This window comes from Phragmites australis, chromosome 20 (assembly GCF_958298935.1).
Source record: "Phragmites australis chromosome 20, lpPhrAust1.1, whole genome shotgun sequence".
Taxonomy (NCBI): domain Eukaryota; kingdom Viridiplantae; phylum Streptophyta; class Magnoliopsida; order Poales; family Poaceae; genus Phragmites; species Phragmites australis.
This window is the reverse complement of record NC_084940.1, coordinates 2,563,889-2,633,499: the sequence shown is the minus strand read 5'-3', so window position 1 is coordinate 2,633,499 and position 69,611 is coordinate 2,563,889. Positions and strand designations below refer to the sequence as shown.

General features: G+C 45.1%; 6 protein-coding genes and 1 long non-coding RNA gene across 8 annotated transcripts; 2 read left to right on the top strand and 5 right to left on the bottom strand.

Annotated features, from left to right (window-relative positions):
• Positions 1-10,741: 10,741 nt before the first annotated feature.
• On the bottom strand, positions 10,742-14,137 carry LOC133901986 (uncharacterized). The gene is made up of 9 exons (XR_009906816.1): positions 13,756-14,137; positions 13,121-13,240; positions 12,715-12,813; positions 12,380-12,588; positions 11,942-12,092; positions 11,782-11,850; positions 11,558-11,625; positions 11,260-11,449; positions 10,742-10,859 (listed from the first exon to the last, which is right to left on the bottom strand). It is a non-coding gene; the product is annotated as an uncharacterized LOC133901986 (long non-coding RNA).
• An 8,878-nt stretch (positions 14,138-23,015) lies between these two features.
• LOC133902139 (bZIP transcription factor 29-like) lies at positions 23,016-32,326 on the top strand. The gene is made up of 4 exons (XM_062343732.1): positions 23,016-23,902; positions 24,000-24,132; positions 24,215-24,299; positions 32,139-32,326. Exons 1-4 carry the CDS (start codon positions 23,016-23,018, stop codon positions 32,324-32,326), a joined length of 1,293 nt encoding a protein of 430 aa, XP_062199716.1.
• Positions 32,327-33,576: 1,250 nt separating this feature from the next.
• On the bottom strand, positions 33,577-34,721 carry LOC133901902 (protein LITTLE ZIPPER 1-like). The gene is made up of 2 exons (XM_062343437.1): positions 34,193-34,721; positions 33,577-34,061 (listed from the first exon to the last, which is right to left on the bottom strand). Exons 1-2 carry the CDS (start codon positions 34,288-34,290, stop codon positions 33,848-33,850), a joined length of 312 nt encoding a protein of 103 aa, XP_062199421.1. The 5' UTR covers positions 34,291-34,721; the 3' UTR covers positions 33,577-33,847.
• Positions 34,722-36,174: 1,453 nt separating this feature from the next.
• LOC133901786 (uncharacterized) lies at positions 36,175-37,649 on the bottom strand. 2 transcript variants are annotated; one of them, XM_062343279.1, is made up of 4 exons: positions 37,313-37,649; positions 37,135-37,231; positions 36,847-36,915; positions 36,175-36,498 (listed from the first exon to the last, which is right to left on the bottom strand). In XM_062343279.1, the coding sequence occupies exons 1-4, from the start codon at positions 37,540-37,542 to the stop codon at positions 36,391-36,393; spliced, it is 504 nt and encodes a 167-aa protein (XP_062199263.1). In that variant the 5' UTR covers positions 37,543-37,649; the 3' UTR covers positions 36,175-36,390. The 2 variants fall into 2 exon arrangements, with proteins under 2 accessions (XP_062199263.1, XP_062199264.1); XM_062343280.1 differs by having other exon boundaries at positions 37,135-37,213.
• Positions 37,650-40,812: 3,163 nt separating this feature from the next.
• Positions 40,813-42,400, bottom strand: LOC133902326 (probable sodium/metabolite cotransporter BASS5, chloroplastic). Its single transcript, XM_062343921.1, has 4 exons — positions 42,195-42,400; positions 41,891-41,991; positions 41,652-41,782; positions 40,813-40,987 (listed from the first exon to the last, which is right to left on the bottom strand). Exons 1-4 carry the CDS (start codon positions 42,319-42,321, stop codon positions 40,813-40,815), a joined length of 534 nt encoding a protein of 177 aa, XP_062199905.1. The 5' UTR covers positions 42,322-42,400.
• Positions 42,401-52,115: 9,715 nt separating this feature from the next.
• On the top strand, positions 52,116-56,962 carry LOC133901664 (DEAD-box ATP-dependent RNA helicase 7-like). The gene is made up of 14 exons (XM_062343099.1): positions 52,116-52,703; positions 53,618-53,752; positions 53,828-53,968; positions 54,064-54,175; positions 54,384-54,454; positions 54,558-54,712; positions 54,797-54,908; positions 55,269-55,370; positions 55,451-55,511; positions 55,589-55,760; positions 55,848-55,944; positions 56,024-56,118; positions 56,205-56,338; positions 56,525-56,962. Exons 1-14 carry the CDS (start codon positions 52,209-52,211, stop codon positions 56,734-56,736), a joined length of 2,094 nt encoding a protein of 697 aa, XP_062199083.1. The 5' UTR covers positions 52,116-52,208; the 3' UTR covers positions 56,737-56,962.
• Positions 56,963-57,522: 560 nt separating this feature from the next.
• Positions 57,523-59,318, bottom strand: LOC133901665 (putative alpha-L-fucosidase 1). The gene is made up of 3 exons (XM_062343100.1): positions 58,727-59,318; positions 58,398-58,637; positions 57,523-58,290 (listed from the first exon to the last, which is right to left on the bottom strand). Exons 1-3 carry the CDS (start codon positions 59,311-59,313, stop codon positions 57,612-57,614), a joined length of 1,506 nt encoding a protein of 501 aa, XP_062199084.1. The 5' UTR covers positions 59,314-59,318; the 3' UTR covers positions 57,523-57,611.
• Between the last annotated feature and the right edge of the window lie 10,293 nt (positions 59,319-69,611).

Sequence of the window (69,611 nt, the reverse complement as noted above, 5' to 3'; positions counted from 1 at the left end):
TCTGGTCATGTGATTTGTACATCCACTATCAATGTCCCAACTTGATCCTCCGGAGGAGTATGCCTACAAAACAAGGTTATGCCTTTATTTTAGGTACCAAATTTGTTTGGGTCCTTTAGCGTTAGTCACAAGCATTTTTAGTACCCACACATTCCTTTTAACAAATCTATCTCTTGTGCGGGGACCAATATAGAGAGCAACCACTTTACCACGGTGGTCTCTTTTGAGCATATATGAAGCATAGAATGAGCATTGAGGAGCATGAGCCTTTGGTTGCTTTGCATGAACCGTGTGATCAACTTGCTTACCTCCTTTGACAAACTTGAGGCATTCCACTCCATTCAATATCACGCGACCATTTGATTTGCTTGTGTATTGGTCAAATTCAAGACCTCTATTTAGCTTGTTATCCTTGGTTTGGATGGTCTTGTAAAGTGCATCTTTTGATTTATAGGTTTTGATGCATCCATATTTGACCAAGGCATTTAGCCTCTCATTCTCCTTTTGTAACGCTTGCAAGGATTCAACATTAGTCGTACAAACATTTATATCAAGATTGAAACAACGAGAGCATCCATTGCTAGTAGATGCACTAGATAGTACGTTAGCTTCATTAGAGTTGGATGAGTCTTTCTTAAGGGTATCAATTTGCATTTCAAGAGTTTTATAATTTTTATCCAACCAAGATAATTTCTCTTAAAGCAAGAAATTGTTACTCTTAAGGTCGGCTATTGAGAAATTGGTCAAATCATAGTCATTAGATAATTTCTCAACTTTCTCCTTCTCTTTAGCAAAGAGCTCCTCGAGTTCAAGGTTTCTCTCCTTTTCAAGGATGAGCAAGTCCTCTTGTCTCTCGAGGGTCTCCTCATGACTATCTATTGTATCCATTAGCTCCTTTATTTTAGCCATAACATTTTTATTCAAACCTTTAAACAAGCTATCACAATCACTATCATATTCACTATCGCTATCTAGGAGCTTGGATTGAGATTTTACCTTGCGACGTTTAGCCATGAAGCACTTTGGGGAGTCGTCATCATCATCACTCATTAAGAGTCATTTTCTTGGTGTCGGCTCATGGATGGTAATGGTGGCGACTCCTTCATCATCGAAGTCGGAGTCGGAATTTGAATCCCACTCTTCTCCAATGTGTGCTTGACCTGAATACTTCTTCTTGTATATCTTGTTTTTGTCCTTGTATGGCTTGATCTTATTGTCTTCATCTTTGAAGCTTTCCTCTTCACTTGTACTTGATTCTTGAGTTTGCTTGCTTTTGCTTGACTTGAATGCAACCTCCTTGTTCTTGGAAGATGAGCTTTGTTTGGCATGAATCTTCACTTCATTTGCTTCTTCTTCCATGAGCTCATGAGCAAGTATCCTTCTAAGCACATCGCTTGATGTAAACCATTTGTAGTCTCTTCTCTCTCGGAGGAGTGTCACCAAAGTAGGGTTTCTAGGAGCAAATGCTCTAAGCAATCTCTTCACCACTTTGTGATCATCAATGTCCTCACTCTCGAGTCCTCTTAACTTGTTCACAAGCACCATCATTCGATCATACATAGCTTGAGGAGTTTCATGATCTTCCATCACAAATCTTCCTAGCTTGCTCTCAAGTAGCTCTATCTTGGATTCTCTCACGCTTGTTGTCCCTTCATGAGCAACTTGGAGAGTATCCCAAATTTACTTGGCTTCTTCGAGTCCATCCACTTTATTGAATTCTTCCGGACTCAAGGCACTAAGCAATACGCTTATGGCTTGAGCATTGCGGTGCATATTTTGTTCTTCACTTGACGTGAGCTCTTGATCTTCATCCGGCAAGTCAAAGCCTGTGCAAACAATCTTCCAAACACTTGGATGAAGAGAGATTAAATGTATTTTCATTTTGTGCCTCCAAGCGGCATAATGTGTACCATCGAAGAATGGTGCACGCCTGGAAGGCACGGAGATATAGTTACTCGAAGAATTTAAACGCTCATAATTGAAAGGAACTTCACTTCCCTTTCCTTTACCATTACCATCATCATTCTTCGACGGATCATCTTTTAAACCTCTCGGGCTTCCCGATGTCAACATAATGATTTCCTCCAAGCGGTGAAGCCTTGTAGGAGATTAGGCTCTGATACCAATTGAAAGTGCCTAGAGGGGGAGTGAATAGGCTTTTTTGAAAATTAAAACTAAACAGCGGATTGAAAGCTGTCGGATACTCCGGTGAAGGTCGGATACTCCGGTCAGTCCGGAGTATCCGGTCCAGTCCGGAGTCTCCGGTCTATACAGGATTTCGAGAATAACTAACAATTAATGCGAGCAGCTAGAATCTAAAGGTGATACTAAGTCTACTAGATATCACAAAGCTTAAACAACAATAAATACTATCAAGATGATCACTAAGACAATTTATATGTAAATTCTCAAAGCTACACAATTAAGTAAATTGCTCAAATAAGAACACAAGGAATTATCCCGGAGTTCGGCCACCTCACAAAGAAGTGCCTACGTCTCCGTTGAGGAGCTCACAAAGAGCCAGGTCTTTTCCAACCCTATCCTCTTCTAGCGACCACAAAGATCAAGCTAGAATTTCCTTACTCAATTTGAAGTCGATTACAAACTTTCCGTGGCACTCCACAAAGATTGGGTGCTCTACGGGCGACATCTTGCCGTCTAGAAGCACAAAGCTCCGAGAGAAATGATCACAGCGAATGCTCGATGAAGAACTCAATGCTCAAGTGCCTTAATCTCACTCCAAACCCAAACTCACTAAATTTGCGCAAAACTTAGCACTATAGATGGTTGGAGAGACTTTGAATGCTCTTGAAATGCTCTAGGAGTGTAGAGTTCAGCAGCAACAGTAAGCCTTTAATGCCAAGGGGTGTGGAAGTATATATAGCCCTCTCTCAAAAACTAGCCGTTACTGTTCTGACAGACCTAACCCGGAGTATCCGGTGAACACTGGAGTATCCGGTCTCAATTCCAAAACGGCGTCAGAACGGTCACAGAACTGTGTCAGAACTAGCTGTTACGGTTCTGTTAAGTTACCGGAGTCTCCGGTCCTGACAGGGCTACCACTCAGACTAAGTCCGGAGACTTGCCGGACCCTCCGGCTTCTCCAGGTACCGGAGTATCCGGTGAACACCGGAGACTCCGGTCCTTTTTATCAAAGAATAAATATTAACCGAGCCACCCTTGCCGGAGTCTCCCTCGGAGACTTCGGTACAAATATTTTCTCCTACCGGAATATCCGGTGAACACCGGAGACTGCGGTCTTTTTCAACAAAAATAAATGCTTAACCGATCGACCTCTGGCGGAGTCTCCTTCGGAGACTCCGGCCTTAAAACTCACCAACTACCGGAGTATCCGGTGAACACTGGAGACTCCGGACAATTTAAAATAAAACGGAACCGAGCACCCTCTGCCAAAGTCTGTCTCGAAGACTCCGGTCTAAATACTGAGTACCGGAGTATCCGGTGAACACCGGAGACTCCGGACTCAGTGAACTTCTGTCTAACATCCCGGTGTCCGTGGGTGAGTGTGTCTCTCAACTTATTGGTTCTAAAGAATATCTTGAGCATTGAGACACTAAACAAACAATCAAATGCACCCCTCTTAATAGAGCGGCTATCCTAGACTCAATTTCAACAAAAGAGAAATTTAAATCCTATTGAGTACTTCTCGTTGCTTCTCTTTTCTTTTCGAAGGGCGTCAATCGTCATATGTCTTCTCAATTTAGACTAAGACATGTTCATGACTTAGATAAATATATTAGAACCTTAATCGTTTTGTCATCAATAAGTCAAAACCCACTTAGAGGGCCTAGATGCACTTTCAAGTAGCTTACTAGCTTGAGTTACCACCTCAACTCTCAGGAGAACATGATGTTTTTCAAGTGTCACAGTTGAAAAAGTGTTTGAGAGTTCACGAAGGGGAGCTATCAGTAGAAGAACTAGATGTGCGATTAGATCTCTCATACTCAGAATATCCAGTCAACATTCTTAACATGTCAGAACGGGTTACCAGAAACAGACGAGTCCGTATGTGCAAGTTGCAGGGGAAGCATCACTCAGAAGAGGAAGCAACTTGGGAAAGAGAAGATGATCTGAAGGCCGAGTTTCCCTATCACTTCTCTGATCCTTTCGAATCTCAAGGGCGAGATTCAACCTAAGAGGGGTAGGTTTGTAACACACTCAATTTCAATTTTTACAATAGTTTAAAATTTTGCTAGAATTTTAAATAGAAGTTGCAATTTCAATAGAAGAAATTAATTTCTAAATTTAAATTTGACATAGGTTATATAAGTTTGATGCATTCATGCCATCATAGTTGCAACAGGTTTTTATGCTTGAAAAATGTTTGCAAAAGTTCGTTAGAAGTCGCTCGTTTAAAACCACTTCTAAAAAATAGCTCCAATTCATAAAAGAAAAAGGATTTCAAAATTCATAAAGCCTCTCGGGCCGATTCCTTTTCCCCGGCCCATTTCTTCCCTCCCCCTCTCCCTTTCATTCTTCTCGCGTGGGCTGCCCCTCCTTTTCCCCGCGCTAGGATGTGCCCGAGCCGGCCTGCCTCAGCATCGAGCCACCCCCTCCCCACCCTCTCTCGCTGCTGACTTCTTCTTCATCATCGGTAAGAGCTCCGCCGCCGCGCCATTTCTCCGTACCCGAGCCACTATTGGTCACATTTCTTCCCTCTTTGGTGTCGCAGGACCGTCCCGCCGCTTCCCAGCCACTTTCCGGTGTCACCCGACCTCCTGGAGCACTGACGCCTGAGCTCAAGTGCCGCCAACCGCTCCTCTCTGTCGCTGGCCACCCACAGCCCCTCTCCTCCGGCGATAAGCCCACGGTGAGACTCCCTGTGAGCTCCACTTTCTGTTGCAAGTTGTCCCATCGCGATCCGTGGCCGTTTGCGAGGTTCCGATGAAGTTCCGGCCACCTTCGTCGCTGTTGGCCGGCCGCCGCCATGTCTGCACCGCCGATCCGAGCTGCATTGAACCCTGGTCGCCCGATCTCAACCCGATGGCCCTAATCACAGACCCCTTTATCCATTCATAATCGGTCCACCGTGGACCCATGGACCGGCCTGGAGGCCATGGTCCATGGGGCCATAAACCTTTTCCACTGGTTTTCCAATTGAAAAATAATTTGGTATTTGATTTATGGCGTCATAAATAAGATTTTCAGTATAAAACTTATTCGGTTTATTCTCGGAAATCAAGTAAAACTTGCAGATAAGCCCCTGAAACTTCAAAAGCTTATAACATTTTGCTCGTACCTCCGATTTGGGCAATTTTCACGCTCAAATCTTTTTATCTAGTTTTAGTACTATATGGTGTACTGTTCTTAGTAGTTTCTATTATTTGTTTTTTCCGGTATGTCAATTAGGAGGTGAGCAGTTCGGGAATCTACAAGATCAAGTTTTCGAAGACTTTGAGCAACCCTCAGCTGAAGGCAAGTGTCCTTGAATATTTTGCCCTTTTTTAGATTCATGTGTAGTTATTTTATTCCTTCTATGCTTGTTTGTCTAAATTGAAATCCTATGTTAAGGTTTACTAGCTTTGTATGATTAATCCTTGTCGCTTTTGTTTAACCATGGGTTAAAATGGGTGGTATATGCTAGTGCGGTCATAGATGGGGAAAATATTAATCTTGACTAATGTCTATGCAACCAGAAATATATATGATAATCTTGTAGCAACATGGTATAGGGATCATAACAGGATGGTTGGTTTGAGATGGTGCTGAATAGCAGGCTTGTGTTGGTTCCTGTGTAGGGTCCTAAGGACCGGTTCTTGAATATATAACCAAGTGAATCCGCACAACTAGGAGGCCTATATGAGTACGGTCTGGCCAACTAATTAGCCACCCCTATAACTCTGTGGGCACTGTTGGATGGCTGAGTGGCACAAGAGGGGGCTTCTGCAGTGATGTAATCGTCTATTAGCAATGAAACCTCAGTGGGTGCCTGAAAGTTGACGGGAGCTTTGTAAAGGTCTTGTAGTGAGACCCCAACTCCACACCCTGGAATTGTGAAGCAACACGGGAATCACGACTCGTGGAGAAAGCTATGCAAACTCTGCAGAGTATGAATCTGGTCGATCAGCCGTGCTCATGGACAAGAGCGGATTTGGACTTCTTCAGGATTAGCTGGAATCAAGGTTTTGGTATAGTTGGTCGGGTAGCCGGGTAATGGAATTACCTGGTGAGTCTTAGTAGTCGGATGGAATCCGATAAGTTATTCCCCCTTGTCATAGTTGTGTCTCCTCACTTAGTAAATAGGATGTCGTTGTTGAAGTCATAGGTCATAGTTGCTTAGTGTAGTTAACCAGTGTCTAACCTTTCCTTGATTAGCCCCATAGCATGTTTTTTCCACACTTGCGGAGTACATTTTTGTACTCACACCCATTGTCGCTTATCTTGCATTCTACTGTTGTTCAAAAGTCGTCAATGAAGCTGCAACCTTTGATGAAAATGACTTCGACCCGGAGTTGTTGTTCTAGGCTGAATTGCCCCCGGTTAACGCCTGTGGAAGATGGAAGCCCTCTGGCACTGAAGATCTTTAGTTCTGTTGTGCTGCTATTTGGAACATGCCATGGCCGTACACCCTCCAGGAAAATAGTATGAGATTGCTAGTTCACACGCAAAAGGCTCGTAACATGTGATTTCAGGCTATCCAAGTCATTAGGTACCTCAACTGAACTATCTATGCGTTGGTAGTTCTAAATTGTTACGAGCCTCCCGTGCGAATCTGCGGGACGTTCTCCATAATAAATATGAAAAGTCATATCGTATCTGCTAAACAAATGTACGTATAATAAAATAACTACTTAGATATATGTACAATATACAACTAATTACACCCCTCGATAAATAATAAATAAATTAACAATACAAATTAAATATTACTATACTTAACCATGCTAAATATTTAAGTAATTAACAATGCTAATTAAATCATCAATATTGAATTCAAATGAAATAATTTATATTTAATATTTAATTAAAATATTAATTAAACTAACATAAAAGTTATATTGACCAAATATTCAATCTCATTATAAATTGACTTCAAAACTATTTTAGAAGCTTGTTTTGCTAGATTATTTTACACTACATTTACTCTTCCAAAAGTCAGAAGCATCAACATGCCGCTCTCAATCCGGGTGATCATCTTCTTTTTACGGTGAATACTACTATGTCTGTAGTTCCTAGAAAAATTCAGTGCTCACATTTGACAATATGCTATTAACTTATTCATATATTTCATTATGCTGAGTGAGCTGAAGAGATAAATAGATTAGTCTATGATGAGTACAAGACACTGAAAACATTGCTCTATTTGACTTTAGAGATGCTTCTTTTCTTTAAATAAGGGCTGAAGTTCTTGTGCGTACCACTATTTTAAAGGATTGAATTAAAATATCAATTAAACAAACGCACACCACTATTAATTAAAAAATTCAATTTGGCAACCTTTTGATGCATTATGATTTTTATCAAATCTTTCTATCCAACCCAAGTATTTTTATTCTTTCTAAAATTTATTTTTTATCCTTTACCTTTTCTTTTTTCTTTCTTTTTCTCTGTTTCCTCTCATTGCACTAACATCTTACTTATATCTATAGAGAACATGCATACACTAGGCCACCACCCTAGGCCGCCCTTAGCACAAAGTGCCACCACTAGACCATCATGCTATTAAACTAATTAAATAATCTAATTACACTAACTAATCAAATTCACGCTTATTACTAATATACAATCTACTTACTCTGACTAATCAAATAATTACTATTATACATATTCATGCTAATTACTATTAGACAAATTCATGATAATTACTATTACACTAACTAAGCAAATAATCAAGTTCACATAATCAAACTAAGCAAATAATTATACGAATGTAATTGAATGGATTAAACAATGTACTTACTCTAATTACTATTATTGATGCAAATATTAATTAAATATATAATTTAAGTATTTACTGTAACTCGTGCTACTTTTCCTCCTCGTCTCGGGCTGATTCTACTCTCCTCACGCTGCTGCTACTCCTCACATCGCGCAACTTCTCCTCTCCACATGCTATGCCATTACTTCTCCTCTCCTCTCCTCCCTTACTCGCGCTGCTCGCCTCCTCTCTGGTCGCGTTGTGGCTCCTTACCAGCCCGCTCGCATTTTATAACGAAACACGGTAACGCGTAGGTTCAAAAAACAGACAAAAGCAAAACGACGCGACCGGACGCACCGAAAGCACCGACACGACGCGACGTAAGCAGGGCCAGCCTGTATTCAGCACCTAAGGTACCGAATACAACACTGTTCACCGTATTCGGCATCAGAGGTGCTGAATACAGGAGTTTTCGGTTCCTCAGGTACCAGAATCGATTTTTGGTGTTTGAGGTGTCGAATACCGGTGCTAGATTTACAAATACGCTAATATATTACCTATTTTAATAAATACAGTGACATCTATCGTCTATTTTTGAATTTTTGACCATACACCGAAGGCATGTTTCAAAATGGAGAGCCACCGCTCACGTACGACTGGTGTGAGCTGATTAAGTCACACAAGCCGGCACGTGTTAAACGGGGTGTTTCCATTGGTTTGAGCAGTCAGCTCATCTTGGACGAGATGATCTGTCATAATTCATAGGATCATCTATCACATGGTTTTGGCAAGATGATATCACTCCTCGTTTCCGGTCAAAACAAACTTGGAGTAATCACAATCATCTTAAACTAGATGTGACTGAAACTGAGAAAACAAATGGATAAGTGTGTTAGTTAATATTTGTGATGAGTTATTGATAATGTTTGAATTGGGTTAAACTTTATTAATATGTGTTTGTTGATATTTGTTCTTGTTTATGACTAACTTGAGTTGAAGGATAATAGAATTAGAACGATTTTCTCTGAGTACAGGTGATTTATTCTCACCGGATTATTCGGTGTCCGGGAAATTAGCTTCATCGGATGATCTAGTGTGGTGTTGATTGCTGACGCTAGAGGTTTTTAGTTTAACGGCAAAATTTGAAATGAGCACCAGATAGTCTGGGGTTGACTACTTGTGTGCACCAGACTATTTTCAGCAGAGAAGGATGCAAATTGGATTCTGGTGAGTGATATTCACCGGACAGTTCGGTGATGAGCTATGTGAGCACCAGAGAGTACACCGGAGCTTTTCTTGCAGAGAGAGTAAAATTGTAATTCCTAGTGTAGTGGTACTCACTGGAAGGTTCGGTGTGTGCAGAGTTGAACACCGGACTAATCATGGACCATTTCTTGCAGAGGGATCGAAACAATGTGTTTTGGTAAAGATGAAGGCACCGGATGTTCCAGTGACTAGACAGTGAACACCGGAACAATGCACCAGACTTTTTCTTGCATATGCAAGATTTTTTAGTGCACAAAGTAGTTGGACTAGCCGAATAGTCCAGTGTTTAGAGGCAGAACACAATGGAACATCCGATGTTCTCAAGTTCTGTGGAATGTGGTTTGAACTGAGGATTTTTGTTTTGAGCTAACGTAGATGTAGTTTGGAGTGAGAGAAACATTTTTGCTTGTTTCATGGTGTATAGAAAATGGAAGCAACTTGACGGTCGACGACGAGATGATCAGGGCCAAGCGGGAGACTTGCTGTCGGACGATCAAGGAGGTCGGGCAACGTCAATGGTGATCCTAGTGGTACACGTGGAGATGAAGCAAAACATGAATGGAGAAGTATGAAGACGACATGTTGACAAAGTTAAGCGAAGGGGATGCCGGTGCAAGTGACAAGACGACTCAAGGGATCGGGAGCGGGAGAGACTTGCCGGCGATCAAGATTGCATGACGAAGTACATGCATCGATATCATAGCGCTTGCTTGAGGAAAAGCAAGTGGTACCTAGTCACGCTTTGAGAAGCGTGCTGGGGTTTCGCGGTTTGACCACAAAATCGCGAGAGGACTAGAGGGTTATGTGGTATCATTGCGAATTTTGCATCAAGGTGAAGCTAAGTCGAGAAGAAGTCGTGAACGTTCGATGGAAGGAGCAAAATCTGGACCAAAATGTTCCGATGGTAGGTAAGAGTATACTATCGGTAAAGGGTATTTTGGTAAAAAAAAAACTTAAGGAACAAAGAAGCTCCAAGGGCTAAAATAGAGAGGTAGAGCCGTGTGAGTTTTGAGCTAGCCATTTGAGAGTCTTGTGATAGGTTTTAGAGGAAATAAGATAATAGACTTAGTCTTTGTAATATGTTAGAGTTTTTGTGAGAAAAATAACTTTGTCATTTACCAAAAATAAGGTTGATCTCTATGCTTAATGAAGATTGTTTTCTTGCATAAGCTTATATTCATCTACTTCTAGTCTCCTTTTGGTTTTCTTATTTTCAGTGTAAGTTTTTCGATTTTCTTATTGATTTTTGTTGTTATCTTTGAGCTGCAATTTTTCGACTTTAGAAAGTTATTCTTCTTGATGTTAGAGTATAAATGTTCATATTCTTATGTGTTTGAGAATGTTTTGAATCCCCTTGCCTTTAGACCATTAACTTGGAGATTTGCATCTTTCGGTGACTGATTTGTTTTGTTCTTCGTTCAAATTTCAAGCTTTTATTCATAAAGATATATGGAATGGTCTTAAATAGAGTCTATGGCTCATATTCTATCTGTGAAGTCATGTTACCTTAAACTTTCTCTCTCGTTTTATCTCTTTAAAGTTTACTAGTTACATACCCGTACGTTGTAACGGGAGAAAAAAAATTTACGAAATAAAATAGTCAACGGGTGAAACACATGCATTGCAATAAAACAACAATCAAATTGACAATGAGCATGGTGAAGGTCTCCATCTCGCGCTGCCATACAAATAGCAAAAGGATATATTCAATCATCTGTAAAAAGTAGTAGCAAAATCAGGAAAGTTAGCTTAGTAGCAATGCAAAAGTGCATATTTAGCGAAATAGATCGTTATAGTCTACTCCAATTTCTACTGTCTGGTATTGATAGTCTAACGAGCAACCATAAGTGTTTTATAAAATTAACAGTTGTTAAATTCGCAACATATGCATAACTACGCAGCTTCAAGTCACATGATACTGCAAGGGGACGAGGATATTCACCAACAAACCAAAATAGCAACAAATACCTGAATGACAAACCCAACATCTAACAGGAGACTAAAATCCACAATCAAGATCACAGTTAAGGTGATTTTCTTAATGCGTAGTCAAATTTAGTGTACAGAGAACATTAAGAAACTCCATGTCGAATTAGCATTGCTTGTTCTCTTACCTGTCCTTGCACAACCAGATGATGAAGCCAATTTCGTCTGAACTACCTGAGCGCGCTCATCAGGGTTACTTTTTAGAGATGGACGTTCAGCAGATGGCTATCTGTGCTTTTTGCAGTACAAGAGTAGCCGAATGCATGGATTCTCATCCTCATCAAGTAACATGAGGTGGATTTTGTCATCATCTTCAAGCTAAAAATAATAAAACAGAAGCACAAAATGAAAATACATGTTAATTGGAGGCATAAAAATTGGTTCCCAGGAAGGAAATACGGCACAACATAAAGATTCGTAGTGTACCTCAACGCAAAGATTAGCAGCACGTGCACAAAGAGGGTGATACGCAACACACAGGTAGGATGAGAACACTGTTGCAAGAAAAAGAGTCATAATATGTTTTGATACATAGAGGTGAACTTGCATAGATTAAGGTAGCGTTTGGTTTGGATAATTGTAACGTGACTTGTTTGGTTATGGATGCAAAAACGATAATGACATCTAAAATAAGAAAGAAGAATTGGAACCTGCAAGAGTTTAGTGGAACTGTGGGTGGTCGGATTGGTGTAACATGAAATCCAGAGTTTAGAAGATGCCTACAGTTTCAAAAAAGGAAAATATGAGAAATAGGAAGCAGCGACACCATCAATAAAGGAAACCGAGAAAAAACTGGTAGGAAGAAGGAACCTGCCAGCCTTGAGTGCTACTTTTTCGCTTCCAACTACAATGGAAATGATGGGGCTAGTTATGTCGAGTTTGGTCAAAGAAGCAAAATACTGCACATACCCCTAGATCACTGATCTCCGCCATTTCTCCTTCCGCGAGACAAAGAGGGCAACTGAAATCAGTAGTTCAAATTTCGAAAACCCCAATGTTATCATTTCTCAATAATCTAATGCAGCACCCTCCCGCTGTATATTTCTAGGATAGCAGAGTACTGTTTTTTCTATTTAAATTCTCATTCTCACATAGTACACACTAATGTGAAAGTAATAAAACAAGATGCTAGAATGTGACAGAAAATATTGGATGCCCAGTTCAATATATTGAAAGACACAGTGACGAAGGCATGCGGTATTCATTTTTAGAAGAACTGTGACACATGTGATAAGTCATGAAAATTACCATGCACAGAAGCAACTACTGGCACTGGCAAAGCAGTTGAAAATATGAATGAGCGACCCCGCGATTGAATTAGCCTCTTTCCTCTAGTGCTACTCAACAGATTGTAAACTATTAGTTATAAATCTAGAAATAAAGTGTTGACTATTGGCATTCTTGTGTTCAGTGGAATGAGTTATCTCATTTTCTCCAGCCTTAGTTGCTCAGCGAACCTGTTCCTCTCAAGCACCCAAATATTCAAACAGACATGATTGAATAGATTCAATAAATATCAGTTGGTTCCATTGAGATTGACTTCACAAAAGGTACTGTATAAAATGAGTTTGTAAGAGGCTTACATATTGATCGAATTTAACACGTCCAACTGCGCGTACATCGCTATGGAGAACAAGGTCGATCGGCTCAGTTCTTTCTTTGATGGGTGGCTTCAACAAGCACTGAAACGGAGAAACAAAGTCAAAACAATTATCATTTAATTGAAACAAAAGTGAAAACAAATTTCCCTTCGTAATCCCAAAGAAAATTAGGTAAGAGAAACTCTGCAATCATTTCAATAAAATTCCAGTAATGTGTCAATTTTGACTCTTGCCATGAGAAGAATTAGAACATTGATAGGTGGCAATTTCCTAATCTGCTATCCTCACATCATCACATGGCATATGCGATATTCATAGGTAACTTTTGAAGAAAATGGTAACACAAGTCACCACGGGAAAAAATTAGGATAGATTAGGTTGGACAAACCTCAGGCTCATCAGTAGTCCATGGTAGTCCTTGCGCAATATGTATCCTCTTGTTCTCTTCCTCCATAAGCATTTTCTGCACCTTTTGGACAAACTGTTGTTCCTTGGCCCTTCCTCTTTGCTGTCATGGATGACATTGTGATCGAATTTCACATATTGGCTCATTTATTTAAAATGAAAGCATCTCAAATTTGGCATAAGTGAATCAAAATTCTGCCCCTTGGGGTTGTATGTCATGGCGTTCTGGAAGTCAGACGCACATTCCCAGCGAATTCTCGTGGTGACTTGTAGTGCCCGGCGGCTAGCTTGGACTTGATAGTGTCGAGGTCTATGGGCTTGGTGATGATGGTGTGGTAGTCGTGCAGACCGAGACCGATAGTGTCAACCGGCTTGTTGAACACCCAGCTGTGCTTGGGCTTCATCAGCCTGCTGGGCAGCACGGCGCAGTTCTTAAACATGGGCGCGTAGAGCTTGTGCCGCCGTCGAGACGGGCGGGTGCGCTGCTGCCCCTTTCTTGGATTTGTGCTTGGATGCGGGCGGGTGCGGCGGGAGCGGGGTGGAGGGGTCGGTGGCGGAGAGCGCGTAGGAAGGGGCGGGGGCCTGGAGCGAGTTGAGGCGCTTGGAGGTGGCGCGCACCTGAGCGAGCTCGGGGGAGAGGCGGCGGTGGAGCTCCCGCCGGGACGTGGGCATCGAGGGCAGCGAGAAGGTAACGATGGGAAGGAGCGGGTCATTGTGCTCGTCGAAGGAGGGGACGCTGGGTGCCTTGGAGCTGGTGTTGGGGTAGCTCAGCGGTGGCCACCAGCCGCACCTCCGTCTCCGCAGCGGCGCCCCCGACCCTCTCCCTCGCGAACTCCATCAGCGGCCGCAGCGACTCCCCCGCGCACGCCACCTCGGCGGCGAAGGATGAGAGCCCCGAGGAGACACGCATCACAGGCCCCGCGGCGAAGATGTGGGTCCGGGTGCCGGTGCTGCCACCATCTATGATGACGGAGAAGCGCGTGACAGAGGTTGGGGGGACGACGATAGAGGGGTCGTGACGGGTGGACGAGCGGGCGGGCGAAGATCTGAGCGGAGGCAGGAAAACCTGACGATACATGGATTACTCATTTTTTAAGAGATACTTCTATTTGTTCTTTTTTTTAAACGTTAGGTGAATAAAGGATAGATCTTTATTTCATAAGAAATTTGTAAAACGTCTATTCAGTTTTTTAATCGTCTATCTCGGTACTGTATAAACTGTTGTTGCCGATTTTAGGCGCTTGGCATACTAATAAATCCTATACGCAATTCAGAATCGGCTATGAATATGAACCGTCGACAGGTTAATCACTAGAGGCTGGCCAAACCAACGTACATGCGCCTTATCCCGGATGTCACGATGAAACCATGATTCATATCTTTGCGCGGTGCCGATATTCCGAACGAATGAGGGTGGCCACCGCCACTTCATTTCAGTATAGCAATGGTGGGTAGCGATTGGAAACAGGAGCACCACGGAAAGCCCTCGGATCCCACGTAATCCTAATCTGCTGGAAGGAGCAAAATGCGAGAATTTCCAGCGTAATTAAGGGAATGGCGGTGGCCACCCTCGTCGCCAAGATCAAGGAGGGAAGAGCCTGGTGCATCGCAGGGGCGAAGAGTTTTTCTTCCTTTCCCCGAGTTTGTATCTTTTTTCACTTAATGCAATTATCTTATCCTGGGCCATGCCCTGTTTGTACTCATTTATTCCTTCTTTATCGATATAAGACCGGCAGATGTCCTGCCGGTTTTCAAAAAAGAAAATTCCTATGCGCCATTTTCACGATCAGTAGATTAACCAATCTTGTTTCTGTTGAGGTCCCGTTATGCACTTACGGATAACGCGAGTTAACGAAAGGTTTCTAAAGCCTTTTTTCCCAGATAAAGGACGATAGATTATGCAATGATATTTGGTTGGGTAATACTTTCTGAGTGAATAGTATTCGTCACTGTATAATGCAATTAGAAGAAAATAAACTATAATAGCGAAAGTCATGAGATCCATACTATTAAACCTCTCGTTCCGTAGACTAATTATTGGGGATAAACAAATTGCTTAGGATTATCGAGGATGTGTTCCTGACAATATGCTAGAAATAACTGGGTTATCTTTATAGATCAAAGATGGAACATGAAGTGAGATACACATAATGTATCACTTTAAAAAAAACCGTTAACACTGTCAGCTTCAAAACCTCATTCATTGCTGTTTTTAAGCCAGCAGCGAACAACGGACAATGATAGTCTCTGACTATCACTGTCGGTCCGGGAATCGGCAGTAAAGAGGTTATCACTGCCAGCTGAAGCCTTCAGCTGGCAGTGATTGCTGGACTCTAATTCAACATGTTTGTGGTCGAAAAAAGCAATTTTTTTTTTACGACTAGAGACATCCGATCGACTACTGCTCACCCGCCCTCGACGAGAAGCTCGAGTACCGATCATTGCTCACTCGCTATTTTTTCACATGAGTTCTAGGACTCGAACTCACGACCTCGATTAGAAGCTCCACGCGTGTGACCTCTCTAACCATCTTACCCCTCATTTGTTCTTGAGTACAATAACAAAATCAATCATTTTTACCTCTTATGATCGAATGTTTGAACGGCTATTTGCACATCTAAATGATCCTAAATGAAAAAGATATCAACTACAAAGTTGTACATCTCGTCGAATTCTACAATGTTAATATAAAATTTATCTCCATCTGACTCCGTATGAAAAAGTTTCTGTCCAATCCATGCAATGTTCAGTGAAATAACTATAACTTTTACATACAAAGTTCGATTTGATGTTCGACCTCTAGTTTCAAATCTAACGAGGAGATGCACCAAAAAAATACATGTCTTTAAAGTTGTACCTTTCTTGACCCAAAAAAGGTTCGAAAGACCCTTGATATGACCTCTAAAGTTTTTTATCGAAATTTGACCTTCTTTGATTTGCCTGAAATTTTTTTAGACATAGTGCTATGTCTAAAAGTTAGTGCTGCGCAGATGTTTCATCAATCCGAGTTACCAAATTCATGATAAAAATCTTTAAATTTGCAGTTTTCAACATTGTGGTCATATGTGTGTCTTTCTCAATGATTCCTGTTGTGGTTTGCACTAGATCCAAGACAAAAGTTTATGGTCAGGTATGTGACTCCCTCTTTACTAGTTTTAGATATTTATTTGTGTATCTATATAGTTTTAATTAAAAATAATAATCAACTATAAAGTTGTAGATCTTGTCTTTTCGCGGATTCGAAACATGCCGAGTGTGTTCGAATTGTTGTATTGCATAACTGTACATATATAGCGGACGTACCAGTATACTGTCGTATACGAAAGGAACAAGAGATAAAATGTAAATGAAACACGTAACTTTATTCATTCATTATTGAAATCATAAAGTACAGTTTCATTTATTACAATTTGTTCACACACATACGCACACGCTATCTAACTGAGTCTTCCGGCGATCGTATCTTCTTGGTTCTCGTGGCCTCGCAAGACAGCCGGTTAATTACATTCGGTGTTCCAGACAACCTCCGATTAAGCTGCTTCACTGGTCGTCATCAGGTCGTCTCCGAGTCTATAAGGCTGTAGTCACACGTATCAAAACAGTTCAAAGTAAGCGTTAGAAAATAACATAAAAGTCGGAGAAAGGACAAACAGTCTAGCATGAACTTTATGGATTGTTTATATATCCCGGGTCATCGTCGGCTGAATAGCCTCAAAATCTGTAGTCCCTCATCATCGGCCTCGGCCTCAGGTAATATAAGAAGGAGATGGAGAGAGAATTTAGTTACACAATAGTTCACCAGCTACAACCTAGCGGGAGCCTAGTGTGCTGCAGTGTTTCTAAACTCCTATCTACAACCTATATACTATCCCACAGGCAACTCAGCCACGAAGGCAAAAGAGCCACAAAGGTATCAGGTAAAAGGCCACGAAAGCACAAGAACCACAAAGGCAGAGGGTGAACACAGCCTGTATCAGCAAAACAATCAATAAGGCAGGATCAGCCACAGGGCAAAATCAAGCCACCAATCATCACAGAGGCAATGGAGGGCACGTAGCAACAAGACATAGTAGCCATCATAGCCTCAACCATCCTGCAATGAAACTGGCGACAATAGAGAAGCAGGGCCGACAATAAGGGCAGCCACAACAGAGACACGAGGCCATCTCACCAGCTTCATCAACCAGTAGAGAGAAGCAACAAGCAATAGAAAGACATGAGCGGCCAACACACTAAGCTATCACTGATAACAGAAAAGATAGCCACATGGGTGTATCAAGCCATGACCAACATCAGAGAGGCAACACTAGCCACGCCTTCTCAAGCTCACAGCACAATCAGTAAAGGGGTCGACACCATAGGCACCCTTAGTCGACAGTATTCTCTGAGGTAACAAGTATTACTGAGGCAACAAGAGGGCTCAACACCAGGTGAGCCACAAGGGCCGTAGGCAACAGAAGAGCCCCAAAATAACATAACCCTCACTTAGCAACAAGCACCAACAGCCAAGTCATCGCCCAGTGTACAGCAATACAGGGGCAGCATACCGGCCTCATCCCCACATACCCGACACCATATCAATATATCAAACGAGCGGCAACAGGCACGGGGCTCCTCACATAATCACAACCAAATCAAATATGGCCACCAGCCTCCCTGTTACTTGATCAATCCACAGCGAAAGGCAAATACTAGCAGCTAACCGCAAGCCATATGTATTAGAGGGCAATCGAGCCAACAACAAACACATAAGTGCAAATGATAGCTACAAATATACATCAGAGCAATGAGCAGCAGGGAGCTACATCTTGATCACTCTCGAATTGGCTAACAATGGGCGACAATAGGCAACAGGATCGACTTATCAGCAGAAGGGTACATAGCAGAGGCCGGCAACAACACACACTAACCATCAACAGGGCAAGGGTGGAAATAGCACATGCGTACACTTGCGGAAGCAGAAGAAAATTGTGAAACACCACGGCAGCAGACACTCACAGCATGGCGGCGCTCAGACACCCAACCGGATCCGACGGCACTCTGACTCCCAGCCAGCGGCGCATCAACATGGCGGTATTCAACTTTCCCAACCGGCAGCACTTAGATTACCCAGTCATGCCGCCCAAAACATGGTCAGACACAAACGATAGCACGCCGGCGGCACAACCCACCCAACTGTTCGGCGGCACGGCTCACCCGACCGACAGCGAGGAACTCAACGACGTCCAACCAGAGACACACACATATCCACCCAGGCATGAACTCGGTGGCCAAGATATCTCACGGCCATGGCAGGAAGGCCGACCAGTGCGAACACAAAGGTACTTGTCCAGCATCTCCACGGTCATGGCACGAGGCCGGCCGGCGCATACCACAGAATAAAGAACAGCCGAACCAAATCACAGCACCTCTATATCCACGGTCGCAGTTACGAAGCACCGGCCGGGACCACACCTACACGGGCACGGGCACAAAGCACCGGCCAGCACCACAGAGAGCAAAAGAACAGTCGACGACCAAATCGAACCACAACACCTGCTCATCACCTCAATGGCGGTGAGCTCAGAGAGACACGCGCGCCGGCACACCTGCTCATCTCTCGGTCACAGCCACGAAACACCGGCCAGAGGCACACCTGTTTGCACGGACGCGGCGCGAAGCTGGCTGGCATCTGTAGCACATATGGAGGGGGAAAGAGATCACTGCAGAGATCCACCGGCAAGAGCGATGGCGGCCATGGCGCTCCAGACCTGCAAGAATAGCGATGGCGAAGGCAATGGATTGAAGCGGCGATGGCTCCCTCTCTCTCCCTCTTTCTCTCTCTATCTCTCTTCTCTCTCGCTCTCGGATCCGGCCCCCCTCACCGCGAGCACCCCTCCCCGGGCTATATAGCCAGCGGCTAGGGTTCCCACACGGCAAAAATGGATCAAGGCCGTTCAGATTTGGGGGAAAGGACAAGAATGGGGAGGAGATAAGCATGGGGCGCGCACGGTGGCGGCCCACCGGCCAGAAGAGAGGTGCGAGCAGCTCGGGAGAGGGGCGGCGCAGCTCGGTCGCAGCTGAGGCAGCGTGCTCGGGCGCTTCGACCCAGGGAGCAAAGAGGCAGGGGAGAAGAGGAAGGCGTGACTCAGGCGTGCAGGAGAGGCGTCGCGAGCGTGAGGAGAGAGAGGTGGTGGTCGTTCGGGCGCATGGGAGAGGATGAGGAGGTAGGGGAGAAGAGGAACAGGGGGTGGCACACCGTTAGGGCAGGTGTGGGCGATGGGATAAGGAGGGGGTGAGTTGGGCCGGGCTGCGGCCTGGCCGGGAGAGAAGAGGAGAGGGAGTCGGGCCGGCCAAAAGGCAAAAGGGGCCGACTGAGCCCCCTTCTTTTTTTTTTCTTTTTGCATATGTGTATATACACCGCGGATCGTGTATATATACAACAAAATACCATCATACATCAAGAGCTATAATTTTCATATTAAGTTTATCTTCATCCGACTTTGTATGAAAAAGTTATGAATTTTTTAAGACGAGCTGGTATCGACTATGACTGAAACTTTGTTAAGATTATTTGAGCATTTAAATAACCTCAAATTAACCAAGGAAAAATCTTGTCGAGGGCTACAATTTTTATGCAAATCTTTTCCCCATCCGACTTCATATGAAAAAGTTATGATTTTTTTTTAAGATAGGCTGTCATCCATTATCACTGTCGGTTCTAGCCATGGTCCGACAGTGATAGTTCATCAAGTATCACTATCAGTTTATATTATAAACTAGCAGTGAAACATCACTGCCGGCTCAAGCTATTACCTAGCAATGATGCCCTTCATTACTGTTGGTTCATAAGCCACATTCATTGATTCTTCCCATGTGGCTTTTGAACCTGCAGTGATACCTCATCACTGCCAGCCCATTAACAACTGATAGTGATGGGTCGGCATATAAGTCTGGTTTTGTAGTAGTGTATACAGGTTCGGACCTCCAGTTAGAGTAATATCCTACGTCTTGTGTGGATGATTATGTGTATGTATTCACTTGAGTACAGGCAATGTGGCTAACCTATTATAAGGAGTAGATCGAATCTAGTCTAACCTTGGGCTAAAATCACTGAGTTCCTCTTGCGCTAAGGTCTTGATGCCTGCCTCCAATAGCCGAGAGAAAGAAGAAGTCTTCCCCTGAGGGTCTGGGTATAGGGGTGATATACCGTCTTCTATCTAGTCATAGGCGATACGAAGTTCTTTTTCTTATTGTCCAAGTAGATATATATGTCCTGGATATTAGTCTTCTAAAGTTAGTTAAACAATCGATGTCTTTCTAGTATACATCTTCTGGATTCTGAGCGTATCATGTACCACAGATTCGGTTCCATAATATCCAAGGTTGTTAAGTATGCTCACGGCATACTCCGTCTGTATATGATATACTTCTTATGCGTTTATACTCCATAGTTAGATATTCGACAAGTATAATATGATGTCCAAATTTGTTCATGTTCAATTATACAATGGACAGAACATCTTTAAATTTGAGTTTAAGATATTTTCCTATGCATTTTAAATTATTTCAGCCGATTTATTAATACAACTATTATTCCTTTCGCTATTTTTCTGAAATTTCAAAAAATATGTATACATACATGTATACGAATACATATACGTATACTACATATATACACATAACGGGGGACTCACATGAACAGTACTACAGTATCTTGCCCCACTAAAATTACTCTAATTCTTAACCGTTAATATATGTAATAGATTAGATAACTCTTGCTTGCCTTATTAAAAAACACAAGTCATGTGCTGTTTCTGGTGAAGTTTCTGTCCCATTCGAGTATTTCTGTCAGCGGGTAGTGGCCTCAATTTGAAATGATTTGACGGTCTTCTATTGTTTAAGCATTGAAGTATTTATTTCAAAATCTATCTGGTTTGGAAAGTCACAACATAGTTTGTTTTTCATATAGATCTTTTTTTATAACAGTTGTGTTAATTTGACCAAACAGACAAGAAATTTGCTCTCGATTGCCATCGCTGATCGTTACTGCAACTAGCGGCTTGCTGCATGCCTTGCTGATCAACAACGCCAATTTGGTGGCTGCAAAAAAAAAACGCCAATTTGGTGGTTTCAGGAAATCAGGATCGGAAACTGGGACGTGGCTACAGCGACGCATACATGTCCAAAAGATAAAGTCCATTTCACTTCTCTCAACTCTGGCCCCAGTTAAATTTTCCGTCCTCAACCCAAAAAACAAGATATTGTACACCATCAACTATAAAAAAAAACTAGACATTTTACCCCACTGACTCCAAAACATGACGTTTTTTATGTTGTGTCGATGGTTGTGCTACATAGATGTTGATATGGCAGCCACTCAGCAAATTAATTAAATAGATAAAAAAAAAAAGAAAAATAAACAGGGCCAACATGTCACCCTCTAATCTCCTTTCTTCTTCCACCCCTTCTCAGCCATCTCTCACCTCTCTTCTCTTGTGTCGTCGCCGTCCTCCTTCTGATACGTCGCCATCCACCATATGGCGAAACAAGGTGACCACGTCCCTAAACCGGCCAATGCGGGAGAACGTAGATATGAGTGCGGTGAATTTTGGCATCATGTGTCGGTGAGGCGTCGAGGAGCATGGCGACCTCGATGAGGCGCCTGGAGCGCGCAAACATGCAGATGGCAGAGGGGAGAGCGCGCGGGTGGTGGAGTTCGCACTCGTCGTGGAGGTCTTGAGCAGCGCAGAGCGTGGCGAGCACGGTACCTAGATACATGTGGGAGGCGAGCGTGTTCAAGATGGTGCTGAATTCGAGCGTGGGGACTGGGGAGAGGATGTCAAGCGGGGAGGTATAGTCCGGATTGGCGAGGAGGGCGAGAAGCGCATGATGAGTAGGGAGGGAGAGGGATTGCGGTATATGCCATGATTAGCCACCGTTGCTACAGGAGGGGTCGAGTGGGCGGCCAATAGCTTGCGGGAGGAGGAGGTGGGGTTAGGGGTGGGAGGTGAAGAGGAGAGGTCGGGGAGAAAAGGCGAGGAGGAGGACAACGTAGTCTTGCGCGGCATAGCGGTGTGCACGGCTATAACGACACGACCCGAGTAGGGCGCCGCGGTGATGGTGTTGCCAATAGCGTATAGGCGCACATGCCACCTATGTGGGCCCACATGTCAATGTTCACACTAGCGAAAAATTAACCGTAGCAAAAACCGTTGTCAAGTTTGTGCCACATCAGCTATAACCACATTCAAATGAAGTTATGGGGTAAAATGTCCGGTTTTTTATAGTCAAGGATATCTAATATCTGATTTCTTCGTTGCGGGAGGAAAATCGGACTGGAACAAGAGTCGAGGGAGGTCAAATCAACCTTTTCAAAATCCAAACAGCACCAGAAATTTGGATGGCCTACATGCATGGACCAAACAAACTGCTGCAGGCATGCTATTTTTTGGGCCGCTCCCACGGGCCGAGGCCGCCGACTCCATTCGGCCCATTAACACCACTCCCTGGCAACCAAGCAGCACACGCGAAAGCCCATCTTGCCTGGCTCGCCAAGCCCAGTGGGCGAAAAGACGAAACTCGAGGAAACCTGCTGTTTTCGTCCGCGCCTTTCCATTTTCGCGCACCGCTCCGCTCTCGCCCCGCGATTTCTTCAGGTTTTGCTCGCGCTCGCTGCCCTGCCTACGCGTTCTCATTCGCCCTCGCCGTCCACTCCCCCTCGCCGCCGGCATCCCACACTTCCGCCTAGCGAAACCCTAGCCGGCTGCTGCGTCCCCCTCCCGCCTCGCGCCGCCGCCGCCGCCATGGACGAGGACCGCGCCGATCCCGCGCGCCGCCCCCGCCTCCCCTCGTTGCCGGGCGGCCAGGGCCAGCCCCCGCTCTCCCGCGCCGTCGCCATGGACCTCTCCTCCCAGTTCCAACTCCGCTTCCCGCAATCCCTGTTCCTCCCGCCGGTGGCCCCGCGCCTCGGCCCCTCCGAGGCCTCCGGCTCCGGCTCGGCCTTCAGCTACTTCCAGGGTCCGCCGACGCTCGCTCCCGCGCTGGGCCGCGGCGCTGGATCGCATCTCGCTCGATCGCTCGCGCAGCCGCCGTTCTTCCCGATGGACTCGCTCGCCCCGCTCCCGTACTCCGCCGGCCCGGCAGCGGGTGCGGGGGCTGCGGTCCAGCGCTCCCCGCCGTCGCCGGGCTCCGAGCAGGGGCCGTCCGTCCTGCCGCCACGCGGGGCGGGGCATCGGCGGTCGCGGAGCGATTTTTTCGTCGGGTTCTCGCGGCCGAACCTGCCCCTGCCAGTGCCACCCACGGCGTCTGCGGCGGACGTGTACAAGCCAGTGGACGCCGCCTCCCTCGACGATCTCTTCGGCTCGTACAGGGGCATGGGTGCGCTCGGCTCCTCCGTGGATGGCGCCGAAGACCGGCACGACCACCTGCGCGGCCCGCGCGCGTGGAGCCGCGCTGACAGCAGCGAGAACGAGGCTGAGAGCTGGGCGACGGGTGGCGGCGCAAGCCATCCTCGGCATTGCCGCAGCTTGTCGGTTGACAGCATCATGGGGAGCCTCAACTTTGGAGCCCTAGGCCAGGAGTCACCGAGACTGCCGCCACTGTCTCCGGCGGCAGGTGCTGGCGGCGGCCTCTCGTGCACTGGAAATGGGCCCTCAGGCTGTGCCGCTGCACTCTTTACCACTGAGCTTGCCAATGGCGAATTCAGTGAGGCTGATAGGAAGAAGATCATGGCCAGTGATCGCCTCGCTGAGATCGCGCTGAGTGATCCTAAGAGGGTCAAGAGGTTTGAATTTATTTGGAGTGTCGGGCGGCCATGTAGGAGCGTCAGGAGTGGTTTGGTTACTGAAACTGAGCATTTCTTTTTATTGCAAAATTTCCAGGATTCTAGCTAATCGGGTGTCTGCTGCAAAGTCGAAGGAGCGCAAGGCGAAGTACATGGCGGAGCTTGAGCGTAGAGTTCAGGTGCTGCTGATGGAGACTAGTACATTATCTGCAAAAGTGGCAAAGGAACAGGTTTGTTCTCTGACGGTGATGAGCATTTTGATTTGGTTCAAGTTTTGACAATTGTAGTTACTGTTCTAGTATCTGTTTGCAGAGAGATTACGCTGCACTTAAAACTCAGAACAATGAGATCGAGATCAGGCTGCAAGCACTGGAGCAGCAAGCACAGCTGAAAGATGGTACGTTTGTTCCATTGTTTTTCAGCATTTCCTGTCCATTGTTCATTGGTTTCCTGTCTTGATGTGGATGTAACACTGGTGTAGCGTTTAGTTTTGGTTTGGTGTAGCGTTTAGTTTTGGTTTGCTTTTACCATAGCTTTGTATTTGGGGTTGTAAGCATGTTTAATTCTAATTTCTCTTAATGCAATCGATACGCGTATTCTTGAAAGTAAATTCCTGTGTTGCAATAGAAATCAGTTACGTCTCAGGATATGAGTCAGTAAAATTCATGCATGCTGGGATTTATTTCAATACCACAATAGTTTTTTTTTTCTTTTTGGACTTGCAGGTGGCCATGTGCAGCTTGGCGCGCATATTGTTTTTTTTTTAAAAATGTTGTACATTTTTTCTGGATTTATATGTGTGTTGCTTCTATGTGACAAACGTTCGTCTGGTTTCTATTCTTATAGCATTTCCCTGAAATATATTTCATAGGCTTCAGAATATAGTGATTATTTTCATCACGGTTGGCTTTTTATTTAAAAAAGATGTGTCATTTGCATCGAGCTTCACGAAGTATTTCTTGATGGCTTGAACTATCAAGTTTGACTTTTTTAATTCTACGATAACTTCTACACTCTGAAGTGCACTGTGGGAGAGAATTTATATTAGCTGGTCAATATATGATGAATGCAGAAGAGTCAAAATATAGGCATCAATTATGTAGTTCAGTAAACCATTGTGAGCAGCTCGTGATTGGAAATCACACTGAATGCATTTCTTTTGATTTTTTAATGCCAATGCAGCATTTGCCAACTTGGCACATGTTTTACCTCATCATATTGTTCTCTTGTTGATTGTATAGTAGATTCTCTCTATTCACTGATATGGCATGAGAATTTTCCATTGATCTGCTGCAATTTTTTGTGACTCATGTATGATTTGTTAATTTTTTGTCAAATGCACGGGAGAGCTACATATCTTGGTATTAAGCAGAAAAAAACGGTTTTAAGAAGTACACAACGCCCCATGCAAGACAGCAGATGAAAAAGTAAGAAAAACTAAGGAATAGGATATATTACAAAGAAACTAAACAACAGGAATGACCGAAGCATAACTAATTAGATGATGGAACCAAAACTACTGAGCCGATCCATCAGAATGGAGAGGTGTTTTGCCCCAGCGATGCACCAACGATCAATATCCTCCCGAATGAGGGTCATCAAGAATCTGATGTGATGCGATGATTGTTGAAGACAATATCATTACGCGATAACCATAACCTCCAACTGGTTGGTAAAACTAGAGAGTTTAGGCCTCTCTGATACTCCTTGGCCACGCGCCGCCCAGCCACCAATCCAGCAGGGAAGTTGTTCCCGTAGGAGCTTGTATTCCAAAAGTTTGCCACCAAATCTCCCTGACTAAGGTACAATGAAGGAGCAGGTGGTCATTGGTTTCCGCTAGCTGAGCGCAATGCGTACACAAGTCTACCATGTCGCTTCCTTCGGTCCGCCGTCCAAAGCCTCCTGTGTAACCCAAGCCAACCGAAGAATTTCACCTTCGCTGAAGCCCAAGACCTCCACACCAACTCGATAGCAAAGTGATGAAGGCACAATTCAAACTACTAAGCCCTCTTCGGTCCCAAGATCGAAAGCACATAAGGCAAGGGCGATGTCCTTTCCAATGATAGGCCAAGCTGCTCGATAGAACTCCGTTGTAAACCCGTCAAGCCCAGGGGCTTTGTTACGTGGCAAGTTCTAACAACCTCCCAGATTTCATAGCTACAGAAAGGCGTGTCTAGCAATTGTGGGTCCACTGGTGAAATGCCAACCGCATGGGGATCAATGGAGAATTCCTTGGAAGGAGTGGCGCCGAGAACTGAACTGAACTGATTAAATAGCATTTCCTCCATGTCCGAATGGGAGGAGATTGGGCCGTCTATCGTGGAAAGAGAGTTAATTGAGTTTTTACGCGTGCGGAACTTGGCAAAGGAGTGAAAACAACCTCGTGTCAGCATCATCATCCCGAAGCCACGCTACTCGGGAACGACTATGCGTAATTGTGCGCTCCAAGGAGGCCAATCCTAAGCAAAGGATTTTTAGGCGCTTGCGGAGGAAATACTCCGGAGGTGAGAGAGCACGGCCCTCCTGAGCCGACTCAAGCCGAATAATGATCTCGCAAGCTATTAGAAGGTACTCCTTAATGTTACCAATATTCAAATTGTGCCAACGCTGGAGTTCCTTAGCGGTGCGGCCAAGTAAAATGTGCAGCCTGATGAGGGGGGGGGGGGTTAGCTAGCTCGTCAGGCCTTAGAACCCACCCTTTCGCAACCACTTGATGGAACCCAGACATTTTGGTCCAGAATGCCTCGAAGTGGAAGCGTCGACGCCTTTGTGAGTGCACCACAGTAGAGAGCAAAAGGGGCAGTGATTGGAGCAATCGGAGGACAACGCCTGGAGGAAACATTCGGGGAATGCCTCATCCCATTTCGAGGAGACCAGCGCTCTATCAAGTCGCACAAGCGTGGGGAGGATTCTCTCATTTGACCAAGTGTAACGCCTCCCGAACAGATGCAAGTCTTTCAATTCTTGTTCGGTCATGAATTAGCAAAACCTCGTAATGGATCGCCTATTTATGTTGGCGTTATTCTTATCGACGGCAGACACTATCATTTTGAAGTCGTCGATGATGAGCCATGGCACCGGTAGGGACGCACGGACCTCAGCCAGCTCAGCAAGGAAAGCATCCTTAGGGTTCTCGTCATTTGGACCATAGACAGCCGTTAAGAAGAAGTTTCCCTCCTCAAACGAAGATATCTTGATAGTAACCGAGAATTGGAGCACTTGGACAGGCGTTAAAGAGAGTGGGTGACGACAGGCAACAGCAACGCCACCTCTAATGTCGGAGGCAGGCAAGAAGGAATACCCAGAGACAGCAAGTCTGCACATTTCATTGATCATAGAAGGATTGAGTACATTGAGCTTTGTTTCTTGCAAGCAGACAACTGAAGCGTTATGATCTGCTACTAGCGAGCGAACAACATGTTGGCATGCCTCGCAATTAAGCCCACAGATGTTCCAATTCAAGATGTTGTAGTTATTCATGTGAAGTGGTAACAACAGCGCGTGCAATGACAACGGTCAGATCCATAGCCAGTCAAACCACAGCCTTTGAAGCTAATTGATCCCCGGTCGTTAGAACCAGACCGGGGAACAGCTCCTGTAATGCTTAGAGATGTTGATCAGAGAGGGGTTGCTCGAACAAATGAATGTATGCCTAATGCAATTGCGGTGAAACCTCCTAGCCATCCTTGAGCAGACCAAGGCGACGCATTAGTAGCACCTCCACATGTTTCGAAGGCCGAACCGCAGAGATGCTGGACTTCCGTGCCAAGCGGTAGCTCCTCCTAAGGACGAGCTCTGACAAGGGCGCTCGAGAATTCCGACATAGTGGCATAGCAAGAGGGGTGGGGATCTCCCTGGTGAGCCACCGCAGAAATGTATGCACTGGTGAGGCATTAGGACGGATCGCCGCTGCAGGCGAAACGTCATTGTTGTTTGCGAGCTCGGAGTTCGTAGGTTGACAACGAGGTTGGAGTCTCCTGTTGGTCAGCCGACAACATGCACACCTTCGAGAATGACTCCCAGAGCAGGATGTGGGACAGGTGGTACTTGAAGGCACTGCAGGCCGTCCACCACGGCCCAAGGCTGAAGAACCATAGATAGAGCGGTTCGAAGAAGGCGTGGATCCTAGAGACCCGGCCACTGCACCCCTGGAGGTCGAACCCTGGACAGAGCGGCCCGAAGAAGGCACCAATCCTAGAGACCGGGCCACTACGCCCCCGGAGGCCGAGGCAAGTGGCATCAGCTGCTCAACCAGACGCTCATGGGAATTAAAGAGATGCATGCGCCTTGAGTAGACCAATGAAATATGACGAGAGATCACAGGTGTCGGAGGGTGAACTCCTGTCGCAGGGATCCCGAGAGACCCCTTTTTAGAGATTCGGCCGGGGGAATGATCCTGGATAAGCTTGTTGGGGAAATAAGCGGGAACGGAAACAAATGCGATGGCTGGTGGGAGACGATCGCCCTAATGCGAGAAAAGTGGGTGCACCGGGGTTTAGACAAGTTCGGGCCGCACGGAGGCGTAACACCCTACTCCTGTATGAGCGCTATATTTATCCTTGAAGGGAATTCTTCAAGGATGTATCTGGTTCTAAGGGGAGAACTATTTACAAAGAGCTTGAGGCTCTCGTGTTCTAGCTTGACTTGAGCTGGTTCGAGTGTCTGTCGGTCTGTCTTCGGTCTGGTTCGTCGGGGGATCGTCCTTTAGTGTTCTCCATCCTTTCCTTTTATAGGCGCGCCGACCTCAACATACCCTGAATGGGAAAGAGGGGATGCGAATGCCAAGATGCCACGGAGAAAGGCGTAATCACTTCGTCTTGACGAAGTGACAGGGGCGGTGGAGAAATGCGGCGCGCATCCGACCACTCGCCACTGTGGAAGCCCTCGGGCGCCATAAAGGGGGCCCACCGGGCAACCTCAGAGGTGCCCGGTGCGCCCACCCTGTCTTGTTCTTCTGCCAGGGCAGGGTGGCAGGCGGAGCGCTTCGATTCTGGCAACGTTATCCCGAGGCACCCGGATGAAACTGCATTTAATGGACCCACGCCCCCCTGCCAGTGCACGGCAGGGTCTGACACTGGGGCGTGGGCAGCTGAGAATGTCAGGATGTCAGGATGTCAGGCCGCGCGTGCCTATTAAATGCAGCATTGGGCCTTTGACTGGATGACACCCTGACGATGGGACCCTTCGGGTCGTCGAATGATCTTGCGCGAACCTTCGGGGAACCGAGTCCTTCGGTGGGACCTTCGGGGCACCGAGTCCTCGGGGGCTGCCACGTGCAGCCCCGAGCACTCTCTCCCGAGCACTTGGTGGGACCTTCGGGGCACCGAGTCCTCGGGGGCTGCCACGTGCAGCCCCGAGCACTCTCTCCCGAGCACTTTGTGGGACCTTCGGGGCACCGAGTCCTCGGGGGCTGCCACGTGCAGCCCCGAGCACTCTCTCCCGAGCACTTGGTGGGACCTTCGGGGCACCGAGTCCTCGGGGGCCGCCACGTGCAGCCCCGAGCACTCTCTCCCGAGTACTTCGGGAGGATCTTCGGGGAACCGAGTCCTCGGGGGCTGCCACGTGCAGCCCCGAGCACTCTCTCCCGAGCACTTCCTTCCCGGTATTTGGGCTCTGCGGATCATCGGGGAACTAGGGTGCTCGGGAACCAGAGACGGCGGCCCCGAGCACCTTCTCCCGGGACTTAGCTTCTTCTTACCTTGCAGGGTGGGGACATGTGGCGGATGGTCGGCCTGGTTTCGGGACTTAGGGACCCCTGGTTCTGAATACACCGACAACAGGCGTCGCCCAGACAGATAGAGCATGGAAAGGCAAAACCTTGTCACATGCATAGCATGGATGAGCGAAATACGAAGCAGCGGGGGCTCGGGCATAGCATGGGTGAGTGGATTCCGAGCCAGCGTTGTCAAGGGCAAGAATCCGGGCTTAGCATTCCAGTGTCATAGGGTCAAAGGCCCTAGGCGGATACTCATCACGGGGAACAACAGAAGAATCGACAGGGTCCCGCACCCCTGACAGCGGTAACACACCAACATCATTCGTTGGTGTCACCTTGGAAGGCGTGAAACACATGAACCCGAAGGAGATGTGCACGGTGGTCAACGGAGGCGGCGGTACGTCAGCAGCCCAACGGACCCCATGTGAACAAACGCCGGCCAACGAAGCACCGCTGCCCACTGTAGGAGGCAGCGGAAGGTAAACGATCTGTGTCCCATGAGGAAGGCCCAAGCGGCCCCTGCCGTTGGATAGATGCTTGGCGAACTCGCCCTCCTCATCCTTGGAGGGGATATAGCTGTCGTTGCTGGACGACGATGGTGCACGGAATTCTGCCAAAGAGATGAGGCGGATGGCAGCATTGAATTTGAGGGTCCTCGTCTCCATGATGTAGGGAGGGAAGTTGCCGAAGAGGTGATGCATGTCTTGGTCATCATATCGAATGGTGTTGCCCAACTCCGTCACCTCCATGACAACATTGCTCGGAATGTTTTGTGGCATGTCGCACCAAGCAACTGCGCGGAGGACCGAAAAATCCATCTGCTCTGACGGGGTAAGGTCATCCTCCAAACGCTCGATCCAACAGTGGTGGCCAAGAAGATGTTGGACCATGGAGACCGACCATGTGTGTGGCGGAACCCCACACAAGGCAAGCACCACTCGATAAGGAAGGACATCGGGGGATGCGTAAGCCAGCCTAGTCCATGGCCGGAAGAACCATAACACCCCCGCATGTAGAGGCTTCCCGCTGGCGACAAGAATAACGTCCCACGCAGCTTGAGATTTGAAAGATATTAGGAAATTTTCGGGGTAGAAATCGACGACCTTGAACTCGTCCATCGGCACACCAAGGCATCCAGAGATGGTGATGGAGAGTTCATGCGAAGGAATCACCTACCTAGCACAACTGGCATACGCAAGAAGTGACAACCAGAGGCAGCACTCCTCCACGGCGAAGGCGTCCGTCCAGGGGACAATGCAGCGAGGAGGAGCCAAAACATGATGCAGGATAGCATCCACCTGGATGAGGGGCTGAGTTGAGGGCTCGCCAATGGCATGTTGCAGTAGATCCCGCGACGAGGAGGGCATGGGTGCCGTAGGCGAGCGAGGTGGGGTAGGCCCGTCTGCCTCAGACCCAATGAGGGTAGAACCCGCGAGGGAGCGCTGCTTGCCAGACCCGGTGGAGTGTAGAGGCATCGAGTTCTCCACCGTCAAACTAACCAACGTGGAGCCAATAGAAGAAACCTGCACGATCTGACGACGACAACCAAAATTCCCAGATCCAGAGAATGAAGGCTGCGGACGTTTGCAACTCCTGGCATGATGACGAAAGCCTTTAAAATGGAACACCTTGGGGGGAGGTGACAATCCGCCCGTCGGTGCGTCCAGGATAAGCAATTGAGGCAGCGACCATCTAGAATCCAGGCAAGTTACGCTTGGGTAGAGGAGCAGTCCTGGGTCTGCGGCCATCTGTCGGGACCCGTCGACGGCGGCGACCTACCACCAAGGTCCAGCCATCATCCTCGGACTCGGCCGGCAGCGGACGAGGAGCCACAACTGACCTAGCCATCCTGGCATCGAGCGTGAAGGCAGAGGGAGGAGCCCGGCCAGGAGACAAGCGGTGGGGAATATCTTCAAGGTTGGTGGCCTTTCCTTTGGACACCACCGGCAGCCGCTCACCCCTAGCAGGCGGCGTGGTGTAACACGGTGGCATCGAAGGAGACCGCTCGACTGAGGAAACGAATGCAGGGTGTCATGGAGCCAGCGTAGAACCTTTGTCTGTCCAGAGGACACAGCACTAGGGAAGAAGGGCGCGCGAGCGGAGAAAAGGGGGAGAGCGCACTGGGGTTTGGCCCGGAGGAGAGGTGTTTGTGGCCATGGCCGGAGGCAGCTGGGTGGACGTCGAGCTCAGAGTGAGCGACGGCGAAGACGAGGGGGGAAGTGCTCTCCATCCGGACGTGCTCTCATTCTCGTCGATGTTCTAATAGACTTCTTTCTCTCAATTTGTTAATTTGAATAATTGAATGTAGAGTATCGATGTTTTAATAAAATAACTTTGAATATTGATATTTTGACCTGCAACTTGAGTTATGCCTATTTTCAGGATTCATGTGCCAGGATCGCACCGTTATATTTTTACTGGGCTTGATGCACCTTATTTTGCCATGTTTCATTGCAATTTTGTTTCTTTAGCTTATTCAATTACTGATTTATCTTTCATATATCATTATTCTGTATCCAGCTCTGAATGAAGCACTGAGTGCGGAACTGCAGCGCCTGAAACATGCTGCTGGTGAGACTAGTGATCCTCGTGCGCCCAAGGGTTCAAACCAACATATGAGCCACCAGATGATTCAGCAGCAGCTGCTGCAACTACAGAAGCAGACATCAGAGCTCCAGCAGGCTCAGCAGCAGCAGCCACAAGAATAAGAGCAGTTTAGGGCTCAGCAGCAGCAGTGGAACCATTGGAATGATCTCAAAGAAGACATTTTTGAAGGAAAACTTCATGTTACAAATTCAAGCAGGGACGACAAATGTCCCAGATAATTCGTCGCTTAGTTTTAGGACAGCAATGGTTGGATAATCCGTCTTTTGTTTTTTTCTGCCGAAGTTATTTTTTTGGATGTTGGTTATACCTGGGTGGATTTTGTATTGTACAAACTGCCTGTTCTCTACTGTAGCTTATTCTAGAATTATTAAAATTCTTTTTAGCTACATTTGCTCTTCGTGTTTAAAGTGGGTAATTTGAAGGAAATGAGTTTAGTTAGTTAAGAGTGTGGATGCATGTCTAGATTATCCAGGTTCAAATTATTTTCGACGCGAATTTGAATGTCTATTTCTTCTTATTTATAATGTCACTAGATCTTCCTAGATCCATCGAGTTTTTTTTTTTTTAAGTGGGTAATTCGAGGGCAACATTTAGTACAACATTTTCTGTAGACGTGCTAATTCTTGTAGCTTATATCCATACTTGTTCGATTAGCGGTTTTGAGGGATTCATAATAGTTTTGATGATTCATCGATACATAATAGTTTTGATATAAGCTAATTCTTGTAGCTTATATCTATATTCTGCAGAATTGCTATGGATCTTTTTGCACAGCGTTGCAACTTGGGGCTAGTATTTACTGTGGGGGGGGGGGGGGGTTTCGAAAAAGGGGTAGAAGTTCTGCCATTCATTAAAGAAGGAAAAGAGTTTTACAACAAGTTTAAACGCTAAAAGACAGACGTCGATCAGCAACAACTAGAAAAATGAAAGTATAAGGCGATTATAAAAGCACTGGTTGACACCCATATGAACATCTTCTGTGGGTTTTTAGGTTCTGTCTCTGAAGCAGGGTTGAGTTCAGGCTTCAGTTTCTGTGTTACAGCTTTGCTGCCATCAGAAAGTTTGCTGCACGTTTTGTATGTGCAAGAGTGAGCTTCTGCTTATTTTCAACTATACTGCAAAATAGTGGCACTGATCATCTTACCGAAACTTTTTACCAAAGGGGGAAAAAGGGAGAATATGTATCTAAGATAAAGAAAGGTAGCTAGGATATGTGGTCCTTCTGCCTGGATATACTGAAGTGAAAAGGCTCGAAAGATTTGTTTCTGGTCCAACTCTATGAAGTGGCAAGTTCAGGTTCAAGGTGATTACCAGCAAAAGGAAGTTTAACTTGAACTTGCTGTTCTTTTGAACAAAACTGCTTTTATTTACTTGCCATGTTCATCCAAAAGAGCCATTTGCAAACAAAATCTAGTTGATTCCTGCACTTGTAATGTACAAAGCATCGTGCCACAGAACACACAAGAGAGCTCCAAACATCTAGTGGTTCATGAGCACAAACATGGCGGAGCAGCCAAGCAGATACCTAGGATTCTATGCAAACTAGCGCAAGCACCACGTAACCACTTAGGGAGAGAACACTGGTAGGCTAGCTACTCCATGATCAGTCGCCAGAGGAAGTCTCAGGCAGCTCGTGCTCCTGCTCCTGCCTCCGGCAGCTCGGCCTCGGCCGCCGTCTTGGACAGGTTCTCGCGCAGCGCGAGGTTTTCGCGGCGGAGCGAGCTGGCCTTCTCCCGGAGCCTCTCGTTCTCTGCGATGATGCACCGGTTCTCCAGGTAGAGCTTCAGGTTCACCATCTCCATGGTCTCTGCTCCGGCTCTCCTCCTCAGCCTCAACCTGTGTATGCATGCCATCACCAACAAGAGCTCAAGAATGCACCAAAAAGACTAGCAGTGGCAGAAGACGACGATCGCTGCAGCTTCTGCTGATGCTGCCACTGAAACAGAACAAGTTTGCATGCTAGTTACCTGTTCCTCCTGATACTGACTGGGACATGAGGCTTCTTCTGCTGCTTGAGGACAAGGAAAAATGGCTGTTTCTTGCCGTTCCAGGAGCCGGAGCACATGCTGCTGGATGGCGTATGCTTTCTGGAGCTAAGGACTTTGAGATAAAGTGTTTAAGGGTAACGCTATATAGAAAGATGGATCTCATCTCTCATCTCATGGGTGCCGTACATGGATCGTGGTGGTAGCTTTAGGTCTTTGTTTGGTGGTGCATGCACGCATTGACGTGACACCATGTGAGTTGAGGGGATGGAGGCAGGGAGCTTCTCCATCATGGTGCATGGACTATGGTATTTGGTATGGGCCAATGGATCTTCCAGGCATTAATCATTCTCTAGCATATTTCATCGAAAAGATGAAGTGCGTGGAGAAATTGAGTATCTCTGACGAGTGAGACAGCAAGATCTTTTGACAGGGGTGGGATGGAGAGCAGAAGATTACAAATGAAGGGAATCATTTGAGTTCAGTAGGAGGTTCATTCCCAGGATTAAAATTGGTTGAGTACTTGTGCTCTCTCTCTCTCTCTCTCTATGTTATCTCTGTTATCTTATTGACACTACACTTCATGTACGTCAAAGCAAATGGCTGAGCCTGAGCTGCTGGGGTGCTTGCATGATGAAGATTTAGAGCTCTCTTTGTACTCGATGCAAGAGCAAGGGCACAAGAAGTCAAATTTGCTTTCGAGCATCTCACTCTTTTTGCTCGTGCAGTTTCTTCACCCAAATGATACCTCGGCGCCTTTTTCACCACCCCTCTCTCTGTACAAACGTGCTACATGCCGTCTGCGTTCAGAACTCTCATTGCACTACTCCAAGACAAACAGGTGTGCACATCAGCCTACTGGGAATTGAATTCCATCCGTTGAGATCTGCTGCAGCTGCTGCAAGCCTGAAAGTGATCGGCCACCACAGTTTCTGACAACTTGGGAGGCCAAGTTTCCATGAGAGAGGCCCTTCGTTGCACGCCATTTTCGCTCACAGAGACCAGGGACACCAAGTAGCCATTCATCCCCGTCACAGACCATCATGGACGAGAGAATCTCTTGAGAAAAAATTGGAGCCGGGAAGACACTTTGGGCCACTGCCTCCGGCTTTGGCCAAAAGTTGCACTCATTACTCACACACGGTGCTCTTGATCAACAGCACCTATGCTCTGGATCTGCGCCGTCCGATGCAGTTCCACCACTCACCGATGCGTGACACGTGTCCCGGCATTCGCATTCTGAGTCCTATGTCCACTCATTTGATCCATATCTGCGCGAGTGGAGGTTTCATTCTGATGCTTGACCTCCCTGCACATTGACAAAAGCACCATTGTCCATTGATCATTGCTGCAACTTTGGCCATTGACGCTGGGCCCTGCATAAACCTGGTTCACCAGAGCTGAGTGTTGCCGATGACAATGCGCATATGAATCATGGATCATATTAGGTAGATGCGCCATGACCCATGAACACATACATACACGTGCAATCTTCGTCCAGCAACAGTGATTATCATGTTGGTTCAGGGTAAGCATTATGAGACCGCATGCCGAGGACGTCGTCTCGAGATGAAGGACATGTACTTTGATGCCTTTTGGAACAGAGTTGGCCGATGATCCTGAGGCTTGCAACAACGGAGAGCTTGCACAAATGGAGCTGGTACTGACATTCAGAGCTCAAAACTGTTGTAAAAATGTGTCATTTCTTTCTATCTAAGAAGTGAATACATATCTTCTTATCTAACTAAATAAATTCCACGGTAATTTTCCACTGACATTTATGGAATAGAGCTCAATCAAGTTTTTTTCAGATTGTCACCATCATCTTGCAGAAAGTAAAGCCAGATCGATGGCCTTCGAGACAGTTCTTCACCCGCCTTCTCAGCATCGATCATTTGCAATTTTCAAATCAGGTGTAATTATCCGACAAATAAAGAACATTACTAAAGTGCAAAAACTGTGACTGGGTTCCCAACATTGCTTTAATTTGCCTCTGGAAAACAAAGTTGCAACAGAAGATACATATTCTTGAAAGATGGTCATTTACAAGAAGCTTCCATCTAATGGCTAGATGTCTCAGCTGTCCTCCGTTCCCATCTATGTCAGGAAAAAGCAAGAGAATCTCTCTTATTTACCTTGTCACGACCGGTTATGAGAACATAAGCATACAAGCTTACAACCTATGAACTTTTTGTGCCTTCCTGGGACGCTTTGAAGATGCGGTATGCAGCTATGCACATTGTTATGTTACCAATCACCGTCAGAGCACCTTGAAGTGCTACAAGAACCTGCGGATCAAGTAAGAAAAACGTCATCACGAAAACAAAGAATATGAGCAGAAGAACTATTTGAGATACTACTTGAACTTTGCTTGTGTCTGTTTTCTTGGCAACAGCTAAAGGGTTGCCAGATATCATAATTCTGGAGAAACTTCGGCAAGAACAATTGATTCAGCAAAGAATTGCAGAAATAGTTACTGGTGTATAATAATCTAAGTTTCATTTCAGGGTAACCCAGGTGCACAATGGCATTTCACACATGAAAACACTTACAGAACTTGGGACAGGTAAGCGATATTCATATTAGCAAACAACCAAAATAAAGAAACTAAGTTTTAACTTGGGGAAATATCTTACTTCAAGAGACTCTGAATTGTAGAAGAAATGCCACGTGCAAGCGCACATTGCTCCACCAAGAAGTGGAACCTATTGGACAGAAATGAAGATTTGTTAGTCAACGTATACAACAAGCGTATGAACTGTCGTCAAAAGGACCTCGATAGTTGTATGGAAAAACAAATTGAGTGAAGTGAACCATACCTACCTCAAAGTATCAATACATATGAATCTTGCAATAGACTAACAACAACAAATTTCTTCAACAAACGACATCGGATATCTTAACAAAGATCAAACAACACTCACCATCCCCCAAGAGAGGCCCTTCCAGCCCCTCAACCCCGTCCTCTCTCCGTAGTCCCAAACCAGCCACATCGCCGTCACCCTGCAACGCCATCCCCCCCTCCAAGATTCAATCTTTACATGCCCCGATGCAAGAACAGAACCAATCACTTCGAGCTAACAGTGGTGGCGGAGACAGTACCACTCGGCGACGCTGGAGACATGGACGGCCCAGGTGGGCAGCGAGAGCGCGTTCGCCGGCTCGGACAACGCGGCGAGCGCCGGTGGCGAGGCGGCCGCAGCCACGGCAGCCGCCGCCAGGGCAACGCCGCTCGCCAGGCGAACCGCGGACGGAGGTCTCCGGGGCTCCCGTCCAGGTGGCGGCGGCGGAGGGGAGGGCACCAATGCTGCCACGAGCCGGAGGGATGCCATTGGAGGGGAGGCGGGAGCTTGGCGTCCACTGGACCTGAGCCTGAGAATCGCTGAGGATTACTCGCCGTGGCTATCTGCGTGTCTTCCGTATCCGTACGTGTCCGGCCACTCGCCGAGTACAGTACAACTGGACATGTGTATGTGTATAACTGTAACTGTATGTGAAGGTCGTATTCCCTGTCAAGTTGTCACTGGGATAAAAGGTAAAATTATCATCTTATCTTTTTTTATTGCATATTGGTCTATGAGTAATAATGATATAACGTGACTAAAAATAAGATTTGTATTGGGAATGAGGGACTTAATAAAGGGGTAAGATTGGAAAACCTAAGCTAAAGTTACATAGAAATCATAAAACCTCATGTATTTTGAATATGGTTGAAAAAGCTATAGAGGGAGTACTAAAAGATTGATCATCTGATTATAATATTTACTTAAAAAGTTTCTAATAAGTCATGCATCCACCTGAATCACACGTCCAACCCTGAATTCTTGCACCATCAAACTGTTCATATCCATTCCAAGTCTGATATCCCTCCCATCCGACAGCCATGTGCGTATCTGGTGTTCCCAACAGGCTAGCTCGCATCACACGTCTTTCACGGTTCCCTCACACGGTCCCATCCTGAATTGCCTCCCCAGTTCACTCCTCCCTTGAAGTAGCCACCGCCTCCTTCGAAGCCGTGACCGGTGAGCCGCCCATCATCACCGTCATGTCGCCTCCCTCGCGCATTGTTATTGTCACGTCCTCCGCCGCGTGGCGCCTGTGCCCATCCTCCTTCGCTCCGCCCCCATCACCGACTTCGATGAGACCACATGCTACAGATCCGTGTCAGCCTCCTCTGCGCCCATCCACGCAATCCTCGACCTCCTCTAGTCCTCCTTACGACATCGTGCCCCGTCCTCTTCTACATCGACGCCCCTCCTGACAGCCACCCTCCACCGCGTCGCCCCTTTGCAATCCCCCCCCCCCTCTGAAACCCTTCTCAGCCTCCTCTTTCGTCGTCATTGGCTGTTCTCCCCATGCTGTCGCCACTCAACGGATGTAAGAAACAAGAGGGTGCCATCATGGAAGTGACTTCCCTAACCGAGCGCGAAGATGCTCCGGATCAACATGGCGACAACGCCAATTTGCACCACCACACACCAAAACTGGTGGTGCTCGACTGTCAGGTGCGGAGATGATGCAGCTCTGTGGTGGCACCGATACACGCCACCATGCCTTGCAGCCGGTGCTGCTCGGCCGAAGGTAGGGAGAGAAACAGTAGTGCGAGAGAATTAATGTTTCATTTGGAGATGTTGCGAGAGGTAACGGCACGCTTCTTCACCTCTTTTCTTCCGGATTCCACCATTCGAGTGATCTGTGACTCACTGGTGCAGTAGGACAATTACATGCATGAGTTCTCTATTTTCAACATATGACATCATAACAAAACTTAATAAAGAGCGAGTAATGAATTTATATTACAAATCTTTAGAGGATTATCATTTACAATAATTTACAGCACACAAACACTAAAAGTATAAAAGAACAATCCCACCTCCTAGACACCTAGAGATACTACGCAGTGGAAAATAAAATCTATGAATAACAAAAGATGGGTGAAGCCATTTTCCCTGAGCACCCCCCCCCCCCCAAAAAAAAAACCTCGTCACTCGAGTAGTTTGCACTACTCATGTCCGTAACCTACATCGACGAACGTGAAGTAACCAAACACTAGCTCCTCCTTATCTGTAACACCTGTAAAAGCAACGTGAGTACGAAGGTACTCGTAAGACTTAATCCATAATTGGTATATATAATAACCCGACTCTAAGGATTATTCATTTGGATGAGTTAGCAAGGAAATGACCACAAGGTTAAATAGATTCATATGTAAAAGTAATTTTGACACAAAAGTGTGATCATCTACATTTAACAACATATACCCTTCTATCCTGAGATCCATAACCCAAACATATTTGTAGCATAACCATCTTATCTCATCAATAGCCATCACCGACCATTTCCCAATATACCATACCATCATCCCACATCGGTACTCTACGACTGCTGCAAATAGACAGAAGTATGCTCATGACCGAGAGTGTGAAAATTTGAATTGTTCTTACACCCTATAGAGGTATATCTTTACCCACATGACTCGATCATCATTCACCTTACGTGACCACATAGGCCTACACAATGGGTACTCGTGTCAACCTTTCCCAAGTAAGCCCTAACCTTTTGAACATGCGTCTTTAGGTGCGGGAGCTATCTAGAACTACTTTCAAAGCAAACTGGATACCCCTACAAGCCTATTATGCCCACGACACCCAAGACGTACAAGCCAAAGGATCACAGCTACACGAATTATTCAGCACATCCTTCCCATAATCAGATATGTGGTTAGTACAGAAAGTGCTAGAGCCGACTGCAACAACAGTAGATGCTTAAACGATGCAACTATCTATAACATCTGGGTTCCTCTCTAGATTTACTCCTAGCACCGCACACATCTCGTCTCATTCTCACAACTCATACTTCCTAATATCATAATTATCTTGGTGAACAATAAAATAAGCGCTAAGCTCGCAAACAATAGTTGAACCATTGGTCGACTTTTACCGATAACCTATGCATTGTTAAGCATTTTGGTCAACCTTTTAAGTTAGACATCAACAATATTCTACCTAGGTTAATTATAAGGATAAAGATCATCAACAAGATTAAGGTATAAATAATCCAACAACATAGGTTCTACCCATATAACCCGATATTGGAACGCTGATATGCATAACTTACATAAGCAATAACTTATCAGTTTAGACTCCATATAATCCAAATTATAAGGTGAAATATTATTGGATGCTTGTCTTGTTGCTCCGGTGTCTATCTAACACTTTCTACGCAACACTCATAAAACGTCGATGGTTCGGTGTCACCTTTGATCACTTGGATAGTCGGCACATCACTCTCTAAATAAACCAATAATGTATCGCATAAACAAATAAATGACAGAAAAGTGCGGATATGATGTTGCTTGAATAACAATAAAGCATCGTGTTTCGGAAACATTTGCAAAAGATCTACAAACGACTTGGGTTGAAAAAGGTTTGAACCTCGGATAAGACGTCATAAGTTCCTAAGGCTTTGAGCAGCTGGCGGTCAGACCAGTAGTATGGCAGCAGTTAGACTATCAGTGTGCAGAGAGTTTTGTGTTCTGGCGGTCAAATCGGACCCTTGGACAATCAGACTATGTAGTCTGAAGATCAGACCACGGAGTTTGACTAAGGTTTTAACCTACAACAGTGCCAAAAAGGAAATTCAAGCAAAGGTTTGATATTGAGTCCGATATAACCTGCAGTGATAGCATCTGGCCTTTTTATTGCTTCAATAAAATCTGTCAGGCTTGAGTTTACACCTACAGCAAACATCAAGAATCCCAAAGCTGGTGCATAGTACCTGCAAGAATATTGGCAAACATCATGAAAATGTAAATAACAAGGGCAAATGTAGAACACTGTACCAGTGTACCACTAACATAACAATGGCAATATGACATCAAGCATGAAAATAACTTGTTCAACCTCCTACGAGCCGTCTCATTGCACATATAATGGGCTGTTTTATAAGTGAGAAGAAGGCCTCTCGTGGGTAATCAGCAGACGAAAATATAACAATCACAAGCAAATCCATCATATCTCATCATCGCATATCAGATGCTATTCAAATTTATCAGCAAATGAATTATCAGGTTCCTGAGGCTTAGTCAGCAAACGTTCCGCAAATATGAATTATCAGGGTCCTATTTGCAGGTGTCCATGAAAAGCACTTCTGGAGAAAATAGACACTAACATTAAGCATACTTCTGAAAAAAAAACATTTATGGGGCTGAATGAACGATTCAGAACTACGAAGTTTTCAGTAACTGAACCCAACCATATGGTCTAAGAGTCCAAGTCATCAGGTGTCCACCACTGAGTTAAGCATCCTAGTCAACGAACAGGCCTGCATTACACTCCAGAATACTGCTAAAACTATATCTACAATGTCGGTTCAGCTGTCTATTTAGCCAGCAAAATGTAAATCCTGCTAAAGTAAACAGCAGGAACATTGCAAGACAGACCTGGTTGTGAACCATGTAAATGAAGGCGGATATACCAGAGCAAGAATTGTGCTCCCCAATACTATATGGGGAATAATGGAATTGGCACTCTTTAGAATCTTCGGCAAATCTACTTTACCCTCCTCCACTACCTGTAAAATCAATCCAAAGTATAAAGCAAGCACCAAGTGAACATCCAGTGATAATAGAGTACAAAAGCTCAGTAGCTGAGGCATAAAGAAATTGCATCAGAACGGCACCTGAGAAGGCAATACCACGTCCTCCCCACTGCTATCTTGCTCGAAGGAACCACTCGCGCTCGCCCAGACGCACCTCCTACCAGCCAGACCAGATCCCTGCTCTGCTTGTATAAAAGAAACAGCTTTAATCAAAGTGGTAAACATCAATGCTTTGTGACAACTGCTACGTCGCCGGTCAATTAGGAAAACGAATCAAATCATCGAGCGCGACTTTCTGAAATTGCCACAGTAAACAACTCCAGGCTCCATTGATTCACACGGTACAATTTCCAAATCTTGTAGATCAGAGAGGACTTTCGAGCACCTACGCCATGAAACGCGCGGCGGCGAGCTCGCCGGAGGCGACGGCAAGATGCGGTCCGTCCCGTGAGGCCGCCGGCCGGTACACGAGTGGACGCCGGCGAGGTGGGCCCGCGTCTGGACGGCGGCATTTGACCGCGAGGGAGTGGGGCGCTGAAGCAGCACTGAGGAAGAAGAGATTCTTTTGGGAGCTTCTGATTTGCGAGTTCTGTTGGCAGCTCTGACAAGGACAAAGGTGGAAACAATTAATTGGGAGATTATACTATGGATGACACTTTCTAATTTGGAGTTATCAGCAGGCATGTTGTTCTCCGCATGAAATTAATAATATTATAACAGATATATTTCTATGGAGAAAAATAATTGAAAAATAAAAATCTGATGATGCACTCATATAGATGAAAGAAAAATAATAGTATATTGATACTTTTTAATACTAATTGCATCTATTAATTATAGATTTTCAAATTAATTGGAAGTATCTAAAAAATAAGAGGGGAAGAGACAGGCCCAACAACGATCGTTGACCATTTGATGATGTAAGATGTATAGTAAAGATCGTTCAGATCTATCATAATTCGTTTATTTTATAGGAGTATTAGATATATATTTGACTAATTTACAATCTGGTGCATCATTGTTTGGTGAAAAATGCCAACAGTGAAATATTGAGATTCTGTTTGGACCGCATGAACTTCACAAGATTTATGGAAAAGGTGGGAGTAAAACCCTAAACGAGTCGTCGTTCTTTATATGTGTGAGAAAAACTTTAGAAACCGAGTGTTAGCTTGGTGGGAGGATCATTGGGTCCCATCCTTCTAGTCCTTGGTTCGATTTGGAATTTCCTACTTGGCTTTGCTTTAAGGTATAGTCAGTCTATTTATAGTCTTCAATAAAGATATGGGTAGTACTAAATATTAAGCTCCTTTTAAAAGTGCCAGAAAAACTATGGATGTAGTGGTAAAGATTAACGTTTGAATGCAAAAGCATGCTCATTTGTGTATAGTAGCAATTCTAAATCAAATAATTTTTTTATTATATTCGTATCAAAGTGATTTAGATAATATCCTTTTGAGAAGTCCCTATATGTTTTTTCTCCGTGCAACATTAAAAAAGATTTATGGTTCAGTTCTTTTTCCTGAACCAAAATGTTGGTGCGCAGACGGGCAGGATTGCTATATACCGCGTGGGCTGCATCATTTAGGTGCTGTGCTGTACCATTTTGGGGCCTTTTTTACCAAGAGAAATGGTCTTTTCTAGTCTAGTTTTTCTTCTTCCTCACTTCCATCTTTCTCGCGGCACCGTCCTCGCTTCCCTTTCCTCCCGATGTCCTCCGGCCTCGACACCTTCGTTGCCCTTCCTCTCACTACTCCACCGTGCGCACCTTCCCGTTACATCTCCCTGGTCACCCCCTTATACCACATCTGTTCAGATCCGACGAGGAACAAGGAGTTAAAAGTGAGAGAAATAGCGGTTCGTTGTTTAATTAGACCGCCGACCCCAACGGACGACATGAGTATAGTTTTACAAAATTTCAAAATAGAGTTTTATTAATATTTGTAATTTTTAGTTTTAAAAAATATAGAAATATAAAAATTGAAATAGGCCACCCCAGGTTGGGCCGACACTTCGTCGAGTTGGGCATTCAATTTTGTTCTTTAAACCATCCTTTTCGTTAAAAAAAACATTCTTTGCGCCCACGAAGCCTTGTTGGGCCTAATTCGGCCTTCAGCAGATACAAGCTTTACGTTGAGTGAAAAAATGTCCTTGTCATCTTAACATGGAATAAGCAGAGTGAAAACCCATCTCTCACAGTAATTGTAAGTACCTGTGCATATTTTCTTGGGAGTAAATTCAAGCGGCATCTACTAGTCGCCGCCCTCCAGGTCGTCCATGGTTCGCAACTTCGCACCCTAAACTCCACCCGTCTAGCAGTTAGGGTTCCAGAGGCAGAAGAAGGGGTTTTCTTGCTTTCCTTTGATTTGATCCCTTGCTCGGCTGCAATGGACTGCAATGCTTAAGGATGGTAGTAGGTCGGGTCGATGTATCATGGGTTTTAGACCCAACGAGGGATGGTTCGGATGTAGAAATTGCCTTGCGGGATCATCAAGTCAGTATTTGATTCGGGTCAGAGCTTGACTTGCACCCACGGGTGCCTCATGGGCCCCAATTTGGATCGGATCTGAAGCGGCCACCTCTCACACTCCCCTTTGCGGCTCCTATGATGTAACGCCTTAGGTAATTAGATTATCCGAAACTCTATGTTTTCATTGTACTTGTCACATGATCAATAGCAAGTACACATGATTACAACTGTGATATCACACCCATACATTCTACAAAGGAGAAAATGTTTAATTGTTGAATTTACAATATTGGGACTAACTGGCATACAATATAAAAGAATATGTAGCAGAAAAATACAATAAAATAGATTCAAATATCCAGTCAGTGTGCCTCAATCCCGCCCACAGGCAACCGACCGGGAGTTGAATCCTAGAAAGACTTGTTGTCATCATTTTCACGATTTCCTAGCATTATTTATGAATAACCAATTTCAAGAGTCGAGCTATATGTATTGCAAGGATACAATAAATGAAGGTTAAATTGAAGGATGATCAACATATATAGCTTTGCATAAATGCAATGACAATTTGAAATGTACACATAATAGTAGATTCACAACGTAATTTAAAGTGTATAAAGTAAATGACAAAGCAAATAAATGAACAATAATAGCTTCATGTCTACCACAGACCATGAAGATTGTTTCTCCATCTAGACATACACAATACTTACACTAGTGCCTATAAGTGAAACCCGACATTTCAAAATAAATAATCTAAATCATGCAGCCATTCCTAAGGGGCTCTTGATCGCAAGCTCAGCTATTCAAATAGATTTATTACTCTGCAGAGTTTGTACACTTTACCCACAAGACATAAACTTTCCTTTTGTGGTAGCCGTCGATACCGTACACTCTACACGTTGGGTGTACATAGGGTTTTATGATAAAGCCGTTACACTGTTTAATCCTAACCCTTGCTCTTCCCGATTAATATTAATCCCTCCTTTACTTTTTAAACTAAGAACCCCCAGAGGCTAGACTAAAGGGTATTAATCGTTGTGTCGGCAGACTTTGGTCCCACGCGTATAGCCATGGGAGTCCCTTCGGATACACCCACCTCGTGGATTACCCGCACATACAGACCCAACTCCAAGAAGCAAGGGTAGAACTAACCGGATTAATATGCTAGGGCCGTCATCCATACCGGCATATGTGGTTGTACCGATCCCTTAGTTCCGGGTACAAGATACTAGACCACATGCAATACAAGCAGGTCTCCACTCATACATTCTTTTGTGAGACGATGCTCACCTTCTGACACACATTGACATAAACATGCCCTTATATGAATGACAACCCAACTTTCTCAATAACAATGACTTAACTATTTTAACAAATCTTTCCATCGCACCTTAGTTCGATTCTACCCAAGTGACATTATCATATCAACCCATAGCCTAGGGTAACAATGGTATGTTGACTAGTTCAAGGAGAGTTGGCTTTGATTTAATTAGATTATGACTACTATCTCAATCGGTGCTTTTATAAAACATCTACGCATGCATAATAAATTTCCATAATTAATGCATAAAATAAATATAAATACTAGGTCCAAAATGATCAAGGGGTTGCTTGTCTCTCACCTTTGTGATATTTCTGCTCTCTGTCATTCATCGTTGATCGCACTCATGTTACACGCTAAATACTCGATCAATAAATACCAGAAGCTCACATAAATTCGTCTAATAAATCCACAGCAATGAACACAAAATATTTCTGCATGAAAATAAAGAATATGGTTTTAGATGAATTTTGCAATAAAAATTGTGTTAATTGTAGTATGAGTGAAATGTATTTTTCCTGTGTAAGTTTGCACCAACAAAGATTTTTAGAACTGGTCTCACCCCTAAATTGTTTTTATTAATTTATGTACAATTTTTAAAAGTTAACAATGTGAGACCAAAACATGTGCTTAAAGCAGTGGCAAAACTCATCTAACATGCTGGACAACATTCTTCCTATAAAATACTCTATTTATAAATATCATTAGACATTCCAAGATTAAATGGTGAATTAAACAAGATTGAGCACATTTAAATCATCACAAACTTAATTTGAAATTTTCACAAGAACTTGCATTTTTACACTTTAGTTCTTGACAAGATAAAGCTAATAAAAGTGGTTTCACATTTTTAGGATTTAAGCAATTAACTATGATTTAAATAAGCTAAAACAAATTAATTAATTAATTAATTATCAAAAGATATTGCATGAGTTCTAACATTTTTAACATGTAGAGTAAGACAAAAAGAAACTAACAAATTTGGTTTCATATTTTTCTGAGCTGTATTTGTTTTACTACGAAGTATACAAGTCCTAGTCATTTTGAGAAGAAAAAAAATGAATAGTCATACAGAGGTTAGACTGGACCAATGGGTAGACCGTGGGGCTCGCCGGAAGCATCGTCGCTGGTGGTTCCGGTGATGGCTCGGCCAGTGGAAGGTACCAAGAGGTTCAGTGCGCCATGGGGATCCTCATGAAGTGACACACACAGCTCAGGGGTAGTCGGAGCAAGCTTGACGGCGGTAATGGCGGTAGACTGCATGAAACATGCATATCAATGCACTTGTGTGTGGCTGTTTGGGTTCTCAAATGGATACATAAGCATGCATAGGAGGTTCATGGGGTGCACTAGACTCGAGGGTCTACCGGAAGCTCACCATCGAAGGTGGAATTCGGTGGAGATGGCGGTGGCCAGAGCTGCGAAGGTTGGCGTGACCAAGAGATTAGCAGTTGTCTTCCTGGATAGTGAGTAGCAAAACAGAATCAGAGATGTTTGGTGATTATAGCTGGGTTTAGCACAGTCGTGAATACTCACCCGAGCGGCTACGTTAACTGATGGGAACTGCTGGTGCCGGAGAGGATGGTCGCGCTCTCACCAAACGGGGCGAGCTCGTGTACTTGTGGTCGAGTGAGGTCAGAGAGAGGAAATGGGAGAGATGGCCTGCTCTTCTTGGCTTAAAAGCCAGAGAAAGGGAGGCGGGGCATGGTGGCGTCACCACACCGCACGCTCAGCGCGAGGCCAGCAAGCAGAGCAAAAAGGGGAGCAGAGGTGTGTGCGCGCGTAGAGGTGAGCAGATTGGAGCCAGGAGATAAGGATGAGGAGGACAACTCTATGGGAGGCGGGGCGGCATGGTCATCCTCCTTGGCTAACGATGAGCACATGAGTGGCATGGCGAGGAGGACGATGGCCGAAGCTTCCCGTGCCATGACTGTTGGTTGTTTTGAGTTGGGAAAAAAAAAGAGGCTAGGAAGAGAGAACATGGCTTGCAAAGTACGTATTTCTTTTTAGCTAAGAAAGCTTTGATATTCGAAACCTATTCAGATGCGCTCTAAAAATTATACCAAAAATTATAAAAAAAAACATTACAAACCATAAAGTGTATGTGGTTAAATTTATAACTTTTGGCTAGCCGAATTTTCTGAGAATTCAAAACAAGATGCTATGGATAAAAAAAACATGATTTTTTATGCAAAAAAACTCAAGAAAATAAAAGAAAGAAAATCTCATAAATACATTAACACCAAACAAATCAACCAGCACAAATTGAAAGCACTAGATGAATTCTGAAATAATCCAATTTATACTCTAAAATTTTAAAGAAACTCCATCTCTTGAAAATTAAACTCGTAGTCTCACATTAATAATAATTAATTATCTCAAAAACTACAATATAGTATTTTGGGGTGTTACATGTGCGGTGCCTCCGCCTGCCCCCCTGGCGGTCGGCGGCCCGCACCACCATCGGGTTTTGGGTCCCAACCACGGGCAAGGTGATTTTGCACCATGTAGAATTTCAAAGCTAGATTGGGTTTGATATCTCGGGTTTTAGATCAGGTGCGTTCTTAGGGCATGTTTGTTTTTTATTATGATTCTAGGATTCTAATTTTATAATCAAAATAGGAAACAAACATGTCGATTCTATAATTCAGATTTCACAATGTGAAGGCAGATTATGCCATAATCCATAATACAGAGAAATGCTGCTTCTGGATTATAGATTATGGATTATGGCACATATTTTCTCATCATACCATTACACAATAATGTTTATCTCCTTTTCTCCCTTCGTTTTGCTTCTTTTCTCCATTCATTGTTGAGCAACGCTGCTGAAAGGAGAGCACACCACCAGCCCAAATCCGATGCCGCTAAGAACAGATCTACACCGCCCAAGCCCAGGGAAGTGAGGAGAAGGTCGCGTCGAGGGCCCCCAAGAATTTCCCTATCAAAACTCCTTTGGGTTGAGCTTACCGATGCCGTCTTCCCAACTACGATAGCTTGTGTCACTGCTCCAACCTCACAACATTGTGTTGCTACCTCTGAGTCAAGATCAAGCATGTGGTAAACTTCATCGAGATCCCCTCTCCATTCTGTCGATGCCAAGCATCTTTCGGCTTGGCAATAGTGCGGCCAGCTCTGAGTGTCATGCGCCTCTGTGAGGAACCGTCCAGATAATATTCTAATTTATCATTAAGTTGATCATTTATGTAATCACAACTCTCATGAGTAACCAGAATATCACCCTTGTAGTCCCAACATGTGTTTTCTTCCACGATCGGAACACACACCTTTAGAACAAGCACATCATCACAAGATATAATAAAGAATGAGTAATTAAAATAATAAAGAACGAGTAATTAAAAATAAGTTACAAGTTTTAAACAAATTAAACTTCATAACAAAATACATGATCCAAACACCGATAGAGTATCTCAGAAAGTACATAACTACAAAAGGTAATACCGTCATTTGCTCTAAGATGCCACCCTAAAATATCGACACACGAGTAGTAAGCACTACTTCTGCTCATCGGCAACGTTGGCGGGCGTAAAGTAGCTAAAAACTAATTCTTTCTCACCTAAAAAGCAAACATAGTACGTAAGTACGAAAATACTCGTAAGACTTAATTCATAGTGGACACTTATAAATAGCCCAACTCTAAGGAGAATGCAATTTAGATAATTAACAAGAACTCGACCTCAAAGTTAAATAAGTTCTTAAGCAAATGCAATTTCGACTCAAGTGTAAGAATCTACATCTAACCATGAACAACCTTCTATTCTGAGATCATCAACATAACTGTAACTGTAATACAAACCAAACCACCCATCATCAACATCACTGACCAAGTGACCATCTCCCATCATACCATCATGATCATAAACGGAAACTCTACAACTGCTGCAAATGAACAAAAAGCATGGTCAAAACCGGGTGCGCGACAATTCAAATTGTTTGATATACCCTACAGTAGAGTACCTATTTACTCACACGACTTGAGAACCATTCAGCTCGTGTGACCATACAGGTCAACGCAAGGGGTATTCATGCCAACCTTTCCCAAATAAGCACCAACCATTTGGACATACGCATCAGCATGTGAGGATCATCTAGAACTAGTCACGAAGCAAACTAGATACCCCTTCCAAGCCTATTATACCGACAATACCCGAGACTAGCACGCCAAAAGATCACAACTATATAAGGTATTTGACTCATCCATCTCATATACAGATACATGGTAAGTACAAATAAGTGCCAGAGCCAACTATAATAACTGACGGTGCTTAATCAATTCAAGCGGACCTATAGCCTCCGAGACTCTCTTCTCGAGCCATCCCTATAGCCTCCGATGCTTGCCTTATTGATTAGCTTCACAAGCAACGGAAACAGCCTCTGGATCGCCCTCGATCACGCCCACATCATCCTTCGGTCCTTCGTTCACTAAAAAAGAACACGTGCAATGATGAACATAAAAGAGATGCAATTAAATATGTTGCATGATCCATATCAGTAGTAGATGCATCCTAACATCAAGCTAAAAGTACAAAACATACAAAGAAACAACGAAAGTTTACGATCTAAACATCATCGAAAAGTAACAAGACTCCGGAGTCTCCGGACGAATCTCCGGATATTTCCAGAGTCTCCGCATAATTCTCCAGATTTTTTCGGAGTCTTCGCATAATTCTTCGGACTCTCTGGAGTCTCCAGAGTTCTGCAGAACAATTGTTCATGATGATTCGTTAATCGAATCGACTTGCATGTTGAATTCTAAACCACATAAACACACAATGGCACTAATACATTGGTTCTAAACCTAATACACTCACTCTACACCCTCGATTTACTAGTTATCTCATCCAAACCTTATTTCCATCTCTAATGCCTTAAGAACACGATATTGCTTTGCTAACCTTCTATTGTTATCCACAAATTCAACCAAAATCGAGCTAAAACTTCCAATGCTATCAAGGAAACCCTAGGATACTTACCCAAAGTCTCTTGCCCAAGTGTGTGACCTTTGGTGAAGGAGAAATCAAAGGAAAAACTCGACGGAGAGGATGACTCAGCTGCTGAAATTCCAAAGAAAGGGAGGTGACAAATTTGAATTGTAAAACCTCCAAACCTTCATGCATGTGAGCAAGAATTAGATAGATGGAGAGCTAAAGATATGGGGAATGTCATAGAGTGACATACGAACCTCGTTTATGGCTACTTGGGTGAGATTTTGGAGAAAGAATGGAGAGAGTGCTTGAGGGAGAAGAGAGAGACTGCTACATTTGCTCTGTCCAGTTGAGAGAGAGAGAGCAAGTGAGTGAGGTGGGAGAGAGGAGGGGGTGAGGCTGCAGCTGAGAGAGAGGGAGGAGATGTGGACCAGCTTAAGGTGGGCCTCACTTGTAAGAGAGACAGGCAAAAAACTACCGTTGAACTTTTATAACAACTGGTGCAGTGATTAACCTGTAAGCGAGACTTAAACTAACGAAAAGTCTAACATTGTTTATTTTCAAAACGCCTAACAAAAATCAAAACACCAATTGAGATAGCAAACAATCCAAAATTCTTAACAATAAACATGATAATTATGATACTTAATGACATGATTAAGGAATTAGGACGTGACACCGACCCTCCTATGGCCAGACCCATCCATCGGGAGTCCCTCAAACAAGTTCCTCACATCATGCCCATCCTCCTGTGCTATCTGTCGGGCAGAACCATGGTTGGAGTCGCCATCGACAATGACACCGGCGAGTTTCCCTCACCACTTGCCATCCTCCCAGCTCAACCCCCTAGCTCTCTCTCTGTTGGACTTGTTCCACATGGGTTACAGTCCCACCAATCTATAGCAGGAGCGTCAAACCAGATGACTAAGTCAGGGAACACCGTCTCGACCAGCCATCGGTGTTGGAGGGACTTGAGATTGCTACCTAGGCAGTAGTGGATGGTGAACTCCAGCCTCTAATCGCAGAAGCAGAGAGAAACTCCAGAGGGAGAGAGCGAGTCTGTAGGAGAGGGGAAGAGAGGGGAGGAATTCTAATAATCTGATGTTATTTGTTGTAGATTGTATAATCTAGATTTTAAGATTTAAGATTTTAGATGAGGAGAATAAAAATAAAAAACAAACAAATCCTTACTCCACATGATTCTGACCCAACCGGTTGTTAGCGGTGCTGCTTCGCTTTTCTAGTGCTGCAGTTAGGCTTGCTTGGGCCGCGGAATTGGGCCGAAACGGAGCACACTAGGCCAGATGCGAGAAGGCTCCAACAGAGAGCACACCTGGTCCGGGCCGTCCACGCAGGCAAAGACAGGTCCAGCGTGGCCAGGGCATGCAATGAAGGCGGGTCTGCCCTTTACACGGTGGACCAAACGCTTACCGCCACGAAACCGCCCATTCAGCCGCGGCATGACATCGAGCGCCACGTCATCACGCAACCGCCCCACCTCGGTCACGTGCCCCCTCACGCGCGCGCTAGGGTTTCCGCCGCATACCTACAAGTACTCGGAATCCCGGGCCGCTCTCCCCCTCTCTCACGGCTGCGCCTCTCCCTCGCAGCCGCCAGCCCCCAAACCCCTCACCCGCCGCCGCCGCCGCCACTTACCCCGTGATGTCTCCCGCCCTCGCCGCCGCGGAGCCAATGGCCGTCGACGACTCCGCCTCCAAGAAGGCCAAGCGCAAGCAGCTCAAGGCTGCCGCCACCGCCGCCGGCGCGGAGGCGGAGGCCGCATCGGCGAGGAAGAAGGAGAAGAAGCGCAAGGCAAAGGAGCCGTCCCCACCCCCCGCGGCGGCCGCGTCCTCCGACGAGGAGAGGAGCAGCACCAGCTCCGAAGAGTCGGCCCCCGCCGCGAAGAAGGCGAAGAAGGAGAAGAAGACGGTTGAGGAGACGAGCCGCTCGAGTTCTGGGGAGGATGACGGCGAGCTCACGACCAGCAGCGACGAGGATCCCGCGGACCCGAACGCGCTGACGAACTTCCGGATATCGGAGCCGCTGAGGCAGAGGCTCAGGTCTAAAGGAATCAAGGCGCTGTTCCCCATCCAGGCCACCACCTTCGATCTCGTCCTCGACGGCAGTGACTTGGTAGGCCGCGCGCGCACTGGCCAGGTGAGAGGTCCTTCCTTGCGATTCATTTGGTAGATATGCATGGTATAGTTCTTACTGCGTAGCATCTGTAGTTCTTTTAATTGCTAGCCTGTGATGTGCATGTACGCTTGATCGCAATGCTTGGCGTGCGATATGGGAACTATTTTGGTACGAATCTCAGTTAATTTTGTTTTACCTGTCGCATTTGAGCCAAGGGTTGTTGCATTACTGTGCTACTCCCTCCCTTTTCATGAAAGAAAAATTGCCAAAATGCACTCCAGTTGACTGGTGCTTGGATGAAATGCCACCCCTCTCTCACTGACATATGGGGCCACCTGTGTCAATGACATATGGGCCATGATAGCATTTCATCCAAGCGCAATCAACCGGGGTGCATTTATGCAAATCTCTCTTTCAAGAATGTAAGGCGTATTTTGTTATGAAAAAGTCTACCTTTTGACCAACAATTAGTCAAATTATATGCACGTTTAGTATACAAATTTTGTTTCAATAGATTTGTATTTCAAAGTACTTTTAATATGATGTTGATTTTATAGCAATTGACAACATATTATAAGAGAAATTAACAGTCAAAGTTTACTTTTGATGATTTTTTCAAAATAAAATACGCAATACATTCTTGAACGGAGGGAGTATTTCATTGCTTGCACAATTTGAGTAATACCATGATCAAACATACGTTGTGTTGGAGGAGAGTGGTTGTTTCTGTCAGTCAGTTCACCATTCTCATACTTCATAGGGATATGATCGCGGTTATGTAGTACCTATAGTGGAGGGTTGTGAACATTTTTTTCTGAAATTCTCATTATGGAGGACTGTGCAAGTGCATGAGGAACATCATTACTTATGTATATATTAATCTCTCTCTGAAATATTTGTATTACCTACTTAAAGTTGGTGTTACTTTACTGTAGGGCAAAACTTTGGCTTTTGTTCTGCCCATATTGGAGTCGTTGGTTAATGGGGCACACAAAGTATCCAGGAAAACTGACTATGGCAGGCCTCCAAGTGTTTTAGTTCTGCTACCAACCAGAGAGCTAGCCAACCAGGTAAGATTGTGCGAATACTTGATTCTTGAGAAAGAACTTTCGTACATGTTTTGACCTCATCGAGATGAATTTCAGGTGCATGCGGACTTTGAGTTTTATGGTGCAACATTTGGGCTCTCTGCGTGCTGTGTATACGGGGGCTCTCCTTATCGTCCTCAAGAAATGGCATTGAGAAAGGGGGTTGACATTGTTGTTGGAACTCCTGGTCGTATCAAGGTAATTGTTTCTTCTTTGTTGAGATCTCTGCTCCACTGGACCGTGAACTCTGTTTCTTTTTTTTCTTACATTTGCTGCATTACTTTTTTGCCCAGGATTTTGTTGTAAAGGGAACTCTCAATTTGAAGTCTTTGAAATTCCGTGTCCTTGATGAAGCTGATGAGATGCTTAACATGGGCTTTGTTGATGATGTTGAGCTCATTCTTGGTATGCCCACATCTATATTCTAAAGTTTCTAGTCTCATGCAGTCATGATGGTTGTTTTGTTCTTTCAATTGAGCCAACTGTTCTCATAGCTTTTCTTATCCACTTCTTTCTGGATTTACAAATGGAACAATTTCAAACATTGCTAACTTTCTATTTGATGTAACTTTCTGATGTAATCCACTAATAAGACCCTTCAATATATGAACAGGCAAGGTTGAAGATGTTACCAAAGTACAAACACTTCTATTCAGTGCCACTCTGCCGGATTGGGTGAATAAGGTAATCATCTTTGCAGGATGTTTCTATTGTTGAGAACTTCTCAATATTTTTGTGAACTGACAATGTATTGGTTCTTGCTATGGCTATTCTGGAATCATTGTAGCTTTCCATGAGGTTTCTGAAAGTTGACAGGAGAACAGTTGATCTTGTTGGCAATGAGAAACTGAAAGCTAGTGCATCTGTTAAGCATCTTGCTCTTCCTTGTAACAAGGCAGCAAGGGCTCAGGTTATTCCAGACATTATCAGATGCTATAGCCAGTATGTATTTCCCATAGATGCTCTTCATTTCTATGAGTCTACTGTTGATTTCTATCAGTTTTGCTAAACATCTCTTTGGTTCAGTGGAGGCCGAACGATTATTTTCACCGAGACAAAGGACTCTGCATCAGAGCTTTCTGGTTTGATTGCTGGTTCCCGTGCCTTGCATGGAGATGTTGTGCAAGCTCAGCGTGAAGTAAGTGATTCTTCATCAACCATACATGATCTTTTAGTATCTAAATCCAATGGCATCAGTTGACTAATCTGAAGTCCTCTCTGTGTAACATCCTTTTTCTGAACTTTTTTGCCATGTAGGTGCTGTTTTACTAATGTGCAATGTGATACAGATGTAATTTACTGATTTAAATAGTGCTGGAATATTATTCTTCTCCTAACACAGCTGAACCCCATTCTTTATAACTTCGTATTATTGACTGTGATACTTTGATTTTAAATTTTGATTGTATATCTTTGTTTTAATGGGTTCTCCACCCATTTGTAATGTTCTTATAGTTGTGAAGTTCAGATATTTGATGTGTATTGGGTGATTTTGCAGGTCATTCTTGCTGGATTCCGGAGCGGGAAGTTCCAAGTTTTGGTTGCTACAAATGTGGCAGCTCGTGGCCTGGATATTAATGATGTGCAGCTTATCATTCAGGTATGGCCTATTTTTGCAGTTGATTAATGTTGCAATAACTGGGTTTTTGCTTCCTTATTGATGGCATTCAAAATTTCCAGTGTGAACCTCCACGTGATGTTGAAGCTTACATACACCGGTCAGGTCGGACAGGGAGAGCTGGTATGCTATACAGGATGCTCATTTCTGTAGTATTTTTATAATGGCTACCTGTTGAGGCAATGCATGTTGATTTTCAGGTAATACTGGTGTTGCTGTCATGCTTTTTGAACCCAGATATAAGCACAGCGTGACCAGATTAGAAAGGGAATCTGGGGTGAAGTTTCAACATATCTCTGCACCACAGCCTACTGATGTGGCACAATCTGCTGGCAGTGAAGCAGCAGATGCCATTGCAAGTGTATCAGACAGGCAAGATATTTTCATGAACATTTTGGGATAAGCATGTTCCTTTGTTATTGGGCTGTGTCATTAACTATGTGTATGGGTGTGATGCAGTGTTATTCCTGTTTTCCGGCAGCAAGCAGAGCAACTGTTAAACTCTTCCACTATGTCTGCAGTTGATTTACTGGCCAAAGCACTTGCAAAGGCAGTGGTAAGTTGGGTTCTCGTTTTATATTTCTAGTTTCTGCTGCTATATTGGCTGTTACAATTAACAGGAATTTATTTCTCAGGGTTACACGGACATAAAGAAAAGATCATTGCTTTCTTCCATGGAGGATTACACTACATTACATCTTCAAACTGGCAGGCCTATGTGGGCACCAGGGTAAGTGACTGATGATCATCACTACTTTCAGGTCTTGAGCGGCCTCTGATCTTCCACTGATTAAAATATCCTTTTTCTGCATGCAGGTTTGCTTTTACTATATTGAAAACGTTCATGCCAGAAGAGAAACTTGCAGATGTGAAGGGTGCGACCCTCACAGCTGATGGGACAGGTGTAGTATTTGATGTTCCTGCAGCAGATGTTGAAGACTACATTCAAGGTATACCTTTTCACTTCTTTGTATAATAAATTAGTGGTATAAATGAGATTATGTTACTGCTGTCTATGTAGAATTTCTAGAGATATTTTTCTTCTCTGGTTCTGGGATTCAAATTAAGGCGGTTGAACTCTTATTCTTCCAAAATCCAAACGTCTTATTAGCCCCTTCTGTGTGATCCTCCTGCAGGTTCACAGAGTGCCGCCATGGTGACCATTGGTGAGGTGAAACAACTGCCACCCTTGCAAGAGAAGGAACAGTCAAGAGGCAACTCTGGTGGAGGAAGATTTGGCCGTGGAGGTGGTGGTAGATTCTCCGGTGGTGGCCGTGGCAGAGGTGGAGGCGGTAGAGGGTTTTCTGGTAGGGGAGGTGGGGGCAATAGGTTTAACAGGAGGAACTGAGCTGATGCAGCGCTATTGAACATTTAAAAGCGCTATGTTATATTTTTCGTAGTTTTGACTTCGGAGAAAGAGGGGAGGGAATAGTCTCAGTTTTGGCTGCGAGTGTATCGGCTTTTATTTATTTGATGTTTGTCACCGAGATTACGACGATCAATTTTGCCTAAGTATACAATTTTGATCTGGTACTATAAAGTATAAAGCAACTGTTATGACTTGTATAAGTGAAGCAACATGTATTGTGATTGCAACGTCTGAAGGTATCAGGTTCTGAGTGGTAGTTCTCTATTTTGGGCGAATTCTGCAGTTTGTCTCCTCGTTTGGTGCATGCCTTGCGCACTTGCTAATTGCAGTTACTGTTTGTCTCCCACACTTGTTTGCGCCCAGACACTAGTCGGATGCAGCTTCCATGGCGAGATTTTTCCGAAGTCTGGAATGTTGATGTGTAATAACAAAATTAATATAGCTTGATAGTACTATGAAAATCGATGTTTGTTGAGACGTCACATGCACATCACTAATTTGCTTTTGACGTAATGTTTGAGAAAGAAGGAATTTGTCAGAAAGACACCAGTTAGATGCAGTTTCGACAGGGGAAATACTTCACGTATCAGTCGAATGCGCGTGTAGTTTTAGAACGCAAGCTGTCGAGTTGCAGAGATAAAATGCGCCCAACGAATTATTCTGCGAATTTCATCACGAAACAGATCGATCCAAAACGAACGCCCCTTTATGCGGTTTTGATCACCAAACCGATCGATCTCAAACAGAACACCGATTTCTCGCCGTTGGTGGTGGCGCACGACGCGGGTCGCGGTGGTTCGCTTTGGGGTCGGCGACGCCGACTGGCCACGTAACACCAATCATTCCCGCGCTCGTCACATCTTGTCCGTTGCGACGTAGGGGTCGAGGTAGAGGCCCACCGCTGACAGCAGCGGAGGGCCCCGCCGCGCCGTGATCCATATCCTCACCGTCCCGCCGGTGACGGGGGCGGGCAGCCGGTGCAGCCGCTTGTGCCCCACCGTCGTGCCGTTGGCCACGGCCACGCCGTCCACGCACACCTCGTGCCGCTCCACCCGCTGCCCCAGCGCGACGTGCTCTTGGATCCTGATCACGTTGAACGGCTGCGCCCGCGCGGCGAGGGCCGGCCGCCGCAACTCGATCCAGTACCCGTTCCGGCGCCCGTCCTCGGCAGTCGGCACCCAGTACGTGTCATCGCGGCCGTCGAGCACGTTGCGGGCCGCGAACCCGACGCCGCGCTCGCTGCTGGCCCTGGCCGCGCTGCCCGCGGCGAGGTCCGTGCCGAAGATGGTGGCGACAGCGGCCCCGAACTCGCGCAGCCGCGCGATGTCGGCGTCCTCAACCAGGCCGGTGCTGTTGGGCGGCGCGTTGAGCAGGAGCACGCAGTTGCGGCCGACCGAGTTGTAGTAGATCTCCAGCAGCTGGCTCAGCGGCTTGGCCGTTTCGTTCCTGTGCCAGAACCAGCCAGGCCGGATCGACACGTCGCACTCCGGCGGCACCCAGTCACCCCCCCTCGGGTCACCCTCGTTCAGGTACCTGCAGACAGACAACAATGGTGCGGTGCAAGCATGATCTGTTAGTTTGTGGACTCCATGAACAGAGAACGTTTTGGCAGTGCATGGCAGGCGTATGTGTGCACGTACTTCTCGATGCCGGCCTCACCGATCGTGATCATGGAGCGGTTGACGGTGGACCAGCAGGTGGTGCCGGCGAACCCCATCTCGTCGCCGACCCACCGGACGTCGGGCCCGTCGTCGGAGAAGATGTTGATGGAGGTCTGCAGCTGCTTCACCGTCTGGAACCACTCCTGGAAGTGGTACGTCATGTTGGTCGCGTTCTTGCCCTTGGCGCCGTCGAACCATATCTCCGACACACCCCCATACCTGCAATTGCAAAGCTGCAACTCCGCAATTAACAATTGCTCTACCAAGCTCTGTTTGAGTTGTTTACGTGCATGGCCATGGGCACTGACCCGGTGAGGAGCTCGTGGAGCTGGGCCTCGTAGTACTCGTTGTACGCGACCTCCTGGCCGTACCTCTCGTCGTGTCGGTCCCACGGCGAGAGGTACAGCCCGGCGTCGACTCCCCGCGCTCGCGCGGCGTCGACGAACTCCCGCACCACGTCGCCCCGCCCGCCGCGCCAGGGGCTGGAGCGCACGGAGTGCGCCGTGTACGTGGACGGCCAGAGGCAGAACCCGTCGTGGTGCTTGGCGACGAGGATGACGAGCGACGCGCCCGCCGCGTGCGCCGCGTCCATCCACTGGCTGGCGTTGAGGCCCGCCGGGCGGAACAGGGCCGGGTCCTCCGACCCCGTTCCCCACTCGGAGTCGGTGAACGTGTTCATGCCGAAGTGGAAGAACATGATCACCTCTCGGCGCTGCCACATGAGCTGCGCCGCCGACGGGATCGGCAGCACCGGCAGCGGCGGCGGCGTCGCACGCCACGCCTCCGATGACGAAACCATGCCGACGAGCACAGCGGACAGCCACAACAGCGCACTTGTCATCGTGCCGTGTTTCTGCCTCCGTCCGATGCGGCCAAGTGCAGTGATGCGATACATATACGGATATCGGATGAGATATGACTGTTTTAAAGATGTTTAGTAGGAGGGAAGTTAGATGGGATGATTATTTAGGAGGAATATTTTTCTTAGATGTTAGATGAGTTAATTCGTCAAAAATTATTGGACGGAGCCGTTCATAATTTGGATGAGCTTTAACAGTGACATATTTGATTGCTTAGAGTAAATGATTTTTTTGGTTAATATGCTTTAAATGATATCATCTCATAAGCTTATTATCTGATTTATGATCTGATTATACCACTGTATTTATTATAATTAAATTAATAAAATAAGATCTCGTATGAGTATATTATAATGAAATACTAAATATATGACAAGTGAGCTCTGCAAATTTTTTTCTAACATTATCCGAGTTATATCCGTACAACCAAACAAGAAAATAAATCAACTTATCCATGCTACCAAACAAAACATTGGATGACCATATCCTATCTAACATTTTTCTTCAACCAAACACACCCTAGGCAGATGTGACAAACATATTAATTAGAGATAATATTATTTGATAATTGGCTAATTAATTAATTTAATATTTTAAGTTAACATGAGGAACCAGTTAATGAATAAATAAATACGTTTCCTAAATTTCAGATGCCACGAATTTAGGAAGATCCAGCATGCAATGGCGCCGTTGCGCTAGTGAGGGTTAGGGTTTGGCAGGTGGGTTTTGCTGCCGCCGATATGATCCTCGAGTTTAGAGGGATGCTCGAAGAAATAAGCCGGTCCGATAGAGGCGTGAGGGCAAGTCGATGTCAGCCACGAATTGAGTCCAAAGGGGGGACAAGTTGAGATGAGAGGTTTGCTAGAGACATTTGCATGATACTTATATTATTCTATACCTCACGTCACCATCTTTGTGCTAGAATTATATTATTCTAGTACCTCACGTCACCATCTTTGTGCTAGAAACATTTGCATGACACTAGGGACGGAACCAGTCCTAGATCAAGACCCATTCAAATTTGGTTTGGAAATTAAAAATTTATACTGTTTCTACAGTAATTTTAATAAAAATTTAGGTCTACGGTCTAGGCTGAAGTCTAGCTTGTCATGGACTTAGATTCGCCCCTGCATGACACTTATATTAAATAAAGAATGAATAAGGAAAGTGGTTGTGATGGGTGAACCATACCTCTAGTAAACTCTATTCAAATCTAAGAAGCACCATATGCTACGGTAGAACGAAATAGCCCACAACATTTTTAACTCTGGTATATCCTCTATGGGTGAACACCCATTGTTTTCATCCGGAAAGAGTCCCCTTCTAACACAGCACGTAGTTCCTTTGGGCTTTCCTTCCTCCACGTTCACACAATCCTAGCTGGACCCAAAATAATGAATCTGCCGACAGATTTTTCCATAAAAATTCTATCAAACTTTGGTTCGTTCGATCAATATTCAATGGACTAGATCACCTTGCATAACATACAATACTAACCCTAACACTGAGTGTCATTTTAACTCGATCCCACTGCCTCTACTTCTGGATCTTGACCCCGACACCTGCCCCCAACCCTGATGCCACCCGTCGCACGCACCACCACCCTCCACATCATTATCGTTGTCTCCGACGTCGGCGCGGGCCGCCCCTCCTCCGCCGCCCCTCTTCCTCCTCTGTTGATCTCTCTTCCTGACGTCCCTCCTCCCTGCGCTCCCTCGCCATCACCGCCTAGCTCCGGCAATGTCCCCGCTGCCCTCCATCGTCACTCGTCGCTAACCACTATATCCCGACACCCCTGTCACCACCACTGGCCTAGTGCCGGTCCTCCACCACCCGTGGCGGGCGATACTCCTGCCGCTTCGCTGTCCCGCCCACCGCCCGCAGCCACCGTCGAGGCGACGGCCTCCCTCGGAGCTCCCTCTACAGTCAGAGACCCTAAATTCCACTATCAAAACTCAAACCCCTAATTCCAACCTAAAACCCTAAGTTCACCGGAGTTAATGAAGCTCGCTGGAACTCATCGAAGGTGGAAGAGGAGACGCCCGTCACGAATCTCTTCACCGATGAAAGGTTAGAAATAAATGTGCGTGCATGTGTTATAGAACGAAACTTGCTTGTACATGTATGACATCAGTCAGCAATGGCCTCTAGTAAAATGCGTATGACCGTAAAAATCATTTTGCAACCGTAAATTCCAATTTATCGAGACCATAAAATGCGTATATTTAACACCCCAACAAACCAACCTGTCAACCAGTCACGCACCCGAAAAAACATCCCCCAACCGTAAATTCCAATTTATCGAGACTGTAAAATACGTATGACCATAAAAACGACTCTTGAAAATAAAAACTACACATTTTTTATTGTCAAGAGTCGTTTTTGCGATTACAGAAGCCAATTTTTAATGGTTGCGGAATGGTTTTTACAGTCATACTCATATTACGGTTTCGATAAATTGGAATTTACGGTTGTGGAATGGTATTTATGGTTATACGTATTTTACAATCTCGATAAATTGAAATTTATGGTTACGGAATGGTTTTTATGGTCATACGTATTTTACGGTGTTGATAAATTGGAATTTACAGTTGCGGGATATTTTTTATGGGTGCAGGACAGGTTGACAGTGTTGGAATGTTAAATAGCTATTTTAGCGCAGGGAGTAGAATAATATATGTGTGTGGCGGTGGAACCGGAGGCCGGGCTGTGAGTTGGGGCGGAGGAGTTGCCGGCGGCGTGGGAACCGGCGAGGTCGAGTGGAGCTCTGGTGATGGCCCGAGCAGATGGGTGGGTGGAGCCAGGGGCGGATAAGGAGCGGGACTCGATCCTCACAAGTAGCGAATGAGGAGGCTAATTTTGGGTTTGGATAATTTTAGATAGGCGTATTAAGAATTTATTGGAGATCATTTTTAATGCTAGAATCCTAAATATGGATATAGAGCGTTATATACCGAGTCTGTTGAAGATGCTCTCAAACAACACGGGTTGTTGTCGTTCGATTGCCTCGATAGACTCATCGTTCAGTTTTTTTTTTTTTTTTTTTGACTCATCGTTCAGTTCACCGGTCAGATAGACGAGAGGCTAATTTGGCTCTTGTGAAGCCTGGCGTTCATCAAACAAGACCGATACACCGGTTCGGCGCAGTGCAGCATAGCAGAGCAAACAGCGCAGCTGTAGCAGAGCATGCTGCTTTTGGACGTTGCTGTTGTTTGCACTAGCAGGCGGCAACAGTGGGGAGGGCCGTGGTGCAACGTCGCTTTAGGTGGCCGGTCACTGGCTGGCTCCATTGTCCGGTGCTTTGGTGAAGTGATGCCGGTGTCGCGGCGTGGTGCGCCACTGCGCCTGCCGCTTTTCTGCTGTCCTGATGCGTGCGCGGTTCTCACAGGAATTTGGCCTGGTTCCGCAGCGTCTCAGGTAACTTTCTTTCGGCTTTCCTCGTTTTGCCACGTACTTTTCAGCAAAGGCCAGAGACCATCTCGTTCCTGTGCATCGCTTGGTGTACCAGTAAAAGCAGCAGATTAACCAGACTCCACGGTGAAAATCAAGTGGATGCAAGGGCAACTCCTTGAACGGCTCTCACTCGGCTGCACGAAAATGAAGCGATGGTTAAAGTTTTCAGAGCTAGTAGTAGTAGCATCTGCACGCGCCGTATATTCAGTCAGTTCCAGCAGGGCCGTTTCTGCACATAGCAGTGCTGCTTGCTCAACAACTCATCGTCCTTGTTGGGCTCCTACAAAGGCCTGCAGCTCCAGAAGGCTGCTCATGCTGGGTCCAATTATATTATACAATCGGTACATGGCCTCCAGTTTTTTTTTTTTTTTCAAGACTACGTCCGTGGCCTACAATAAACTGCCCCCTCACACTTTCTTAGCAGAAATTTAAACGATTTTTCTTTTAAAAAAACTAGCAAGATGTCTACGTTAATAGCATGATAAGTCTCACTATAATATTTTATCACGATAACCTTTAATTAAAAATTAGTCTGTTAGTTTTTCTAAAGAGATTAGTGTTATTTAGTTACAAAACGTATAAAATTAAAAGAAGTAATAAAAATTATGTGAGTGGAAGAGAAAAATATTTATTCTTTAAACTTGTACTCGAGTCGTATACATATATTAGTTCGATTCGTATATATTTTGATCAACTATCAAAATCGTGCATTAGTTGTATGCAACCCAAACAAAATTAAAATACGTGTGTCTTGCTTACTATACTAGCTACTTGATACTAGAACCTTTAGCTATATGATGCTTCTTAATCTATTATCTTAGTAACCATTATGATTTTTTTTCGTTATTTTTATTATGCATTTTAGTTATTAAAATTATATTTTACATGGACTCTTTATTTAGGTATTTGATTTTTATAATAGTTTTATTTTTTCTAAGACTATATTTGATCTGGATTCTTATTTTTTATATTCTAATCTTGATTTCAATTATTATTTATTTTATTTTATTTGGACTCTTTATTTAGATATTTTGTTTTCCAAATCATATGGACATCTAACCGCTAGTTTTTCATAATTTTCCATTCCGAATTTAGCTATTTATTAATCGTATTTGATATGAATTTTTTGGTTTTCAAATTTAAATATTTATTAATCGTATCTGATATAGACTTTTTGATTAAATCTAGATCGTTAGATATTCATAATAATAATGATTTAGTTTTTTTTAATTAGCATGGTGATTTTGTAAGTTTAAAAGTGAATGTGGTAGCTCTTTTTCTCTCTAAAATAATAATATAATAGATGGAAATTTAAATCGATGATCTACGATTGGATGGCCTATAAAGGCCATGAGTTTTATTCCATCGGCTGCAAGCCTGCAACAGTGCAAGTCACAAATGCTGTCGGTACACGAAAGCAAAGCAAGGCCATGAGTTTTATTCCATCGGCTGCAAGCCTGCAACAGTGCAAGTCACAAATGCTGTCGGTACACGAAAGCAAAGCAAGCAAGAATTGATGTAGCTGCGTCACGGGTACACCTATACTTATGTTCTAGGATGGTTTGACAAGTCTGCTTGCTCAATTCTCACTGATAGTACTAGTAGTATATGAGCTAAGCAATCAGAGTGCTGCTCCAGCGATGTACATCTGATTGAAATATAAGTAAATTGTCTCCTTTTTTTTCACCGTCTTAGATGTTAAGAGGCTACCCTGGTAACCCAGTCGGCCGGCCACCCATCCAGTGTGAAGTGAAGTGAAGTGATCAACCATTCAGCCTGGACGGACGGATGACTCAGGATCAATCGAGCGATCGACCCGGGAGGCGGCGAAGCTTTTGCTCCTTCACCAACCCATGTACGAAGCGCTAGACTCCTAGTACGTGCGTAGCGTTACTGTGTAGCCGTAGTAGGCCTCGCGTTGCTTGAGTGATGATGCATCCGACCGGCTGACTCGTGGCCCTGCATGTGCAGGATCCGTCCTTGCCAAATGGCCGATGCCAATGCATGTCACGACGGCGTGGCAGTACTGGTGCCAAACTGATCCAAACCTTATACTGAATAAACGTAATTATCTCTCGGGAAAAAAATCACCGCAGTCGCCACGCCGGGGCACAACTATCACCGCACTCGATCGTTGTGCACGGCACGCACTCGATTAATTACGTTTATTCAGTGTAAGGTTGGATCAATTTGGCACCAGTACTGCCACTCGATCGCTGTGCGTGTCGCCTGAAACCCCCCTATAAATCACACGGCACCCAGGTCGGCACCACCAACAGGCAAGGTCCGGATGGAGTTGGACGTGGCACAGAAGGATCACCTCCTCGCCGCCGCCGCGCTCGGCGTCGCCACCCTCCTGCTCTGCGTCCTCGCCGAGCTCCTCGACTTCGCGTTCCGGCGCCAGCGGCGCTGTTCCTGGTGCCCGTCTGCGGGATGGTGTTGCTCTGGCGCTTCAGCGGACGCGCCGCGATGGCAGACATTGGCCTGATCGACTTCGCGTGCCTGATGACGTTTCACCGGTTCGGCAACCAGTCGGCGGCGTCGCTGTGGTATGGGGAGCGGGCCGATGGCCAACAGCGCGGTGTGGCAGCGCGTCCGTGGAGACCGTGAGACTGCGGCCGCCGATGAGGGCTCCTGGGCCGACTGCATCCACGGCTTCCCTGTGCGTGAACCGTAGCGGCATGCGTGCCTGGCCGAAGCGGCATTGCCCGGCATTGTCCATTCGCCACAGATTAGAGCAGGATGTTTGCAAGTACGAGGGAGTTTTTGCGTTGTCTCAGTTGAGATACGTGCACTTTGGTTCCTTCCACAGAGACGCATGGCCGTGATTGACATTGATGTAATCCACTACGATCAAATGCTACATCTTTACTGTTCAAGTGTACGTTGCGTCAGTGCATCAACATTAATCATTCACTAGACTTCCCTTGATGTGACTGGATGGAAGCAAGATCATCGTTCATAAAGGGAAAAAAGATTGGCGGTTGCTATTTGTTAGATGTCTGAAATTTAGCTTTTGCGCAGTGACAAATATGAGTCCCACTATCTTCATCCAACAGCATCTGAAGTGTGCTACGGTTCTTCTTCTTCTCCGTCGCATCCCGCCTCTTCTTCTTCTCAGACTCGTCGGCGACACGCTCCCCCGGCTCCACCCGTCTCTGGAGGCGTCCCGCCGCCGCCCTAACCTGGCACCACCGTCCACCAGCCGCCCTCTACCTCGCCGCTCTGTTGGGCCAACCTTCCTCCCCCGAACCTCCTCTAAGCAAAGCCCGGTTTAATGTTCTTGTCTCCGACTCAGAACTAGCCATTCTAGTATTTCTCCCCGCACTATACAGATTCAGAACTCAACGGCAACAGAATTTCAGAAAGCAACAATGACCTTCATGTGCCATGCATGGCGGGAGCATAGAGGCAGCAGCGCTGCAGCAATGGCTACCGAGGAACGAAAGGGACCCGTCGTAAGTATAGCCCCTGATGCGACGGCACAGATGCTTCAATGCGAAACGGCAGCGCCTGCGCTCGACCAGCACCTCTACAACCTACGCAACCTTTGCTAACTTTACTCCCACCCAAACCTGCTGTGATTGATTCTAGAGGAGGTTGAACTTGGGTAGAAGAGCGGGATTAGATCTCGAAAATGGATTTACCGAAATTTGATGGGTCTGATGTGAGGACCTAGGTCGACAGATATGTAATACAATCTTCCTGGTTTATCAAGTTCATGCTGTACAATATATCGAGTAAGCCACTAGGCAGGGCTGCTCATTGGTACTAGGTACACAAAGATATGCAACTGGGAGGAATTTTTTTTTTTCGAAGTGACGCAACTCGGAAGAATTATACTGCAGCACTGGAGTAGTCTTCTCGCACATTGCATGCCATATGTTATCTGCTAAGATCACAAAATGGTTTCACTCATTCCCTGCAAAGTTGGAGGGCAATTTTTCATAGCTTACTGATGTACACAAGAGATGGTAACAAATTTTCCTTTTTTGTAAACGAATTGAAGTAGATAGCTAGTCTACATTATCATTGTACAAGAGAGGGCAACGATAGTTTTCGTCGATGATGCTGACAAGTCGTGGAGTGATTATAGATTTGTGTATCATTTACATAGTGGTCTTTTTTTCTTTTGAGAGGACATAGTAGCCTTAATTGGGCTGTTCTAAATAAAATTGGGCCTGAAGCAAGCTGGCCGGTGCCAAGGAAACAAAGAGTTTTTTTTTATATTTTTCAATTAAAAATTTAAATAAATAGGTTTATCGTGAAAAAAAATTATAAAACTAGACACCTACCGCCCTCTCATGAGACGGTTAGGTCATTACCGCCCACTGAGAGTACGGTAAGCAGTCCTACAGACTCTTACCGCCTTTTTATAGGGCGGGTAGGTTACAACCATCTAAAGGGGCGGTAAGCTACAGTACGTAAACAGTAAATCTCGGTGAACAATACTTTAAAGTTCAATTTACACTCATACATTCTCTATTTAAAACAGTGATGTTTTGTTGCTCCAAAAATTCTAAAATTTTTTGTACGTGTTTCATAATTTATGTGCAACCTATTTTAATTGAATTAATCCAAAAATTCTTTGTAGAATTTAAACTAAAATTCTCTAAAAAAGACTACTTTTATAACTTCTAGCAATTGTTAGGGCCTCAAATAAATTTCTAAAAAATTGATAAAATTCGCTAATATCCAGTCCAGGCCGCCAAAGCAAGTTGGATGGATCATGGATTAGCCACTTAGGTACCAGTTTGTTTCCGAGCTTTTTTATTTATATATTTTTTCGATTAAAAGGTTAAATAAATAGATTTCTTGTGAAAAAAATTACAAAACTAGATGCCTACCGTCCTCTCATGGTTAATATGTTTTAATGATTAATGTCAACATGATCGATGAGACTAATAAAATTTGCTAGTTTGTAAAGGTTTAGTCTCAAAGATAAAGAAGATGATTTTAGAGTTCCAAACACCTCATAGGAGTTAGCATCAAGGTTAAAGAAGAGCTTCATGAAGATATAAGGACTATTGCCTAGACAAGTGATAATGGAGCAACACTTGTGTAGATTTGTTTGTTCCTTTTGGTCCTATTATAAAGAGGGGTTTGGGTTTAGTAAATTGATCGAGTGTTTTTAGATTAATAGTCTAGTGGTGATGCACACTAGGGTTATCTAGTTTCGATAGACCTAGAGAAAAACCCAAAATATTAAAGAAAAAAGCTATTGAAATCGGGATATAGTTTGAATTAAATTGGGCATGTCCCTGTTGGTTTGTATTCACCATAAGCTTCAACGGATATTCCGGTGATAAAAAAAAATTTCAGCTCAAAATGGTCAATACAAAAGTTGTAGAACACTTAATAAACTTTCTATAGAGTCGAAGAGGATCACCAAAATCAGAGTCCGGAGCAAAGAGTTGTGGCAAAAATACGGATGGTTCTTAAGTTATACTCATCAGATGCTTCAACAGATACTCCGGTGATCAAAAATTGTTTTTCAGCTCACATGGTCAGTACAAAAGTTGTAAAACACTTAATAATCTTTTCATAGAATCCAAAATTACCAAAATTGAAGTCGAGAGCAAAGAGTTATTTCTGAAATACTGAGTGTAAGATTCTAAAATTATACTCATCGAAAATTCCAATGCTCACATCGGATGTTCCAATGTTCAGCGGATGCTTTCACTGGAAATGGTTTCTAGAGAGCCAATTTTTGGAGTGCTACACACAACTGATATTTCGATGCTACCAACGGATATTCCGGCGAGAAGAGTTCAGTTTCAAATGGCTAATTTCTCCTTTCCAATGCTAGTTTTTGGGGTTGACTCTATAAATACCACTTTATCGGGCCATTTGAGGTTGTTGGAGCTCAAGGGAAGATTTACACACACATTTGAAGTTCCTTAGCAACAAAGTTGATAATATTGAAGATCACAACAATTAACATAAGATTAAGAATTTGATTAGTGCTAGTTTAGACCTAGTATGCATCGAGCTAGATGAATAATCTAGAGTCAAGTTAAGTCAGTGATGCATACTTGTTATTGTTGGTGCTTGCTTGAACCTAGACAGCTTGCGGTGTTTGTGTCTTGCGAGACCCTTTGAGGAGGTTGTGGAGTGGCCGCAAGCTTTGTGAGCGGCTGGAGTGTACCGTGTTGGAGTGGCAAAGCACTATCATACTGAAGATGGTAGTGAGCGTCCGAGAGAGGCCTAGTAGGAGACCCACCAGCGTGTGGGGAGCTCTAATGGCTATCCGCGAAGTTAGCCAACCAGGAAGCTTGGTCCTTGCGAGGGGCTCTAACATGAACTAAGAATGAGCGGAAACTCATCGATACCACAAGAAAAAAAATTGTCGCATCGAGTTTGCGTTCTCTCTACCTTTATTTTTCGTGCTTATTTCTTGCTCTTACTATTTTGCATTTATTTTTCATAGAATTGCCATGTGTAGTTAGTAGCATTAGTTCTTATGGTGCAAAAATTTGTTACGGTGGAGTAGAAACACTAGATAAAATTAGAGCATATTTAGCAGAAATTAAGATAGATTTATCTTATTAAATTAAGCTTTTATTTAAATGATCCTAATTCACCCTCTGTAGATCATCACCATCTTTACACCATGGCAGTGATGAGCTTGAGGAGGCCCATGGACCAGTCCTTGCGTGGGCGGGAGGGAATCAGGGAAGTAGTTAGACTCCTTGTCCCCCACCCTGTCGGTGCCGATGCCCACACCACCATCGCAGGATTTTAGCATCGGCTTGGTTTCCTTCCACATCTCTAATGACTTTTCTCCTCACACCAGCTCTAGAATCTCATCTCAAATCAAGCAAGAAAACGAGGGACCGTAACAGGGAGATTGGGAAAGATTGGATTTTGACACTGGAAT

Bases quoted from the DNA above. Each gene is read 5' to 3' on its own strand.
- LOC133902139 (XM_062343732.1), top strand. From the start codon at position 23,016: ATGGACCTCTCCTCCCAGTTCCAACTCCGCTTCCCGCAATCCCTGTTC. The intron at 24,133-24,214 runs GTTTGTTCTCTG...ATCTGTTTGCAG, and splicing joins CAAAAGTGGCAAAGGAACAG to AGAGATTACGCTGCACTTAA. The intron at 24,300-32,138 runs GTACGTTTGTTC...TTCTGTATCCAG, and splicing joins GCAAGCACAGCTGAAAGATG to CTCTGAATGAAGCACTGAGT.
- LOC133901902 (XM_062343437.1), bottom strand. From the start codon at position 34,290: ATGTGCTCCGGCTCCTGGAACGGCAAGAAACAGCCATTTTTCCTTGTC. The intron at 34,062-34,192 runs GTAACTAGCATG...ATGCATACACAG, and splicing joins GTCAGTATCAGGAGGAACAG to GTTGAGGCTGAGGAGGAGAG.
- LOC133901786 (XM_062343279.1), bottom strand. From the start codon at position 37,542: ATGGCATCCCTCCGGCTCGTGGCAGCATTGGTGCCCTCCCCTCCGCCG. The intron at 36,916-37,134 runs GTGAGTGTTGTT...TCTGTCCAATAG, and splicing joins AGGGCCTCTCTTGGGGGATG to GTTCCACTTCTTGGTGGAGC. The intron at 36,499-36,846 runs GTAAGATATTTC...CTTGATCCGCAG, and splicing joins ACAATTCAGAGTCTCTTGAA to GTTCTTGTAGCACTTCAAGG.
- LOC133902326 (XM_062343921.1), bottom strand. From the start codon at position 42,321: ATGCCGCCGTCCAGACGCGGGCCCACCTCGCCGGCGTCCACTCGTGTA. The intron at 41,992-42,194 runs GTGCTCGAAAGT...TTATACAAGCAG, and splicing joins CCGCGCGTTTCATGGCGTAG to AGCAGGGATCTGGTCTGGCT. The intron at 41,783-41,890 runs GTGCCGTTCTGA...TTGATTTTACAG, and splicing joins ACGTGGTATTGCCTTCTCAG to GTAGTGGAGGAGGGTAAAGT.
- LOC133901664 (XM_062343099.1), top strand. From the start codon at position 52,209: ATGTCTCCCGCCCTCGCCGCCGCGGAGCCAATGGCCGTCGACGACTCC. The intron at 52,704-53,617 runs GTGAGAGGTCCT...ACTTTACTGTAG, and splicing joins GCCGCGCGCGCACTGGCCAG to GGCAAAACTTTGGCTTTTGT. The intron at 54,176-54,383 runs GTATGCCCACAT...ATATATGAACAG, and splicing joins TGATGTTGAGCTCATTCTTG to GCAAGGTTGAAGATGTTACC.
- LOC133901665 (XM_062343100.1), bottom strand. From the start codon at position 59,313: ATGTATCGCATCACTGCACTTGGCCGCATCGGACGGAGGCAGAAACAC. The intron at 58,638-58,726 runs GTCAGTGCCCAT...TTGCAATTGCAG, and splicing joins CTCCACGAGCTCCTCACCGG to GTATGGGGGTGTGTCGGAGA. The intron at 58,291-58,397 runs GTACGTGCACAC...GTCTGTCTGCAG, and splicing joins GGTGAGGCCGGCATCGAGAA to GTACCTGAACGAGGGTGACC.